The following is a 72,089-nucleotide window of genomic DNA, read 5'->3' on the forward strand; positions in this document are numbered from 1 at the left end:
CCGCTGGACACGCTCCAGTGCCAGTATGTCCCTCCTGAGGTAGCAACTGTCACATGCCATATCGTTATTCTGATAGCAAATTATGGGCTCAACACATTTCTCTCTCTTGCCCCCATGGGTGATAACTCATGATTGCAGCATCTCACACACTGCCCTGACTGAGCACCTTCATAACGGGGTTCTCCCCCCCCCCGGTTTGCAACAGGCATCCTGTCGCTGTACTAAATGCAGACTGATCGAGCAAAGAACAATACTGGCAGGTTTTTAAAAGACATGAAGTTGAAATTCTGCTTAAGGAGAGGGCCCCACTGATAGCACATTCCCATGCCGAACACGACTTGGTGAGTGCTTTTCTTGTCTCAAGCCACTTGTGTGGCAGAAGCAAAGCAGTCCTCTCTATTGTAGTCCCCGCACTTTTCACCTCTCAAATCCGTACAGTTCAGAAAGAGACCATTTGACCCATCAAGTCCGCACTGACCCTCGGAACAACATCCCATCCACATCCTGGTCCAGCAGGATTAATCCACCTAGCCTGCACATCTTTGGACTATGGGAGGTAAACTCACGCTGACACAGGGAGCTTGCACATTCAGTCGCCCGAGGCTGGGATCGAACCTGGGTCCCTGGTGCTGTGAGGCCAACTGTTGGGCCATGGGCTCCCATTGGACGCAAGTGCGGACCAATCCAAAGAGTTGCACTGGTTTGCGCAGGGTGGCTGACCTGAAAGCTCTTCCACCCTTCCAGCCAGAGGGATTCGCAGACTGATGGAGCTGGGAGGCGTTTTTGAAAGCAGCTCACTGGTCTTGAACAGCTAACTCGGTTTCTCTCTCTCCCCAGATGCTGCCAGACCTGTCGGGTTTCTCCAGCACTTCTTTCTTTTCTTTAACCCAGAAAACAATCACAATAAACAATAAAGAAAAACAAAAATTCAAAATAAACTCCTCCACAGTAGGAAGACACCAACAGCAGTAAATCAGACACACTGACTGTGGTTCCAGGCTGTTCAGAAGTCAGTCTCTGCTCCTGCTTAACACAGAAAAGTCCTTCACACACTGATCCAGCTCTGAACAGAGCCCCTGACACCCGTGTATATTTTTTCTCCTTTAGTGAACAGAACGCTGCCTATTGTTGTGTCAGTTCAATAAGCGACCTCCTCATTAGCCCTCTCGCTGTTCATTGCAAACAGACGGCAACCAAGTTTGATTCGATTTGATTTATTATTAACGTCAAAATCAATTTCACAAACTGTTATTCAGAGAATGCTGAGTGCTTTTAATGGCAAATGTTTTTCAGGCAATTTATTATGACATGGAACTTCGCAAAATACAATAATAAAATAAATATTAGTAAAACACTAAACATCGAGGGAAGGAGATATTTACAAAATATTACATGTGATCAAGAACTTGCATAGAAACAATAGTGACTCGGTGTATATTTAAATAAACAGGACACTGATTTTAGATGAGACAAGCTATTAACTAGAACCTAGAAATCGTGCTGTGCAGCTATTGTACAAGTCCTTAACATGTTTGTTTTAAATTCCTTTCTCTGATACTCAGACAGAAGGCAAAGAGATGGATATGAACATGTTTAAGGATTTGTAGCATTATCTCTCAACAGCCGATGACCATTCTCTGGCTAACTGACATACACAACCTCATGGTGACACGAAGGGTGAATCCTCAGCTGGGTGGGATTGGGGAAGGGTGCGGTGATGGACCGGGAGAATGGGCAGGTCAGAGGGCAAAGTCCCAGGCGGGTGGGGAAATCAGAACAAATCTGGTGCACAAAGGCACCACAACCCGAAGGATTTCAGCTGGCAATGCTCAAGATGCAGAACTTGTCGAGGTTAATGGGCTTCAGAGCCTGGGTCACAGGTCCTAGGGCCTCAGAGTACTAGATTTAGACTCCATTGCTCCAGCGTGTCAAAACTAAATGCCTGAATGCAATTTAGCTGAAGAATACCATGAAACATAAAAAGCATGGTCATCTTTTTTTCTTTCAAAAGATAAAATTGCCATTCTGATGTGCACCTCCATCTGGCAGTACAGCTTTCTTGCTGATGATTCAAAGAATTTCAAAAGCTGTTCGGAACAGGCAGTCCCTTGGTTTCATGAGCCCGTTCCACCGTTTCGTTGGATCAGCACCGATACTGGTCCTCAACTCATCGAGCCACCTTGGTTCCACACATAACATAAAACTGTCAACGTTTGATTAAGCACAAAACGTACCTCTGTGAAGCTGCTCTGCGTCCAGCTTCTGTCTTTTTTAAAGGCACAATGCGTCAAGTGTCACGAGGGTAATTTCAGGTGAAATATCTGGTTACTTTTGGTTTGTAAGCCAATTATGCTCGGCTTGGTTGGGGTGGCTGGTCTATATTGCAGAGTGATGCGAACAGTGTGGGTTTGATTCCTGCACTGACCAAGATTATTCTGGAGGCCTCTCTGCCTCAACCTCTCCCTTTGCCCGAGGCACAGTGGCCTTCAGGTTTAACCATCGCCAGCTGTCACTCTCTAATGGGAAAGAGAGAGAGAGTAGGACGATGGAATGTTTGCTTTAATAATACCTGCCTCAGGAAGTTCAAAGCTGAACACAGCACATGGGCTACACTAGAACGCCTGAGCAGTTTAAAAATGTCTGGCACTCGTGCCATTTTTACCTTTGCTTCCATTTGGACATCAGACTAAATTACAGGATATCGTTTCCACTTCAAGTGGAATTGAATGTAAGCTCGTCAACACTAAATTCAATAAGAAATTCAGGAACACGCACTTTCTCAGAGAACACTCTGAAAGGGGGACTTTCTACCATGACAAGTGGACAAGGTGAATAACATGCATCTGTTTTAAGAGCAAGCAAAATAAACACGAGGGCAAAAGGGCTAAGGTGAAGAGGGGTGGGACCCAGGCTTGTGTGGATTGAGCTAAATGCCTTGCCAATGAAAACCATGTCTACAGTATGTGTGGTGGCATCTGCAAATCTCAACTGTTCGGGACCATTCTGGCTTTGGTCATTGTCTATGAAGAGAAAGTGAGGGCTGCAGATGCTGGAGGTCAGAGCTGAAAATGTGTTGCTGGAAAAACGCAGCAGGTCAGGCAGCATCCAAGGAGCAGGAGAATCGACGATTCGGGCATGAGCCCGAAGAAGGGCTCATGCCCGAAACGTCGATTCTCCTGCTCCTTGGATGCTGCCTGACCTTCTGCGCTTTACCAGCAACACATTTTCAACATTGTCTATGAAGGTCAATGTTCAGCCCCAGCACGACGCAGAGGTATCCGGACTACAAAAAAAAAAGACTGAAAGCAAATTTGACTAAGGGAGTGAGAAAACAAACACTGCCGACAGTGTCTTGGACCCTATTTATTTTGCACTAAAGTAGGACGCAAGAAACAGAATTGAACAAAAAAGACACCATTTTGACAGCGTGAGATTGGCATGCTGATTGGTTAGGTCTCCGTTGGCAAGAACAGTTAACTGTCACTTTCCAGTCTCAGATCAGGCAGGGAGATTCGGATTGGTCAGAGGGGTTTCCATGGGGATGCAGCAGAGTTTGGCTGTCTCCGTGACCCCTTTTTTCTCCCCCCCAAGAGGTACAATGTTTGGACAAAATCCTTCCATTGACCAATCAGGATCTACCCGCCTGGTCTAAGAATGAAGATTGACAGTCAACTGACCTTGTTGCATCTCCTATATGCTCTATAAAATGGCATCTCTTGCTTTTGTTTTTAAACTCAAGGCCGTTTCTTGCATCCTAATTCTAAGGTTGGGGTGGGGGGGGGGAGGGGAGTGGCAATCCAGCAAAGGCATAATGGGCTGAACGGAATGTTTCTGTGCTGTAGCATTTCTGAGAGGGTTAAAAGCTTGAACTTCGTACATGAGGGGTTTGATTTTATTTTAAACTTTTTTCTTGTGTGTTTTTTGTACGGATTTGAATTGTATTGTTTTGCATTTGTTGGAATATTAAAAAAATCTGTTTTTTTAAAAAAATATAATTTTTTTTGAAAAAAGCTTGAACTTCAAGTCTCTTTTTAGCAGGACTGTGGCAAGTGTTCCAAACATTTTAAAAAAAGCTACATATTTTCCAGAATCTTTCAGCTCATTCTAAAGCTACACTGTATTTTCAGTGAACATGCTATAAAGTGGAACTGGACAAATATAAAGAGGTTGCAACATGCAGAATCTGCTTAGAGTAAGCTGAAAGGGCTCCTCACCCAGTTTGGATGTTGATACAGAACTGGTCTTGCAGTTTGTTAAAGGCACACAGGTATTAGGTTTCCTCAGGTCAGGAGGAAGACTGAGCAGGTGTGTATGTGCGTGTGCCGAAAAGGGAGTTGGTCGGATAAAGACAACTACTTCTTACTGTCTGAACTTAGCCAAGCCAATAGGAAGAGACTTGCATTTATGTATCGCCTGTCAGGACTTCAAGGACACGTCCCAAATCGCATCGCAGCCAATGAAGTACGTTGGGAGTGGCGGTACTGATGTCAGGCAGGAAAAGCAGCAGCCAATTTGCACACCGAAAATAGCAACAAGAGTGAGAGCCCGAGCAGCTGATCAGTTCCAGAGGGACGCTGGGGAGGAACCTCCCTGCTCTTCGTCCCAATAAAGCCATGGAAGCCTGTGTGTTAATGGACAGGGTCAACGAGACCTTTGTTTAATGTCTCATCGGAAAGCCACCATGTCTGGGCAAGCAGACCTCTCCATACTGACACTACAAGGGTCAGCTCTGTTTTGCCTGAAGGGTGGGTTTTGAACTCTTACCTTTCCATCTCAAAAGAAAGAGAGCCAAGGGCTGAGCTATTTGGTTACTAATGTTAACATCCACTTGGCTGATGGGATTGAGTCATGCAGCACGGAAACAGGCCCCTTTGCAGACCAGGTTTCCGAAACTGAACTAGTCCCGTTTGCCTGCGTTTAGCACATATCCCTATAAAACCCTTCCTATCCGCATAGCGGTCCTAATGTTGCAATTGTACCCGTCTCTATCACTTCCTCTGACAGTTCTTCCATACATGCACCACCCTCTGTGTGAAAATGTTGCTCCTTAAGTCTTTTCCCTCTCATCCTAAACCTTTGTCTTCTCTCTCCTCCACCATGGGGTAAAAACATTGACTATTCACCTTATCTATGCTGCTCATGATTTTATAAACTTCTACAAGGTCACCCCTCGGCCTCCTACGCTCAAAGGAAAAAAACCCAGTCTGTCCAACCTTTCCTTATAACTCAAATATTCCAGTCCTGGAAACATCCTTATAAATCTTTTCTGCACCCTCTCCAGTTTAATAACATCCTTCCTATAGCAGAGTGATCAGACTTGAATGTGGTAGCTTCACCAATGTCTCAACATGACACTGTCTGTAATGGGCTACACTGGCTCCTTAAGCACTGTTTGGAACTCAAAAAGGCAAAAGTTGCAATTGTACAGTGGTTCAGTGGTTAGCACTGCTGTCTCATAGTACCAGGGACCTGGGTTCGATTCCACCTTTGGGCGACTGTATGGAATTTGCACATTCTCCCCGTGTCTGCATGGGTTTCCTCCCACAGTCCAAAGATGTGCAGGTTAGGGTGGATTGGACTTGCTAAATTGCCCCATAGTCTTCAGGGATGTGCAGATTAAGGGGATTGGGTCTGGGTCGGTGTGGATTTGTTGGGCCAAAGTGCCTGTGTCCACACTGTAGGGATTCTATTCTAAATTAGCCTTCTCCTGGTTGACCTTAAAGTATCACAAAAATTGGCAGTTCAATTGTTGCCAAAGTCCGAACTCAGGGTGTTACCATTCACTCAAAGCTTGGCTGAATTTCTCAGTTATTGCCAGCGTCGGGCAAAGCTTTAAAAAGGTCGATGGCCCAAGGCAGCTGATCAGAGGCCTAGCCTTCAGGCTTTAGCCACTCATGATAATGAGCAAACCTAATCTCAACTGGATTAACTCCAATCTGAAGCAGGATGCAGCCATCCTTCAGCCTGCCTATTGTTTCATGTTACTGACAGGCTTCCTTTGCATCGAGAGCTTTCTGATTTTAGCCTGTCACAGCTGATGTTGACATCCACTCCCCCATCCCCCACAGCTGCTCCCCCCACCAGCTTCCTGCCTTGACTGCATTTCAACTTGTGAAAGATTCGGGTCTCAAAGCAGACAGTTCCCACACCACGTCCTGTCAGTAACGTGTTTCTTTTCCGCATAACCAGTGTCTAGAAGCCTTTGTGGTCACTGAATAGAGGCATGGCTGCAGAGCTATTTCGAGAGCAGCTCGGTCAGAAGCTTGTTTAAAGAGGCAGTGACCTGGCCCATTCAGTTACCACTCTTTTTTTTTTAACCCCTTCAGTCCTGCAATACTCAAGCCCTTACCATGGCTCTACCTGCTGCTCCGTGTCATGGGTGTTACTCAGTGGAGGGGATCAGTTCGCTCGGATGGCTGGTTTGCAATGCAGCGTGGGTTCAATTACAACTGAGGTTACCATGGAAACACTCTCCTTCACAACCTCCCCCCTCGCCTGAGGCGTGGTGACCATCAGGTTAAACCACCACTGGTCATCTCTCTCGCTAATGAGACAGCAGTGCTATAGTCTGGTAAGATTTTGCCTTTACTCAGAGTCAGAGATGTACTGCACGGAAACAGACCTTTGGTCCAACTCATCCATACCGACCAGATATCCTAAACTAATCAAGTCCCATTTGCCAGCCCATATCCCTCCAAACCCTTCCTATTCATGTACCCATCCAGATGCCTTTTAAATGCTGTAATTGTACCAGCCTCCACCACTTCCTCTGGCAGCTCATTCCACTCACGCACCACCCTCTGTGTGAAAAAGTTACCCCTTAAGCCCCTTTTAAAATCTTTCCCCTCTCACCTTAAACCTATGCCCTCCAGGTCTGGGCTCCCCCAACCTGGGGAAAAGGCACTCTAGCCATGCCCCTCATGATTTTATAAACCTCTTGAATCCATGAGCTTTGTGGAATCCCACCTGATCTCGCTCATTTGATCCAAAAATAGGTTAAGACTGTGGGAGCTGCAAGCCATGTACACTAGAGTTTCTCACCGGCTCTTGCTCGCTCTCTGAGACTGTGTTTGGGGTACAGCTGGATAGGGAGAAGCTCTTCCCAATGGGATTGGTATCCATTGGGATAGCAGGTTTGGAATGGCTGCAACTGGGCTCAGAGCAGATGAAAATTGGGAATTACTGTGTTAGATTTGGAAAACGTTCTCCCAAAATGCCATGCCATGAGGATTTGCTGCACAGATTTATACCAGCACAGGGTTGAAGTTTGGTTAATATTATGGATGTATCATTGTCTGTGATAGCACGGGAGCCTCCATTCAATGGAAATGGCCTGTAATACATGGAACTTGCTGTCACGTCTCTCAACTTACAATGTGCTGCCAAAGGCTGGAACACAGACTGGTGGCGAGGCTAGGAAGATGGCTTCATGGCAAGCCAGTTTGAGAATCATTTGGGTTTTTCCAAACCTGCCCCTCGGCCACCATCTTGGTCATGCCAGTCGCCAGGCGTCCTGACAAAAAGACACAAGTCCATTTCTCAGATGTGGCACTGTCACTGGACTCAAAACCCAGAGGCTGCAGTTAAGGCTTTGGCGGTGGGGGGGTGGGGAGCAGAAATATGCCTGCAAATCCTACCACAGCGGTTGCTGGAATCTAAGTTGGATGAATGGATATGGAATAGAAAGCTGGTCTCAGTAATGCTGATCGTGTTACCGTTGCAAATGCCCCGCCTGGTTTACCAGAGGGGGAAGGAAATCTGCCATCCTTGCCCGGTCTGGTCTGCAGGCGACTCCCGACCACAGCCAACATGGTCGACTTTGGCTGATGGAGGGGCCAGGGGTCAGTCGGGGATGTGGAATTCTCCCTCCATACAGATTCAGAGCGGCAGGATAGACTCAAGGGGCTGAATGGCTCGCTTCTGCTCGGTTTGACACGGAGAGTGAGAAAAGGTTCAAATGGGGTAAAATAAGACTGACATCACCTATTGGAAAAAAATCCAAACTCTTTGCCCCCCCCATCTCTAGTCACAACAAAACTCTTTAACCAAGCTCACTCTGAATGTCACCTTCTCAACTTCCTCCCAACCGCGAATTTCTTACTTACATTAGCACAAAGCCACCCACTGCTGTTCAAACTCTTGCGGTTTTTCTTGTTTTGGCTACAGCACCAAATTTATGGTCTTTTGCGCCTGGCCGCCATTTTCTTCACAGCTCCGAGGTGTCGTCAGGTGATTTTATTCAGCGGGACAGAGAGTGACATCAGACACACCCCGCAGGACAAAAAAAAAATCGGCTGACGACACCTCAAAGCTGTGAAGAAAATGGCGGCCAGGCGCAAAAGACCATAAATTTGGCGCTGTAGCCAAAACAAGAAAAACCACAATAGTTTGGACAGCGGTGGGGGAGGAGGGGGATTGCTTTGATAGGAGAATGCCCCAGTGCATGGATGGCAATGCCCGCAGCTTGAGGAATGCCTGGCCGGGCAAGGTACAAAGATGGTGGTACCAGTGGAAGTGCCCCCAGTCCTGGGCAGGAGTCTGTGCCTTTGGATGAGATAGCATCAAAGCCTGACACTGCACAGCAAGAGGACATTCGGCCCACCAGACCAGTTCTCTCTCGCTCTTCAGTGGAGCTGTCCAATTCCCTGTTCATGAAAAAAATGGGAGCAGGAATTTCGCCAATCAGCCTTTCGAACCTGCTCTGACCCCATAGCGCAAAAAAGTTTTCTCCCTTGCCATTAAAGGGGTGGGGGGGGGGGGGGAGGGGTCGAGTGACAGTTGGAAAACAATTGTTAAAAAGGACTGTCTTACATAGGGACACAAGGGAAGGGAACTGTTCTCTACCTCACCCAGGCAGCCCCAGTTCATTGACAAGGTCATAAGCAGTTACAATTGAACCTTACAAGCCCTCCCACCCCAGAGTCAACTCAAACTGCAAAGCAGGTTTATTGAAGGTGTTGATACTGTCCGACTGGCTCCTCAGGCAATTCTGTGTTCCCTATCCGCTGTGCAAAGGCGTGAAATCAAAGCACTTTGGTACCCTCAATCCTCCTGGTGGTCATTTTAGTGGCAAAAATCTGGGAATTGCAATAAATAAAGACGCTGCCCCTCAGCCTACAATTGGCTTTCTTCCTCTTCCACTGAACGGTTGAGTCCGGGGATATACTTCAGCAGCCTCTTCCGCAAGCTTTTCCTCCTGGACTTCCTCGGCAGTGTTCCAAAGGCGCTCTGGTTGTTGCCTTTATCCCAGGAGGAGCAGGTGACTCCGTTGTGCCCAGCCTTGGCGCTTACGCTCCTCGTTAGTAGCTTTTTGGCGAGCACCACCTCGCTGCCATGGCTGTCATCGCTGCCCGTGTCCAACGGGTCAAAGATACAAGTCTGATAAATGGGCTCGTCTTCGCCCTCCATGGCACTGCAGCGGGTACTGCCACCGGAGCCGGGCTGCCTCTGGGCGGAAGGGCTGAGGTAGTGTGCTTGGCCACAGAGGCTGGCTCTCACCGACTCGAAAGCGTCATAAACACTCGGATCTTTTGACACAATGCCTGGAGAGAGGGCAGAAACACCAGGCGGTGAGGTCGACAGACAAAGGGGTTCGCCACGTTTATGTTGGCGCTCGGGGCTGCAGGCGACTGGCACCCTTCCGCTCAGACAGCCAAGTCCAGCTCCGTTATCCTTGTGAGAGCCTCACAGAGCCAGTCTCTCCACTGGGTCTACATCGCTGCCATTGGATTGAGGGAGCCAGCGTTGGCAGAGTGCGCGTAGAGTGCCAGCTGACAAGACAGAGCCCACCACTACAACCGGCATCTTAAAAGGAGTGGATTCAAATTCACGGTGGATCTCAAACAGGTGCCAGGCAGACTATGCCAAGCTAGACTTAGACCACTGGGAACAAGACTGCAGGCACTGAAGCCCTCGGGTATCACCTACTGAAATGCTTGTTCTTTGTGAGTCAAAACAGTGAGAATCAGCAAACTACATCGTGACTTAGAGCTATTCCAACAAGGAGACTCGATGGCAAAACCAGATGCCAGGCGCATGACCAGTTGGGTAGGAAGTAAGGTAATCCTGCTGTTTCATACATCATTGGCTGAACGAGACTTTAAGCTGTTGCATCCCACTCCGATCACCAGAAGAGAAAAACAGGAGATTGGAAAGGATGGTAAAGCAGAATGACTGAAGAGTTGGGTGGACTGGATTGAGGAGCAGAGATTGAAGAGAGGGTCAAGAGGTGATGGAAAAGTGATGAAGATTCTATCGATCGGTCGCTCCCAACCTATCTCCCAACTGTGACCCAGTTTTCCAGGCTTGGAAATGGTTCCAAGCCCTCAGCGAGACGCAGGGAGTAGGGAGAGCTTAAAAAAGGCTGAGGAGCGCAGGGGGAAGAGGGAGAGAGCACCCAGGAGAACAGGGGAAAACGATGGTGGAGAAGATTTACAAGGATGTTGCCAGGGTTGGAGGGTATGAGCTATAGGGAGAGACTGAATGCGCTGGGGCTGTTTTCCCTGGAGCATCAGAGGCTGAGGGGTGACCTTATAAAATCATGAGGGGCATGGGTAGGATAAATAGACAAAGTCTTTTCCCTGGGGTCAGGGAGTCCAGAACTAGAGGGTATAGGTTTAGGGTGAGAGGGGAAAGATATAAAAGAGACCTAAGGGGCAACTTTTTCACACAGAGGGTGGTACGTGTATGGAATGAGCTGCCAGAGGAAGTGTTGGAGGCTGGTACAATTACAGCATTTAAAAGGCATCTGGGTGGGTATATGAATAGGAAGGGTTTGGAGGGATATGGGCCGGGTGCTGGCAGGTGGGACTAGATTAAGTTAGGATATCCGGTCGGCATGGACGAGTTGGACCGAAGGGTCTGTTTCCGTGCTGTACATCTCTATGACTCTTATGACTAACTGCGGTAGCCATTGCCACCTTGGACCTCATAGCCACACAATTTCAGTTTGCGACCCCACTTGGGGTGCTGACCCCTACTTTTGGACACCCTGCTAGAGGCATGAGATAATGTGGAATGTAATAAGCGGTTTCCCTTTGTCCAGGACTGTACAACCAGGCAACATTGGGTTTGCTTGATGGAACAGGGGTGGACATTGCTAAATTCCAAGCTAATCAGTGAAAGGAGGATCTCAAATGGTCAGTTGATGGAGCCAACTGCTTTCAGAACCGGAGGGAAGGTTGGGATTAATTCACACAAAGGTGAATTTCTTTCAGGGTGTAATCAGAGCAGTCTGAGTCGGGATGTGGCAACTGTTACCGTTTTGTTGGGAAAACCCATCAGGTTCATGAATGCCCTTTAGAGAAGGAAATCTGTCATCCTCACCTGGTCTGGCCTACACGTGACTCCAGACCCACAGCCTAATGTGGCTGACTCTTCGCCACCCACTGAAATGGGAAAGCCACTCAGCTCAAGGGACATTTACAGATAGGCAGCAAATGTTGGCCTTGCCAGGGGAACAGGCCATTTTGTCCCATTGTTCCTTATGCATTCTCTCAGTCAATGGTGGGTTAGCTGATGGCATTTCATTGTGAGCATTAGTCACCCACCTCCATTTATGGTTGTACCATGAGACCATCAGGATGGTAGGTGAACCGGATCCGGACTGGTCTTCCTTTGTCCTGAGGATGTCGCAGTAAGGTCTGACCATGCCAACCCACCTATACCTTCCAACATGGCAGCCCGTCGCCACCCTTTGCCTGAGGTTTTTGGGGTGAGGGGTGAGGCTGTTGTAGTTCCATCCCCATCGCTAACCGGGCTGAAAGCCGGAATGGTCTAAACTGAACAAGTTGGTTTGCAAAGCCTCTGCACTATGCCAAGCAGTGCCCACTATCTGGCAGGATAACTCCCTCAGCTCAATGAGCTGGTGAGGAGCTGGGTTCAACTCAAGACAAGAGCTGCTTGCCCAGTTCCTGATTAGGGCAATAGGATAACGGAGGGCATTGCAGGGCACTGGAACGGCAATTACAGATGGCTTTAATTCAAATGGCTGGGACACGTTCTCAGCAGGCTTTCAATAAAGTTCAAAACTTAGCAAATGCGATTGACGCTACTGTATCGAGATAAGTTGTATCCCCTGTCTCCCAACCAGATCTCAGCGTACGAATTAACAGGTCTTTTTTTCCAAGTGGCAGGCAGTGACGAATGGAGGACCACAAGGATCAGTGCTTGGACCCCAGCTATTCCCAATATACGTTAATGATTTGGATGAGGGAACTCTATGTCATATCCCAAGTTTGCAGACAACACCGAGCTGGGTGGGAGGGTGAGGTGTCAGGAGGATGCAGAGGTGTTACAATGTGATTGGCAGTGTTTTGCTCACTTTGGGAGCAGAAATGTGAAGGTGGATTATTCTCTGAGTGGCGAGAGATTGGGAAAGGGGGAGGTGCAGTGAGACCTGGGTGCCCTTGTGCACCAGTCACTGTAAGTAAGCCTGCAGGGGGCAGCAGGAGGTGAAGAAGGTCAATGGGATGTTGGGCCTTCATAGTGAGAGGGTTCGAGTACAGGAGCAGGGATGTCTTGCTGCAGTTGGACAGGGCCTTGGTGAGACCACACCTGGAGTATTGTGTGCAGTTTGGGTCTCCTTATCTGAGGAAGGATGTTCTGGTGATGGAGGGAGTCCAGCAAAGGTTTCTCAGACTGATTCCAGGGATGGCAGGACTGACGTATGAAGAGAGACTAGATCAGTTAGGACTATATTCACTGGAGTTTATGAGAATGAGGAGGAGATCTCATCGAAACCAAAGAATTCTAACCGGACTAGACAGAGTAAAAACAGGAAGGATATTCCCAGTGACCAGGGAGTTCCGAACCAGGGGGGTCACAGTCTAAGGACACCGGGTAGACCATTTCGGACTGAGATGAGGAGAGATATCTTCACCCAGAGAGTGGGGGAGCCTGTGGAATTCTCTACCACAGAAAGAGGTTGTGGATAGAACATGGAATAGTTTCGAGAAGGAGGTCAATATAGCTCTTAGGGCGAAAGGGTCAAAGAGCAGGGGGGAGAAAGTGGGAATAGGGAACGGAGTTGGATGATCAGACATGGTCGTATTGAATGGTCGAGCAGGCTTGAAGGGCTGAATGGCCTCCTCCTGCTCCTATTCTCTGGAATTCTATGCTGGCGATGCACAAAGACAGTATCTGGCCAGTGGTATGCACAAACTAACAGGGTCAGCAGGGGACAAATGGCTAAAAATGCGTACGAAAATGCAGCAAGTGAAAGAAGAAAACGTTACAGCTTGGGAGGGAGGAGAGGGTGACAATGGAACCAGTTTACACTCAAATATTCAGCGAGCCATGTGCAATTGCTGTGACACTGCGTGTGCTGTCTCCTTCTTTTGTAGCCTGGCACCTACGTTCAGCAAATGCCATGGACTGTTTGCCATTGCCACGGGCATTGACGACAAAGGCATGTTCAGCGTGCCAGCTTTTGCAGGCCATTTCTGCGCCTTATTCCAATGCCAATACGGCCTTCAGCTCTCTAACATTGCAGGAAAAGCAGAGAAGGCTGCTGCATGATCGGGGGGGGGCATGAAGACAGAGCAGGGGGGAATGCAAAGACAGCGCCGGCTGACATGCTTTCTTTATTTATTAAAAAGGCTTCTTGGTTGTAACAGTCACCGTTAATCACGCGTGTGCCAATCGCATTGGCACCAATATGCTCGCTCCAGGCAATGGGCATTGTACCTTTGCCCTGCCAAGGTGCCTGCTATATGCGATGACCTTATCGTCTGCATGTCAGTCCATTAAAACATTGCAGCAGGGCACAGTCCTTTTTAAAAAAACTGTCCCCATCTCGCCATCCAAAAGCCTGCACGAATAAAATTCAAGGGAGCAAATCCGAGGTTTGGTCTCATTGACAAGTGGGCACAATGCCAAGACTTGGAGCTTAATGCAGTTTATTTCACAGTCAGTGGTTTGTTTGGTGCTGGCTGTAAACCAGGATATAGCGTTCCGCTAAGTATCCAAACTTCTATAAAACCTGAGCTCCACTCCGAATGTAGCTTGGTCATGGTCAACAGAGGACCACACACTGCCCTGTTCCTGGACAACACCACCCCCCCCCTCCACCCTCCCCGAACCCCCACAAAGGAGAAAGTGAGCAGGTCACTTACCGTGCACCAACCTCTGTTCCTGAACCATTAGAGATCTGTACTCTTCCCATTTCTCCTGCAGTGTTTGCTACAAAGTGAAAACAGCAATAAGCCTCCGTGAGAAATCATGGACCCAGTCCCAGCCCAGAATCAGAGGTGGCAGGGCCCTAAGGAGATAATGGTTGGTGGGGGGGGGGGGTCAGGGGGTGAGGGGCGCTTGAGGAGTTGAAACGACAACTTCCATTCCCGTAGCGCCTCTCGCCAACCCCAGGGCATCCCAAAGCAGTTTGCAGTCAGTGAAATGGCATTGAAAGGTGTTGTCATGTAGGCAACGCAGCAACCGCTGATCACAAACAGCAAGCCCCGACAAACAGCAATGAGCTAACAACCAGAAACAAAAAGAACTGCAGGAAATGCTGGAAGTCAGACCCCAAAAACAGAGATTGCTGGAGAGATTCAGCAGGTCTGGCAGCAGCCGTGGAGAGAGAAAGCCGAGTTCATGTTTTGGGTCGAGTGACCCTGCTTCAGAACCCCGTTCCCGAACTGGAACTGAAACGTTAATTCGGATTTCTCTCCGGAGATGCTGCCAGGCCTGCTGAGTTTTCATTCTGTCGCAATTTCTGCTTGTGGTGTTAATGTTTCCATGTTGTTGGTTATAAGGGGCCAGGACATCAGGGGATGTCTTCTCCAAAGAGTGTCTGTTAATGGGATCCTTTTACCTCTCTCGGAAAGAGCACGACGGGACCTCAGTTGAACGTCGTATCCGAAAGATAGCACTCCCAACAGAGCTGCCCTCCTTCAGCACTGCACCGGAGTGTCAGCCTGGATGATCGCTCTCTGGTTTCTGGACTAAAACTGTCTGATACCGCAAACCCTCAGCCCAGTTGATTAAAGAATGATGTCGTACACAAAGCCCAATGCTGCAGTTATACAAAATCCTGGGTGGACCCCCACTTGGAAGTACTCTGTGCACCACACCTTAGGAAGGACAGGTTGGCCTTGGGAATAGGTTGACAAGAATGATACCTGGATTTCAGGGGCTAAGTCACGGGGAGAGATTATACAAACAAGGCCTGTTTTCTGGAATTTTGAAGGATAAGGGGTGATCTGATTGAAATCTTCAAGACATTGACAGGAAAGATAAACTATTTCCACTGGCTGGGGATTCTAGACCCTGAAGGCACAATCTGAGAATTAGGGCCAGAGCGTCCAGGAGAATCATAGAATAGAATCCAGTGTGGAAGTAGGCCATTCAACCCATTAAGTTCACACTGACCCTCTGAAGAGCAGCCCACCCTCTATCCTATCCATATAACCCTACATTTCCCGTGGTTAATCTACCTAGCCTGTGCATCCCTGGATGCTGTGGAAAATTTAGTGTGGCCAATGCACCAAACTTGCACGTCTTTGGAGTGTAGGAGGAAACCCACATAGATGCGGTCACCCAAGGCTGGAATCGAACCCGGGTCCCTGGCACTGTGAGGCAGCAGTGCTAACCACTGAGCCACCGTGCCATCTAACAACAGCTTCTTGATCTGAACTTTACAGTGCTTGAATCCACAGATACCATTCCAGCGATTTTTATTTTTTTTTAAGGTGTTCACTGTCAAAATGGTGATGCTCCAATGGGGGAAATCTATCTTCAGAGAGCAGATTCCCTCACTAACCTCAGGACTTGCGGTGTGTGAAAATTGCCCTTTAATTTGGCATCCATGGTCCCCATTAAGTAAATGCTCAGAGGCCCAGAGCACAGCAAGATGCCACTCACCTTCAGGTACTGCAGTCTGGTTTCCAACTCAGCTTGCCTGATGGAGGTGCCATACACCGTCTCCAGCCTGTCAGTGGGAATGGACCAGTTAATTGACTTTTCAAAATGCAAGTTCTCTCCTCACCTCTACTTATTCTTCAGCAGCTTTTCCACCGACTCTCTCAATGCTGGCCATGAGCTCACTGATGTCCTCTACTGATAGCTTCCCAGTTCACTGCCAACTCTGCGCCGTGACCAACCAATGAAGTGCAAACAACATGTTGAGACACCTCCCTCTGTCCATCGGTTCCCAAGGGGACCCTCTCCCTGCTGACATGGCCTCCAACAATCCTATGAAAGACAGGAAATTTGCCATGTGGCTCCTACCAGTAGTGCCATCACTACATAAGGTGGTACTGAGGCACAGAGACCAAGTTCATGGTCTGTGTCGACTCATCCGAGCTGGACTGTTGCGAAAGGTTTTGAATGCTCTGGAATGGCAGACAGGAAAAGACCAAAAAGAGAGGTTCCAGTACTTTTTTTTTTATGTAATTCATTCACAAGATGAGGTCATCACTGGCTGGGCCAACATTTATTGCCCATCCCCAATTGCTCAGAGGACGGAAAAGAGTCAACCACATTGCTGTGGTTCTGGAGTCACATGTAGGCCCACACCAGACTGGGTAAGGATGGCAGTTTCATCAGTGAACCGGATGAATTTTTCCAACAGTTGACAATGGTTTCGTCGTCATCATTAGACTCTTAATTCCAGACACTTTATTGAATTTAAATTCCACCATCTGCCATGTTGGGATTCAACCCGGGATTCCCAGAGCATTATCTGGGTCTCTGGACAAACAGTCCAGTGATAACAACACAAGACCATCATTCGGAGGGTCAGTGTGGACTTGTTGGGCCGAAGGGCCTGTTTCCACACTGTCGGGAATGAAATGAAATGAAAATGAAGTCTCCCTTTGATTGATTGTGATTTGGTGACATCGCCCCTGTTGGAAAAAGCCCACGTACGAACATTTGGTGAGAAACACCAAACAAAAAAAAAAGCGGTGGCCCAGTGGTAATGTTCCTGAACTAATAATCCAGAATGCCAGACTGATGTTCTGGAGATATGGGTTCTGTTCCTACTATGAAAGGATAAATGCAACTTTCATTCAAAAAACCAGAAGAGAAAAGGGAGTCAAATGATAATTGTGCAGCCATTGCTGATTGTTGGAAAAGGCAAAAGGGAGGACTGCAGATGCTAGAAACCAGAGTTTAGATCAGAGTGGTGCTGGAAAAGCGCAGCAGCCGAGGAGCAGGAAAATCGACGTTTCGGGCCAAAGCCCTTCATCAGTGGAACCTCGCTTTTTGGTCTTTCCTGTCTGCCATCCCAGAGCATTCAAACCTTTCGCACCAGTCCAGCTCAGATCAGTCGACACAGACCATGAACTTGGTCTCTGTGCCTCAGTACCACCTTATGTAGTGATGGCACTACTGGTAGCCCTGATAAAGGACTTTTGCCCGAAATGTCGATTTTCCTGCTCCTCGGATGCTGCCTGACCTGCTGTGCTTTTCCAGGACCACTCTGATTGTTGGAAAAGCCCATCTGGTTCACTCATGCCCTTTAGGGAAGGAAACTGCCATTCTTACCTGGTCTGGGCCTACATGTGACTCCAGACCCATGGCAATGTCGTTGACTCTTTACTGCCCTCTGGGGAATTAAGAACGGGCAATAACTGCTGAGCCAGCCAGCAACGCCCTCATCTTGTGAAGGAATTAAAAACAAACTTGTGTTTAGGCCCATGTATGATAATGATGCCTTAAGGGTTGTCATGGAAACCAGCCTCAGCAAGAATGAGTACATTTAATGAAAGATGGAAGGGAAGAATATAATTTTTCAAAAAAAACCCATCATTTTAATGTTGATTAGGAACAACAGTGTGACTTAGAACCAAATACCAAAACTCCATTTTGGGGCCTGGACTACTGGCATTTTTCCATACCCATGCGCCATTTTAGAAATTCTACTGGTCTGAAATAATTATTAGCCTGAAGATGAACCCATATATTGTGCCATCTTTTCTTCTGTTAGATTACCTCAGGAAATTTCCTGACGATTTGATAAGATCCACAATATCTCGATGGCGGAATCCAGACACAAGTGTCCCGTTGATGCTGGTGATGGTGTCACCTGGAAACAAAGTGCAGCTCCTGTGAGTTCCAACTAAGCATCGTTTAGAAAAAAAAACCCTCGACCTCTTCGGCTGCAAGTGAGATCAGCGAAGCATTTTCTGCCAGGACAGGATATCTGCACGAGACTTGGAACATATTTCAAAAGGAACTTGGTTAAATTTGGGTGGGCTAATACAAAATTAACGTAGTGCAAAAGGGAGCAGGATTGAGATTGGTCAACAAGTGGAAATGGCATGTCAGCAGTCAAAACAGACAATGAGGAAAATCCAGAACTCACTCAGATTTACTGTACAGTCAGTGCACAAATACAACAACTGACCCCCCCCTCCCCCCCCCCCCCACCCCCCTTCCCCAGCATTACACAACAGTCTGTGCACCAATACAACAGCTGACCCCCCCGGACACCAGCATTACAGTGCAGTCCGTGCACAGATACAACAACGGACACCTCCACCCCCAGCATTACAGTGCAGTCCGTGCACAGATACAACAACGGACACCTCCACCCCCAGCATTACAGTGCAGTCCGTGCACAGATACAACAACAGACACCTCCACCCCCAGCATTACAGTGCAGTCCGTGCACAGATACAACAACAGACACCTCCACCCCCAGCATTACAGTACAGTCCGTGCACAGATACAACAACAGACACCTCCACCCCCAGCATTACAGTACAGTCCGTGCACAGATACAACAACAGACACCTCCACCCCCAGCATTACAGTGCAGTCCGTGCACAGATACAACAACAGACACCTCCACCCCCAGCATTACAGTGCAGTCCGTGCACAGATACAACAACAGACACCTCCACCCCCAGCATTACAGTGCAGTCCGTGCACAGATACAACAACAGACACCTCCACCCCCAGCATTACAGTGCAGTCCGTGCACAGATACAACAACAGACACCTCCACCCCCAGCATTACAGTACAGTCCGTGCACAGATACAACAACAGACACCTCCACCCCCAGCATTACAGTACAGTCCATGCACAGACACAACAACTGACCCGCTCATCCCCAGCATTACAGTACAGTCCGTGTACAGATACAACAACTGACCCCCCATCCCCAGCATTACAGTACAGTCCGTGTGCAGATATAACAACTGACCCGCCATCCCCAGCATTACAGTACAGTCCATGCACAGATATAACAACTGACCCCCATCCCCAGCATTACAGGACAGTCCGTGTGCAGATATACCAACTGACTCCCCCATCCCCAGCGTTACAGTACAGTCCGTGCGCAGATATAACAACTGACCACCCCATCCCCAGCATTACAGTAGTCCATGCACAGATATAACAACTGACTCCCCCATCCCCAGCGTTACAGCACAGTCCGTGTGCAGAAAAAACAACTGACCCCCCCCATCCCCAGCATTACTGTACAGTCCATGCACAGATATAACAACTGACCCCCCCCATCCCCAGCATTACAGTACAGTCCGTGCACAGATATAACAACTGACCCCCCCCCATCCCCAGCATTACAGTACAGCCTGTGTGCAGATACAACTGACCCCCCCCCACCATCCTCAGCATTACAGTATAGTCCATGCGCAGATATAACAACTGACCCCACCCATCCCCAGCATTACAGTCTAGTCCGTGTGCAGATACAACTGACCCCCCATCCCCAGCATTACAGTACAGTCCGTGTGCAGATACAACTGACCCCCCATCCCCAGCATTACAGTACAGTCCGTGTACAGAAAAAACTGACTCCCCCATCCCCAGTGTTACAGTACAGCCCGTGCACAGATATAACAACTGACCCCCCCCATCCCCAGCATTATAGTACAGTCCGTGTGCAGATACAATAACTGACCCCCCATCCCCAGCATTACATTACAGTCCGTGTGCAGATATAACAACTGACCCCCCCCCATCCCCAGCATTACAGTACAGTCCGTGTATAGAAAGAACTGACTCCCCCATCCCCAGCGTTACAGTACAGTCCATGCACAGATATAACAACTGACCCCCCATCCCCAGCATTACAGTACAGTCCGTGTGCAGATATAACTGACCCCCCATCCCCAGCATTACAATACAGTCCGTGTGCAGATATAACTGACCCCCCATCCCCAGCATTACAGTACAGTCCGTGTACAGATACAACTGACCCCCCATCCCCAGCATTACAGTACAGTCCGTGTGCAGATATAACAACTGACCCCACCCATCCCCAGCATTACAATACAGTCCGTGTGCAGATATAACTGACCCCCCCATCCCCAGCATTACAGTACAGTCCATGCACAGATATAACAACTGATCCCCCATCCCCAGCATTACAGTACAGTCCGTGTACAGATACAACTGACCACCCATCCACAGCATTACAGTACAGTCTGTCTGCAGATATAACAACTGACCCCCACCCCAACCCCGATCCCCAGCATTACAGTACGGTCCGTGTACAGATACAACTGACCCCCCCCATCCCCAGCATTACAGTACGGTCCATGTGCAGATATAACAACTGACCACCCCCCCATCCCCAGCATTACAGTACAGTCCGTGCACAGATACAACTGACCCCCCATCCCCAGCATTACAGTACAGTCCGTGTACAGATACAACTGACCCCCCGCCCATCCCCAGCATTACAGTACAGTCCGTGTACAGATACAACTGACCCCCATCCCCAGCATTACAGTACAGTCCGTGTACAGATACAACTGACACCCCCATCCCCAGCATTACACTACAGTCCATGCACAGATATAATAACTGACCCCCCATCCCCAGCATTACAGTACAGTCCGTGTACAGATACAACTGACACCCCCATCCCCAGCATTACAGTACAGTCCATGTACAGATACAACTGACCCCCCATCCCCAGCATTACAGTACAGTCCGTGTGCAGATATAACAACTGACCCCACCCATCCCCAGCATTACAGTACAGTCCGTGTACAGGTACAACTGACCCCCCATCCCCAGCATTACAGTACAGTCCGTGTACAGATACAACTGACCCCCATCCCCAGCATTACAGTACAGTCCGTGTGCAGATATAACAACTGACCCCACCCCATCCCCAGCATTACAGTACAGTCCGTGTGCAGATACAATTGATGCCCCCCATCCCCAGCATTACAGTACAGTCCATGTACAGATACAACTGACCCCCCATCCCCAGCATTACAGTACAGTCCGTGTGCAGATATAACAACTGACCCCACCCATCCCCAGCATTACAGTACAGTCCGTGTACAGGTACAACTGACCCCCCATCCCCAGCATTACAGTACAGTCCGTGTACAGATACAACTGACCCCCATCCCCAGCATTACAGTACAGTCCGTGTGCAGATATAACAACTGACCCCCATCCCCAGCATTACAGTACAGTCCGTGTACAGATACAACTGACCACCCCATCCCCAGCATTACAGTACAGTCCATGTACAGATACAACTGACCCCCCATCCCTAGCTTTACAGTACAGTCCGTGTGCAGATTTAACAACTGACCCCACCCATCCCCAGCATTACAGTACAGTCCGTGTACAGGTACAACTGACCCCCCCATCCCCAGCATTACAGTACAGTCCGTGTACAGATACAACTGACCCCCCCATCCCCAGCATTACAGTACAGTCCGTGTACAGATACAACTGACCCCCCCATCCCCAGCATTACAGTACAGTCCATGTACAGATACAACTGACCCCCCATCCCTAGCTTTACAGTACAGTCCGTGTGCAGATATAACAACTGACCCCACCCCATCGCCAGCATTACAGTACAGTCCATGTACAGATACAACTGACACCCCCATCCCTAGCTTTACAGTACAGTCCGTGTGCAGATATAACAACTGACCCCACCCCATCGCCAGCATTACAGTACAGTCCATGTACAGATACAACTGACACCCCCATCCCCAGCTTTACAGTACAGTCCATGCACAGATATAACAACTGACCCCCATCCTCAGCATTACAGTACAGTCCGTGTGCAGATATAACAACTGACCCCACCCCATCCCCAGCATTACAGTACAGTCCGTGTACAGATACAACTGACCCCCCATCCCCAGCATTACAGTACAGTCCATGTACAGATACAACTGACCCCCCCATCCCCAGCATTACAGTACAGTCCATGTACAGATACAACTGACCCCCATCCCCAGCATTACAGTACAGTCCGTGTACAGATACAACTGACCACCCCATCCCCAGCATTACACTACAGTCCATGCACAGATATAACAACTGACCCCACCCCATCCCCAGCATTACAGTACAGTCCGTGCACAGATACAACTGACCCCCATCCCCAGCATTACAGTACAGTCCGTGTACAGATACAACTGACCCACCCCATCCCCAGCATTACAGTACAGTCCGTGTACAGATACAACTGACCCCCATCCCCAGCATTACACTACAGTCCATGCACAGATACAACTGACCCCCCATCCCCAGCATTACAGTACAGTCCGTGTGCAGATACAAGAACTGACCCCCCATCCCCAGCATTACAGTACAGTCCATGTGCAGATATAACAACTGACCCCCCATCCCCAGCATTACAGTACAGTCCGTGTGCAGATATAACAACTTACCCCCCCATCCCCAGCATTACAGTACAGTCCGTGTACAGATACAACTGACCCCCCATCCCCAGCATTACAGTACAGTCCGTGCGCAAATATAACAACTGACCCCCCCCCCATCCCCAGAATTACAGTACAGTCCGTGTGCAGATATAACAACTGACCCCCCCATCCCCAGCATTACAGTACAGTCCGTGTACAGATACAACTGACCCCCCATCCCCAGCATTACAGTACAGTCCGTGCGCAAATATAACAACTGACCCCCCCCATCCCCAGCATTACAGTACAGTCCGTGTGCAGATACAACTGACCACCCCATCCCCAGCTTTACAGTACAGTCCGTGTGCAGATATAACAACTGACCCCCCCATCCCCAGCATTACAGTACAGTCCGTGCACAGATACAACTGACCCCCATCCCCAGCTTTACAGTACAGTCCGTGTACAGATACAACTGACCCCCATCCCCAGCATTACAGTACAGTCCGTGCGCAGATATAACAACTGACCCCCCCATCCCCAGCATTACAGTACAGTCCGTGTACAGATACAACTGACCACCCCATCCCCAGCATTACAGTACAGTCCGTGCACAGATACAACTGACCCCCATCCCCAGCATTACAGTACAGTCCGTGTGCAGATATAACAACTGACCCCACCCATCCCCAGCATTACAGTACAGTCCGTGTACAGATACAACGGACCACCCCATCCCCAGCATTACAGTACAGTCTGTGTGCAGATATAACAACTGACCCCCCCATCCCCAGCATTACAGTACAGTCCGTGCAAGGATATAACTGACACCCTCATCCCCAGCTTTACAGTACAGTCCCTGTCCAGATACAACTGACCCCTCCCCATCCCCAGCATTACAGTACAGTCCGTGTACAGATACAACTGACCCCCCATCCCCAGCATTACAGTACAGTCCGTGTGCAGATATAACAACTGACCCCACCCCATCCCCAGCATTACAGTACAGTCCATGTACAGATACAACTGACGCCCCCCCATCCCCAGCATTACAGTACAGTCCATGTACAGATACAACTGAACCCCCCCATACCCAGCGTTACGCTACAGTCCATGCACAGATATAACAACTGACCCCCCCATCCCCAGCATTACAGTACAGTCCATGCACAGATATAACAACTGACCCCCCCCATTCCAAGCATTACAGTACAGTCCGTGCACAGATACAACTGACCCCCCATCCCCAGCATTGCAGTACAGTCCGTGTGCAGATACAACTGACCCCCATCCCCAGCATTACAGTACAGTCCGTGTGCAGATATAACAACTGACCCCCCATCCCCAGCATTACAGTACAGTCCGTGTGCAGATATAACAACTGACCCCTCCCATCCCCAGCATTACAGTACAGTCCTTGTGCAGATATAACAACTGACCCACCCCATCCCCAGCATTACAGTACAGTCCGTGTGCAGATATAACAACTGACCCCCCCCATCCCCAGCATTACAGTACAGTCCGTGTACAGATACAACTGAACCCCCCCATCCCCAGCGTTACACTACAGTCCATGCATAGATATAACAACTGACCCCCCCATCCCCAGCATTACAGTACAGTCCGTGCACAGATATAACAACTGACCCCCCCCCATTCCCAGCATTACAGTACAGTCCGTGTGCAGATATAACAACTGACCCCACCCCATCCCCAGCATTACAGTACAGTCCGTGTACAGATACAACTGACACCCCCATCCCCAGCTTTACATTACAGTCCGTGTGCAGATACAACTGACGCCCCCCATCCCCAGCATTACAGTACAGTCCATGTACAGATACAACTGACCCCCCATCCCCAGCATTACAGTACAGTCCGTGTGCAGATATAACAACTGACCCCACCCATCCCCAGCATTACAGTACAGTCCGTGTACAGGTACAACTGACCCCCCATCCCCAGCATTACAGTACAGTCCGTGTACAGATACAACTGACCCCCATCCCCAGCATTACAGTACAGTCCACATACAGATACAACTGACACCCCCATCCCCAGCATTACAGTACAGTCCGTGTGCAGATACAACCGATGCCCCCCATCCCCAGCATTACAGTACAGTCCACGTACAGATACAACTGACACCCCCATCCCCAGCATTACATACAGTCCGTGTGCAGATATAACAACTGACCCCACCCATCCCCAGCATTACAGTACAGTCCGTGTGCAGATACAACAACTGACCCCCCATCCCCAGCATTACAGTACAGTCCGTGTGCAGATACAACAACTGACCCCCCATCCCCTGCATTACAGTACAGTCCGTGTGCAGATACAACAACTGACCCCCCATCCCCAGCATTACAGTACAGTCCGTGTACAGATACAACTGACCCCCATCCCCAGCATTACAGTACAGTCCGTGTACAGATACAACTGACCCCCATCTCCAGCATTACAGTACAGTCCGTGTACAGATACAACTGACCCCCATCCCCAGCATTACAGTACAGTCCGTTTACAGATACAACTGACCACCCCATCCCCAGCATTACAGTACAGTCCGTGTGCAGATACAACAACTGACCCCCCATCCCCAGCATTACAGTACAGTCCGTGTACAGATACAACTGACCCCCATCCCCAGCATTACAGTACAGTCCGTGTACAGATACAACTGACCCCCATCCCCAGCATTACAGTACAGTCCGTGTACAGATACAACTGACCCCCATCCCCAGCATTACAGTACAGTCCGTTTACAGATACAACTGACCACCCCATCCCCAGCATTACAGTACAGTCCGTGTGCAGATATAACAACTGACCCCACCCCATCCCCAGCATTACAGTACAGTCCGTGTGCAGATACAACTGACCGCCCCCCCCACCATCCCCAGCATTACAGTACAGTCCGTGTGCAGATACAACTGACCCCCATCCCCAGCATTACAGTACAGTCCGTGTGCAAATATAACAACTGACCCCCCATCCCCAGCATTACAATACAGTACGTGTGCAGATATAACAACTGACCCCCCAACTCCAGCATTACAGTACAGTCCGTGTACAGATACAACTGACCCCCCATCCCCAGCATTACAGTACAGTCCGTGTGCAGATATAACAACTGACCCACCCCATCCCCAGCATTACAGTACAGTCCGTGTGCAGATACAACTGACCACCCCATCCCCAGCATTACAGTACAGTCCACATACAGATACAACTGACCCCCCCATCCCCAGCATTACAGTACAGTCCGTGTACAGATACAACTGACCCCCCATCCCCAGCATTACAGTACAGTCCGTGTACAGATACAACTGACCCCCCATCCCCAGCATTACAGTACAGTCTGTGTGCAGATACAACTGACCCCCCATCCCCAGCATTACAGTACAGTCCGTGTACAGATACAACTGACCCCCATCCCCAGCATTACAGTACAGTCCGTGTACAGATACAACTGACCCCCATCCCCAGCATTACAGTACAGTCCGTGTACAGATACAACTGACCCCCATCCCCAGCATTACAGTACAGTCTGTATACAGATACAACTGACCCCCATCCCCAGCATTACAGTACAGTCCGTGTACAGATACAACTGACCACCCCATCCCCAGCATTACAGTACAGTCCGTGTACAGATACAACTGACCCCCATCCCCAGCATTACAGTACAGTCCACATACAGATACAACTGACACCCCCATCCCCAGCATTACAGTACAGTCTGTATACAGATACAACTGACCCCCATCCCCAGCATTACAGTACAGTCCACATACAGATACAACTGACACCCCCATCCCCAGCATTACAGTACAGTCCGTGTGCAGATATAACAACTGACCCCACCCATCCCCAGCTTTACAGTACAGTCCGTGTGCAGATACAACAACTGACCCCCCATCCCCAGCATTACAGTACAGTCCGTGTCCACGTACAACAACTGACCCCCATCCCCAGCTTTACAGTACAGTCCGTGCACGGATATAACTGACACCCTCATCCCCAGCTTTACAGTACAGTCCGTGTCCACGTACAACAACTGACCCCCCCATTCCCAGCATTACAGAACGGTCCGTGTGCAGATACAACACCTTTGACATGATCCGTCTTCCTGAACATCAGGATCAACTGGTTGGAAGCTGCTATTTAACATTTCCTACTGAGTGAGGTGCTGCATGGCACCAGTTCACCATTTTCTTGTGTGAGTACCTGGAGTCAGTTTGGAACCTGTAAACCTTACAGCCTCAGTGACAAACTGCCATCCCAGCAGTCGGTCGCTAATTGCATCAGTCGGTTCTTTCTGAGATGTTTTTTTCATTGCTTGGTTCGTTTCACTTTATTTACCCATCGCTCATAGCCCTGAGGGCAGTAAAGAGTCAACCCCATTGCTGTGGGTCTGGAGTCACATGTAGGCCCAGACCAGGTAAGGATGACAGTTTCCTCCCCTAAAGGGCATTAGTGACCCAGATAGGTTTTTCCAACAATCGACATCAGATACATGGTCATTATTAGACTCTTCCAGATCCATATCTTCCACATATTTATTGAATTCAAATAATACCACCAACCATGGCAGGATTCAAACCCGGGTCCCCAGAACATTATCTGGGTCTCTGGATTACTTATCGATATGATCAAAACCTTTCACAATTGCGAAGGCCTCGACCAGATCCCCCAGTAACCTTCACCGCTCTGTGACAAATGACCCCATGGTGTCCCGTCTCAGTCTATTCCAGTCAATATCTCGGAAACCCTTCCTCACGCCTTTCCAGCGCATGGAGCCCTCACCTCAGACACTGTGCTCTAGCTGAGGCCATGCTGGTTTATCACGGGGACCCGGTTTCTCGAATCCCAGCGATGGCTTTCAGAGACCGAGACCATTTCCGTGACTTCAATTCGTGCATTTTAAAACACAGCGGCCTGCGACTGCTCTGATTTAGCCGCCAGGCCTCCCCGTCTGGGTAGGTCGGCTTTCCAACTGACGCAGCAGTGCATCTGGGAGCCAGCTCATCCAGAGATATATGTCTCCAAAAGGCAGGGCCACCATCAACAAGAAAATAATGAGAAATATTTACAGCACAGCTTCCACTCGTTGGCTCAGACCGAAGGAGCAAGTTCGGGTCGTAAGTGGAGCAGTTCGTTACCTTGTCTCAGTCCTCCCAGTTCGGCTGGGGTGTTCTCCCGGACCCGACAAACAAACGTGCACATTTCCATTGTGTTTTCATCTCGATGATGCAGGCCATATGTCTGCAGAGAGAGCACGCGAGAGAAAAGCAAACATATCTCTGATTAAAAACACAGGGAGGCAGCAGATGAACAAAACCAAAAGAGCTAATGGCATGAGCCGGCTTTGGAGTCAGTTACAACAGGGGACGGAGGGGAAAGGAAAACAACTCATACCTGAATTTCAAATCCAAAGGCTTCACCATCTTGTTTCTCCAAGGTAATAATCCTCCTGAAGAGAAAACAGCAGAAAATAATTGCCAATAACTAAGGATGGGTTTACTCTTTTTCCCTCTCCACCCCTCCTGGTGGTCAGACGCAAAGAAAGCCTTCGCAAGGCCTTCGACAAGATTCTCCATGGTAGACTGGTCAGTAAGGTTCAATCACATGGGATACAGAGGGAGCTACCAAGTAGGAGACAGCGGGTGGTGGCGAAGGGTTGTTCTTCAGATTGGAGGCCTGTGACCAGTGGTGTGCTACAAGAATCAGTGCTGGGCCCACCGTAGATTGTCATTTATATAAACAACTTGGATGAGAAGATGGGAGGCGCTGGTCAGTACGTTTGTGGATGACACCAAAACTGGAGGTGTAGTGGACAGTGAAGAAGGTTACCTTAGATTACAACAGGACCTTGATCACCTGGGTCACTGGGCTGAGGAGTGGCAGATGGAGTTTAATTTAAGGAAATGCGATGGGTTACATTTTGGTAAGACAAACCAGGGCAGGACTTATACAGTTAATGGTCAGGCCTTGCAGAACAGAGAGACCTAGGGGTGCAGGTACATATTTCTTGAAAGCAGCGACATAGGGAGACAGGGCGGTGAAGAAAGTATTTGGCACACTTGCCTTCATTGGTCAGAACATTGAGTGCAGGAGTTGGGATGTCATGGTGCGATTGTACAGGACATTGGAGATGTCACATACTGCATACAATTTCGGTTGCCCTGCTACAGGAAGGATGTTATTAAACTGAAAAGGATGCAAGAAAGGTTTACAAGGATGTTGCCAGGGTTGGAGGGTTTGAGTTATAGGGAGAGGCTGAACAGGTTGGGGCTGTTTTCCCTGGAGCGTCAGAGGCTGAGGGGTGATCTTTTAGAGGTTTATAAAATCATGAGGGGCATGGATAGGGTAAATAGACCAGGTGTTTTTCTCAGGGTGGGGGAGCCCAGAACTGGAGGGCATAGACTTAAGGTGAGAGGGGAAAGATTTAAAAGGGACCTAAGGGGCAGCTTTTTCACACAGAGGGTGGTACGTGTGTGGAATGAGCTGCCAGAGGAAGTGGTGGAGCCTGGTACAATTACAAATTTAAAAGGCATCTCGATGGGTATATGAATAGGAAGAGTTTGGAGGGATATGGGCCGGGTGCTGGCAGGTGGGACTAGATTAGAATGTCTGGTTGGCATGGACGAGGTGGGCCGACCAGACATCTCAATCTGACACAATCTCATTTGCCAGCGTTTGGCACACATCCCTCATAACCCTTCTATTCACGTTTCCATGAAGTATGACTCTATGACCTTCCCCCCACCCAGGTTGGGAACACTGAGGCCAATTGCGCTGTCCCCCTCCCTCCCTTCAGCTTCCTCCTCCCAGCCAAAACAAAAAAGGTCAAAGCCCAAGACAGCAGCTCACAAATACCGAAAGGCACGACGCACCTCTCATGTTCAGGAGAGTCCGTCAGCGTTTTCCATTTCATCAACGACCTCTGCAACAAAAGGACAAGCAATTCGGATTTCAAAAGAAAAGTCGGATCAGAATTCTCAATGCGTCGATAGGCGCTCTTTTGACCCCCTGAATGGGTGTCTCCAATCAAGGTCATACTTGTGATCAAAAGGTTGTGCTACAAGATCTACAACAGAAGAGCAGCTCATTTAAAAATGGAAGCTTCATTTTCAGACATTTCGTCACCATACTCGGTAACATCTTCAGTGAGCCTCTGGACAAAGCTTCATTCGGAGGCCCAGCTCAGCGAGCACAGCTACATCCAGAACCTCAACCTGAGCTACAAATCTTCGCAAAACTCGCTAACTCATTTAAAACGTTCGAGTGAATGGCAACATCATGGAGTTCAAATTCCCATCGCATCCAAACTGGTGGGGGTTTTTTTTTAATTCATGGGATAAGTTTGTCACTGTCATTGCCCATCTCTTCCGGCCTGGAGGACAGTTGAGAGTCAGTCGCATCACTGCGGGTCTAGAGCCGCATCTAGGCCAGACCCAGCAAGGATGGCAGGTTTCAATTTGTGAACTAGATGGGGTTTTGCAACAAATCAACAGTGGTTACGGATACGCGAGCTTTTCGACTCTCGACCTTCTTTTATATTAAAAAAAACAAATTGAATTCAAAAGTCACCATCTACCGTGGTGGAATTTTCTGGTCAGCCTCAAGGTTCAGGGGAACTAGCTGCCTGGCGATGGCCAGCACTCCAGACAGGCTCGGATGCCTTCCCTGACTGGCCAGGCTTCAGCTGTAACCCCCAGGCCGTCCTGTCACTCCTGCAACAGTGTGGGTTCGTGACCCCAGTTGTCCCTAGCAATGGGCATTCAAATCCCACAAGGAAAACTTTGCCCCTTTGTTCCCCAGCTGAGCATATCCTGGCGCTAATGCACCAATACATACGCAAATACTCATAGAAAAAAGGCAAAGGAAATGGAGAAGTATTATTTTCAGGCACCTGCTGCCTCACAGCGCCAGGGTCCCAGGTTCAATTCCAGCCTCGAGCGACTGTCTGTGTGGAGTTTGCACATTCTCCCCGTGTCTGTGTAGGTTTCCTCCGGTTTCCTCCCACAGTCCAAAGATGTGCTGGCCATGCTACATTGCCCATAGTGTTAGGCACATTAGTCAGAGGGAAATGGGTCTGGGTGGGTTACTCTTCGGAGGGTCGGTGTGGACTGGTTGGGCCAAAGGGCCTGTTTCCACACTGTAGGGAACCTAATCTATTCTCCAGATGGAATCAGCACAAAGTTAAATCACTGTAGTCCTGCTCTCTCATTAGATAGACGACTAATGGTGGTTCAACCCGAGGGTCCCCACACCTCAGGTGAGGGGAGAGTCCTTCAGCCCGTGTGGGAATTGAACCCATGCTGTTGGCATCACTCTGAATTGCAAACCAACAATCCAGTCAACTGACCCTCAGCAACTGAGTAATCAAGGGGATGAACTGTCAACTCCTGGAGCCTCTTGAGGGAGGGGTCAGTGACCCTACATGGGGTTACTATATCAAAGACAAAGCCAAAAGTCTAAGGCTCTCATATCAGCCCTTATCTTTGCACAGGAAATTCTTTAGCTCCTTCGTCAGTTCAACATGCTTCCTGGCCATGTCTTGGCTCTGGCACTGAATTCTGACTGAAGGGATACAATGTGCAGTCAAACCAGGAGGTCAGTTCGGTTTTTAAGGAATGGGATTGCAGTGTTCATCTTAGACAGAAACGTATAGATGGAAATTTATTGTTACTTGAATTTGTGACGATACAATAAAATCTATATAAATTTCATATTAAAAAAAGACAAATATCCTTTTGTTCATTTCACGGCCTCTTGATTTCACGAGGACCAGGTTGGAGGGTATCCTGTGGCCTGTTGAAACTGCCGAGGAAGGCTGGCCTGCCAAAACTACCGAGGACCTGGGCTGACTCTTGACTGAGGCAGTGAGTGAGCGGGTTGCTCTCAGGATGGCGTCCGGGCTCGGAATTAGCCCAGCCTGGGTCTCAATCTCGAGCGTCCCCTCCTGCTGAAGGGCTGGCCGGGAGAATGTCAGGCCGAGGTAGGCATTGAGGAGTCCCTATTCAAAACATCCTCCTTTTCTATTTCATTTGATTCATTATTGTCACATGTGCCGAGATACAGTGACAAGTATTGGTTTTGATTTGGAGATGCCGGTGTTGGACTGGGGTGTACAAAGTTAAAAATCATACAACACCAGGTTATAGACCAACAGGTTTAATTGGAAGCACTAGCTTTTGGAGCGCTGCTCCTTCATCATCTGACAATCACCTGATGAAGGAGCGTCGCTCCGAAAGCTAGTGCTTCCAATTAAACCTGTTGGACTATAACCTGGTGTTGTATGATTTTTAACTAAGTATTGGTTTGTGTGCTATCCAGACTAACCATTCCTTCCATCAGTCTATGAGGGTACTAGAACAGAATGCGTAATACAGTGTTACAGCTACAGAGAAGGGGCAGAGAAAGATCAACTCTAATACAGGAGAGGTCCATTCATAAGTCTGATAACAGCGGGGAAGAAGCTGTTCTTGAATCTGTTGGCACATGTTTTCAAACCTTGGTACCTTCTGCCTGATGGAAAAGGGTGGAAGAGAGTGTACCCAGGGTGGGAGGGGCCTTTGATGATGTTGGCTGCCTTCCTGAGGCAGTGTAGACGGAGCCAGTGGATGGAAGGTTGGGTCGTGTGGGGGAACTGGACTGTGTTCACAACTCCCTGTAGTTTCTTACGGTCCTGGGCAGAGCAGTTGCCGTACCAAGTGCATCTGTAAAAATTGATCAGAGTCATTGTGGGCGTGCCAAATTTCCTTCGCCTCCTGAAGAAGTAGAGGTGCTGGTGTGCTTTCTTCACCGTCATGTCAACGTAGAAAGACCAAGATAGACCGTTGGTGATAGTTATTCCTAGGAACTCGAAGCTCTTGACCTGCCAATCATGATCCAGAGTTTCTACGTTAGAGGTTGGTCAGCTAAGAGAGGGCAGCTGGCACCTGTGGCACCTAACTGTTGCCTGGCACCAAACTCTGCAGATGAGTCATCTCAGACTTGAAACATTGACTCTGTCTGTCTCCACAGATACTGAGTTTTGCAGTGTTTGCCTCGGATCTCCAGCATCCACAGTATTTTGCTTTTATGATAGTGATTATATTATTGGACCAATAATCCAGAGGCCCGGACAAAAGATATGACAGCATGAGTTCAAATCCCACCATGACGACTGAAGAATCTAACTCCAATGAATCAAATAAATCAGGGATAATTTAGTGATAGAGTGGAAAAATCTTGGTCAAGTGCTGCTTTCAAACATGCATTTTTTTTCTGCACCCAACATTTAACAAGCTAAAATAAAATTCAAGACTTGAACGCAAATGTCTATTTGACCGTCTGCTCAACAGACCTTGGGCAATGCTGTTTTTTGCCTTGGCTGGCACAACATGGCACAGAGCCAACATTGTTTGTGCCCCAGAAAGTGTGTCGGTATCTTTCCCCAAGTTGGCACGCTTTGAGGTCAGAGGGCACAGTCGCTCAGTCGGTGCCCGGTGTGAGGGTATTTCACATCAAAGTTCCCTGTCTCAGTGAGCCAGGACACTGCAAACCGTCGATGTTTGACATCTAGAACAGCAGCGTGGGTTTGTTGCTGTGTCAGTGAGGGATTAGCAGAGTGTTGTTTATCTAGCTGGGACTGTGGGTGGGTACCAACAGCTGGGCAAACACGAATGTGACACCTGTACAAACACATCAAGCCAGTTTAACAGCCTTCCCCCAATGGAGGCTTCACGAAAAAGTAGACAACAAGGAGAAAAGGATTATTCAAAGATGGAGAACACCCAAAAGCCAACCCCCCCCCCCCCCCCTCCCCAAGTACAATGTGTATGGGGGCCCATTCACCACTCAAACTGGCAGAGGCCACTCTGTTGTCTAAGGCACCAGACTATCCCAACACCAGAAGACCAGAGTTAATCCTCACTGAGGTATTTTCTTCCCAGGATGACAGCATTCCTGGCTAGGCCTGCATTTATTGCCCAGAGGGCAGTTTAAAGTCCAACCACATTGCTGTGGGTCTGGAGTCACGTGTAGGCCAGACCTCCTTCTCTGAGGGACATTAGTGATGGGATTTTCCGACAGTGGTAATCAGACTCATTTCCAGCTTTCTTATTGGATTCTGCTGTGATGAAATGTGAACCCACGTTCCCCCAGAACATTAGCTGGGTTTCGGGATTTTTTTGGGTGGCACGGTGGCTCAGTGGTTAGCACTGCTGCCTCGCAGCACCAGGGACCCGGGTTCGATTCCAGCCTCGGGTGACTGTCTGTGTGGAGTTTGCACGTTCTCCCCGTGTCTGCGATTTCCTCCCACAGTCCAAAGATGTGCAGGGCAGGTGAATTGGCCATGCTAAATTGCCCGTAGTGTTAGGTGCATTAGTCAAAGGGAAACGGGTCTGGGTGGGTTACTCTTCGGAGGGTGGGTATGGACTTGTTGGGTTGAAGGGCCTGTTTCCACACTGTAGGAATCTAATCTAATAGCCTAGTAATAATACCACGAGGCCATCATCTCTTCTTAACTTCCTGCTTCGTCCCTAGCTGGTGTGACTGATTGCAGTGCTCCCTAATGCAGTCCCCGTTGAGAATTGTTAACTCTGTGCAGACAGGCCTGGCTGCCACATGATTGTACCCAGCAGCACAGAGTTCCTGAAGAGGGAAAGGAAATGGTTGCTTTAATTCAGCACAGATCTTTCAGCTATCCACGCAACCCCATATGCTGTTTATTCCAGTCACAGCATCCCAACGAGATGGCTAAGGGCTTAGCGTGAGGAAGAAGAACAAGCAACAGGTCTGTCAACATGGCCAAGGCATCTGATCAACTCCCTCAGTCTTGAGTCAGGCCTCAGGCCCGAGGCTGAGGGAATTGTTGATGTTTGGCCTGTGGCTTCAACATGCTGATTTGGATCCTTTGACCGGAGTCCCAATCTCAGTGGGAGCTTTGAGCCCACTCTCCTGTAACAGTCCTACTTTGTTCCTATTTTCTTGAGTTTAGCCACCTCCGCACTGGGCTAATTCACAGGGAGCCCCACCCTGACATTTTCAAAAAGGACACCAGAGGTCTGAAAGCCAACATCCCAAATCTTGTCTTGATGCCATCTTGCATTTCTACGACATCGTCACACGTTCCAAGGTGTCCCACGGGTGTGGAAACAAAACGAAACAAAAAAGTGACACCAAAGCTCATATCGACGTAAGGACCAGGGACCTATGCTTTTAAGGAGTACCTTAACCAAGGAAAGGTGAGGCAGAAAGGTTAAGGGAAGCCATTCCAGAGCCCGGGGCCTAGGTGGCTGAAGGTACAGCCCAACAGCACGCGGACTGATTAAAATCAGGGCTGAACTTTGAGGAAACCTGAAATCTCAGAGGGTTGTGGGATGGAGCAGATTACAGAGCCTGTGGGAGGGCTTTGAAAACAAAGTTGAGGACATTTGTCTAATGTACTTGTATGAAATCGTTCTTTCCACTATTTTTAACAGCTCTGCATGATAAAAGGAACGTCAGAAGGTGTTGGGTACCTGTGCAGATATGGCACTGAGTGGTTTCAATGTCACAGTCTTTGCACTACAATAATACTGACAGCATTTTACAACGGCCCAGAGATATGTGTGTGAGTCTAGTTTCTATCTTTCACTGTATTTTGACTCTGATGTTGGCATTGCTCTGTAGTGACATGGCTTGCAGCATTGCTAACATAGCTACCTTCTCGATTGGTCATACAAAAGCTGTTGTACACCTGGTGAATTGCCACTCAGGTCAATGAAAATGTGTCGAGTCCATAGTGAGAGTTTGTTGGGCTGTCCACAACAAGGAACAGGCAGAGCTTGGTGCACATGGCTCACAGAAACCAGAGTCTTCAGACTCATAGGATCATACAGGACAGAAAAGGCCCTTCGACCCATTGAGTCTGTCCTGCCAAAATGGAAAGGTCAATGAGAGTGCCTGTTTCTCTCAAATGGCATGAAATCCAATGGTGATACCCCCTCTCTGCATTGCCAAGCTACACACCAGGAAGCTGAGAGCTTTGGCAGGACACCACACTGAGTGAGATGTAGTTGCAGCCAGGGGTGGTACAATGTGCCCCAGTGCCCCTAAGGGTGGCATGGTCACCAGCTAATGACCTTGACCAACCAAACAACTGCAGGTACACGCCACATTAGATAATCACAGCTGTGAGTCAATGCCCTACAGTCATCCCCACTCACCCACGGCAAAGCTGGCTGAAGGGAAAACAACAGGCCACTTACCCTGTAAACAGCCTATAGCCAAACAGCAAAGTCAGCATACTCCCTCTTGAGAGAGACAACTGGTGGGGATTTAACCCAAGGGTCACCACATCTCAGACAAGGAGAGGAGCTTGAGAAGGAGAGTCTTTCATGATAACCTCATTCAGGTGCAAGAATTGAACCCATCACTGCTGGCACCATTCTGTAGTGCAAACCAGCCATCCAGCCAACTGAATGAACCAACATGGAGTGTGCACATTCTCCCCATGTCTGCGTGGGTTTCCTCTGGGTGCTCCAGCTTCCTCCCACAGTCCAAAGATGTGTAATTTAGGGTGGATTGGCCATGCTAAATTGCCCCAAAGTGTCCAGGGATGTGCAGGTGAGATGGATTAGCCATGCGAAATGCAGGGATATGAGGATGGGATGGGTCTTGGGCGGGGGGCAATGCTGTTCAGAGGGCCAGTGTATACTCAATGGGCTGAATGGCCTGCTTCCACTCTGTAGGGACTCTATAACTCCCACCCCATGCCAAAAGCATTCTGAAACTGACTGCATTCTGCACTCAACTGAAATGAACAAATGCCTTAAAATGTGTAATTAAAATAGATTCAGTCACAAACAGTGATTGAGTATATTGGGATTAAAAGGTACCACCCATTCCGGAGTTATCCTTGTGTTCTAAACAATGGAAGGTTAACTGTCTGGTTGTCAATATAAGGTAGCAATTTACTTATAAACAGAGGGCCCTTCCTTGGCTTGGCATGTGGATAAGACAATGGAAATGATCCAATTCCATCCCCCAGAGATTAGAGACCTCTTCTGCAAGCCTTTCTGAAGATAAAGCATTCGTGCCCCTATAAAGCCCCTCAAAGTTGGCACGGTCACTTTTGCTCAGATATTATAGGAGAGTAGCCAACAGGAAGGCTAATTCCAAATCCCTCTGCCAGTACCATTCCGCGGCATAAACATTGCAACCCCCTCCCCCACCCCACTCCCAAAGGCAAGACCCACAAAAATGCTCATTGCCAATTGTGCCCATGAGAATTTCTATGGCACCTTCTTGTTGTAAAACGTTCTGACGGGCTTGGCAGGCAAAAACCACGGATAGTGGAACAAATGACCAAACAACGGGTCAAGCAGGTAGGGGAACATCCTAAGAGGAGGGGGGGGCAGGAGAGGCTTAGGGAGCGGATGCCTTAGGGATTGCCTAGGCAGCTAAAAGCATGGCTACCAATGGCAGAGCGATCAAAACAAGGGACGAAGAGAGACTGGAATTAGAGGAGATTGGCAGAGTGTTGAGAGGCTGGAGAAGGTTTGGGAGTTAAGGAAGGGTGTAGCCATGGAGGGGTCTGAACAGAGGGAAGATGAGAATTTGAAAATGGAGATGTTGCCAATGTAGATCAGAGAGCACAGAGCGAAAAGAACTTAAAGTAAATACAGACTCAGAGTGCCATGTAGGCAGACTGAGGTATTGCATTTTAGTGAAGTGAACAAGGGCAGAACTTAAACAGTTAGTGATAGGGCCTTGGATAGAACATAGAACAATACAGCGCAGAGCAGACCTTTCGGCCCTCGATGTTGCGCTGACCTGTGAACTATTCTTAGCTCGTCCCCCTACACTATGCCATCATCATCCATGTGCTTATCTAAGGATTGTTTAAATCTCCCTAATGTGGCTGTGTTAACTACATTAGCAGATAGTTCTGTGTAAAGGACCTGCCTCTGTCTTAAATCTATCACCCCGCAATTTGTAGTTATGCCCCCTCGTACAAGCTGACGTCATCATCCTAGGAAAAAGCCTTTCACTGTCTACCCTATCTAATCCTCTGAACATCTTGTATGTCTCTATCAAATCCCCTCTTAGCCTTCTTTCTTTCCAATGAGAACAGACCCAAGTCTCTCAGCCTTTCCTCATAAGACCTTCCCTCCAGACCAGGCAACTTCCTGGTAAATTTTCCCTGCACCTTTTCCAATGCTTCCACATCCTTCCCGAAATATGGGGACCAGAACTGTACACAATATTCCAAGTGTGGCCACACCAGCGTTCTGTATAATTGCAGCATGATATTGCGGCTCCGGAACTCAATCCCTCTACCAATGAAACCTAACACACCATATGCCTTCTTAACAGCACTATCCACCTGGATGGCAACTTTCAGGGATCTATGTACATGGACTCCAAGATCCCTCTGCACATCCACACTACTAAGAATCTTTCCATTGACCCAGTACTCGGCCTTCCTGTTATTCTTCCCAAAGTGCATCACCTCACATTTAGCTGTATTGTCAAACAGAGTGTCCTCAGGGGTTCCGGTACATAGCTCCTTGAAAGTGGTATCACATGTAGACAGGGTGATACAGAAGACATTTAGCATGCTTGCCTTCATTGCTCAGACCATTGACTACAGGAGTTGGGACGTCATGTCGAGGTTGTACAGGACATTAGTGAGGCCTCTTCTGGAGAACTGTCTGCAGTTCGGTCATCCTGTTATAGGAGGGATATCATTAAATTGGAGAGAGTGCAGCAAAAACTAACCAGGATGTTACCGAGATAGGAGGGCCTGAGTTATAAGGAGAGGCTGGTGAGGCAGGGACTTGTTTCACTGGAGCGTAGGAGGTCGAGGGGTGACCTTACAGAGATGTATAAAATCATGAGGGGTATAGATTGGGTAAATAGCCAAGGTCTTTTTCCTGGGGTGGGGGAGTTCAAAACTAGAGGGCAGAGGTTTAAGGTGAGAGGGGAAAGATTTTAAAGGAACTTGAGGGGGATCTTTTTCACGCAAGAGAGAGTGATGCGTGTGTGGAATGAACTGTCAAGAGGAAGTGGTAGATGTGGATACAGTCACATTTAAAAGTCACTTGGGCAGGTGCGTGGATAGGAAAGGTTTAGAGGGATATGGGCCAAACACAGGCAAGTGGAACCATTTTAGTTTGGGAGACTTGGGGGGAAAATGGACAAGATGGGCCGAAGGGTCTATAACTAGAGTGGACACCATAGCACAAGTTAGTGTCACTGGTACTTGACAACAAGAGGGAACTCTGAACTTGCTCTTCTAGACAGCAATCATTTGAGAGACACAAGAGGCTCCTTTTCCTTGTGAACGGTTGGAATAAAGCAACGGGAATCCCCACACTGGGGAAGGTCATGAAATTAAAACCTCATAGCTCAGTGTGAGCCAGTGGCCCCAGCCTTAATGGGATGAGAAGGGTCTTTAAGTTTTATTTGAGATTGCTGACACACTCGGCAGTGCCGTTGCCCTGCTGAATGTCGTTGCTGATTGGGTGGGAGCGAGGGGAAGATTTATAATATCTTACAAGTTGTCGTTTCTGGTTTCCATTAAGTTTTGTTTTCGCTGGCACCAGTTTGAAATCGGCACATGAAAGCACTTTCCCCTCTTGAAAAACCAACTGAGAGTCAATGCAATTTCCTCATGCCTTGTTATCCAGACAAAACTGCGCCCCCCCCCTTCAACCCACGCACCTCCCCCAGCTATGTCATCCCACCCACACCCTTCTGGTTAGCTTGACCGAATGCATTTCCTTTCTGATCTCTATCACGGTTAGGTCTGTCTGCATACCCTTACTCCCCAAACACTGCTAACCATTGCAGGGCGACTTTCCATGTCTTGCACGCTTACAGCCAGTCTAGTTGACTGTTGAAATCATTAGGGAGCAGTTTTGGCTTTTTAAGTTCCACTTTGTAGCAAACAAGAAAACCTTGATTCATATCACATGAAAGCAAAAGAGGGGAAAAGAAATAAGCGCCCAGTGTAAATATGTAGCCTTTCACAAGTGTGCGTGTTGTTGCTGATTCTATAGCATTATGGGAGTGGTTGTATGGGAGCAGGGTTTTAATGGTCTCGCCAGGGCAGTGCCCTCCAATGGTATAATATACCACTGAGCTGAATCCCAGCTCTGTGGGTAGATGGCTGGGTCAGGAGTGTGCCTTTTGGACTGGGCAACATGGTGGCTCAGTGGTTAGCACTGTTGCCTCACAGCACTAGGGACCTGGGTTCGATTCCCACCTCAGGTGACTGTCGGTGTGGGTTTTCTCCAGGTGGTCTGGTTTCTTCCCACAGTCCAAAGATGTGCAGGTTAGATGGTCATGCTAAATTGCCCATAAGTGTTCAGGGAGATGTAAGCTAGGATCAGCTGTGAAGAGTGTAGGGTGATAAGGTCAGGGACGGTGGGTATGGGTAGGATCAAATGGTCTGCTCCTACATTTTAGGGATTCTTTGACATCAGCATCGAATAGACAGGGGGGGAATTAGTTGGGAGCTTCTATCGGTTGGCACTGAGCTGGTCAATTAAGGTTGGCACATGGGCTCAAACAAAAGGGTCAATGGAGAGTCTCAAACCTTGGAGGTTCCCAAAGACCAACTGACCTTTAACTCACGTCAACTAGCCCGCCCACCTCCAGGTAAATGGCTTAGGGGCAAGATGGATCTGGCAAACAGGTAGGAATTCACAGGCCAGCCTGCCTCTGCGACAGGCCCAAACCCAGCCCCTGGTCTCGGCGTGGGTCAGTTAGGGAACTCAAACCAAATTCAAGATGGCAACAAAAAGAGAATTTTTTTTTAAAATCATGTTCTTTGCAAAACTGACAGCAACTCTGAGTCAGTCGTGTGTCACAAACTGTCGAACATGATATATGGTCCGGTCACCATTCAGAACCCTGAGCACTTGGTTTTCAACTGAATGTTGCTTCTATTTTACAACATATAGAGATGCAGAGGCCATTTCAATTCTTCTATGCATTTACCAACATAGAGCCCTCCTCAGTTCAAGGAATCAGTGCACTCCCAGACATGAAGCTGCAAAATCCGATGCAAAGCAAACCCCCCCCCCCACTTTGCTCTAAAAACAAGTCTGAGCCCAAACCCCAAAGGCCGCTGCCAGTGCAGTGTTTGCCATTTCCACCCAACCTCCTTGGCATCTTTGCCCAAAATTGCCAGCTTTGTCGGGGAAAGGGAAGTTATATCTGAGCCAGATTTGCTTCAGGTTGGCTTTCATGCCCATCAAGAGGAGCTGAATCCTCACCCAGATGCCAGGGATTGTGTGTGCGCCAGCTCACTGCACTTGCTTTCATGGGATCCAAAAAAGGGTGAAGATGGTATCATTCGAAAATGAATGGGAAGATGACCCATGGTACTCCAAATAGAGACTGAGGCCATTTTACCTGTGTGCTTGTGTGATTTAATTTACCATTCCGAACAATAGATATTCATGTGTATCCAGCATGTACATCCCATATCTAGTCCATAAGTGATGGTGTTTTCAGAGAATCTACAGCTCCATTAAATTTGAAACATTGAACCAAATCATGCACATCACTCAGTGTTTAAGACATTACATTTTCCATGCTGCCTTGCATGCTTGAAGTTGCTGTTCAATTGTAACGTTACTTTATCCTCCCAACTGTCACCCCTCACTTACTTGGCAATGGAAAATGTTAATCCTCTTGTTGATAAGGAAGCTGCCTGAACTCAGTGGCTAAACTGACAGCACAGGCATTTCTCATTTTCTAAGCCCACAAATCCCCAGGTTAGGTCTTAAATGAGGAATTGAAATTGCCCAATTATGAAGCAGAACATGACCTGCTTGGCTGACGTTTTCTTAGTTCTGATTTTACTCAGGCCAGCATTGATCACCCAAGCTACCCCTGAGGCAATCCTGTGGCCAATTCAGAGTCAGCTCCATTGGCCGTGGGAGTCACATGGAGGCCAGACCAGGTAAAGGCTGCAGATTTCCTTCTCTGAAGATGTCCCTCCCAGCTTCATGTTAGTTGTACGGTCTTCAACACTAATGTTATTTTTTTTAAATCACAGATCTATTTAATTAATTGAATTTAGATCCCCTCGATGCCTCGGTGGGATTTGAACTCTTGTCTATGGCTCATTAGCAGAGGCCTCTGGTACCCTCATCAACAGTTGAACCCCTTCAACATTTCGCTCCTCATCATTGATCACAGGGAGAAGTAAATTCCAGTTCTTCCATCAAACTTCAGGTTGACATGGCCCACAGGCCCATATTGAAACTTAAAGAGGAAGTCTTGCCAACCAGAGGTCTCAGCTGTTGAAAGGGCCTGCTCCAAAGATAAGATGGCAGATAGACACTACAGCATTCATACTTTACTGGAACAAAGCTTGCTGTGCCCAATGAGAATGACCATCTAAAATCAACATCTACGCCCTCCCCCACCGACGCTCAGTAGCAGCAGTGTGTACCATCTACAAGATGCGCTGCAGAAATTCACCAAAGACCCTCAGACAGCACCTTCCAAACCCACGACCACTTCCATCTAGAAGGACAAGGGCAGCAGATACATGGGAACACCACCCCCTGCAAGTTCCCCTCCGAGCCCCTCACCATCCTGACTTGGAAATAGATCGCTGGGTCAAAATCCTGGAATTCCCTCCCTCAGGGCATTGTGGGTCGACCCACAGCACTTGCACCCCCTTTCTGATTTTCTAAAAAAAACCTCCTCCTCTGTTTTTGGCTGCACTTCAGTCCCACGCTCCTGATCTTCGGGCACCCGGTACGGAGGAGGGAGGGCAGGTCTGAAGACCTCCTCGAGGGTCTGCTCCTGGGCCTGGCCAAACTGGCCATAAACAGGTCCAGGCAGCGAGCCGTGGAGGGGGTCGTTAGGGCCGACTGCCTGCCCCTCTTCCGCGGTTACGTTAGGGCCCGGGTGTCCTTGGAGAAGGAGCACGCGGTGTCGACCAACACCCTGGAGTTGTTCAGGGAGATGTGGGCACCGCAGGGAGTGGAGTGTATTATTTCCCCCTCCAACTCTATTTTAATTTAATCCCTGCCCTCCCCTTTACTGTTTGATCATACAGCACTGCCCTTTGATGTGAAGGGCAGTGCTTGTCACTGGCCACTCGGGTGTTTCCGTTCTTCCTGGTGGTGGGAATTGAATAAAGATTCGTACACCTTGTGTCTTTCACCGTGTCTCACACCCGCACACACACAACATGGGTGCTGGGGGGAAATATAAGCACTACCACAGTTAGGCGGCAGTGTGGAAAAAAAAGACAATGGGGAGAAAAAGAACAGGAGTGCCAGACATCCTGTTCACTCTGAGAGCTGGCTATGAGGGAGCTGGATCAGAAAAATAATAAACCCTTAACACATTGGCTAGTTGCTCAGTGAAGGTCAGGCACTTGCCCACTGCTGAAAGAGACGAGACACTACACAGTGATTGGATCTAGTTGAACTGATAGCGGTGTAACAACAAGGATATTCATTGATGTAGCACCTTCAATGTGGTAAACCACTCCACTGCGCTTCAGAGGAAGAATTATCGACTAAAATAGGCAACCGAACCACACGGAAATGTTAGAGGCACCAGGGGAGAGAGAGAGAGAGAGAGAGAGAGAGAGAGTGGGTTTGGGACATTTTGCCCTGGCAAGTGGAGGTTTGCTGGTCAATGGTTAAGCAATGGAAATTTGGCTGCACCAGAGGCCAGAATTGAAGGAAAACAGAGGGTTGCAAGGGATTTGCACAGTTACTGTGAAACGTGACCTGTTGAAAATTCTGCATTGCTCAGTGAAGCGCCGCAATGTTTTCTTGATCTCAGTGCAGCTCATTCTCGAGAAAGGCACACCCCAGGCAGGTTTCACTGCCAGCCTGGTTAATTGAGGACGCTTGCCTTTATATTAGATTATCGTGTCAAAGCATCTCAAAGGAACTGCAGACAATGAGGTGGCGTGACTGTCACATAGGTGACATGTCAGTCATACGGTGTCAACAGCCTCTCACAGCCAGCAGCGAAATATCAACACGAGGGGATGGTTCAGGAGGATCAGAGACCCATTCAGCCCATCAGTCCAGTGCCGGCTGTCTGAAAGGGCGACCAACTAGTCCAATCACCCTGGAATATTTGCCCCTTTCGAAAACTTCCACTGAAACTGCTCCCACCGCCATGACCAGCAGCTTATACCCAACTGGGAGAGGGGACAGAGAAGACTTAACTTGAATATTTCCAGGGATGAGGAACTTTCATGGGTGAGACTGGAGAGACTGGGAGCAGTTCCTCTTCAAGCAGAGAAGGTTCCGCTCAAAACTGTGAGGGGGTTCGGAGCGAGTGAGTGAGAAGTAATTGCTTCCCAGTGCCAGGAGTCAGCAGAGGTTGTGAGAGCTAGCGGTCGGGCAATGTTGCAAATTATGTCTGACTCAGGTGAGACACCAGAGTGTTTTTTTTAATGACTTTAATCACGCAAGGAGTGGTCATGATCTGGGATGCAATGCCCAAGAGGGCAATGAAAGCAGTGGCATCAAAATAGGATTAGATCAGTCCTCCACATGACCAAGTGACTGGGAAAGGGGAATGCAGTGGGGTTGGCTGGACATCTCAAACAACGGGCTGAGTGGCCTCTGCTACATGACACCATTTCCTGATACTTTAATGATACACTGAGGAAAGCCCCCTTCAGAGGTTGGTAACTGGGCGTTCTCAATGCTCTGGATTGCAGTCAGAGCTCAGGAGAAGGGAATGCAATTGTAGTTCCGTCTTGTTCGAGAACAGCAGCCCCAGTCATCCATTGCTATTTGCAAAGGGACTGAGGTAACTGCTGAAAAATGTGTTGCTGGAGAAGCGCAGCAGGTCAGGCAGCATCCAAGGAGCAGAAGAATCGACGTTGCGGGCATACTGTCTTGGGGTTCTGTTCGGTAAGGCCATCAAGGCGCTCGGATCAGCTACAATCTAATTGAATGGTTTTCACATATGATTCGGCAAAGTTGAGCAATCACCTGACTGGTTGAATGAAATGGAGCCCCCTTAGCTACACTGCACGGGATCAGCCGTCAAGCCAAGAGAAAGGACTGGGGGGGTGGGGGCATGGAAGATGGCAGGTCACTTTCGGCCAGTTGGTAGCGCTGCTCTCAAAAAACTGGAAGACCAACCTGCTGACAGCAACAAGGAGGAAGCCATTCAGCTTGTTCTGCCATTCAATTAGATTACAGTCAATCTGCAGTTTAACGGCAATGCCTCGACTTTGTTCCCCAGACCATCACACAGCTGGTAATATCACCCAGACGGACGGGCAAATGTGGGGGGGCATGGGTTCAAATTCCACTACGGCAGCTGGTGGAATTGGTATTCAAATGAATAAATCTATTGTGAAACCACCATCAATTGTCAGAAAAGTCCATCCAGTTCACTCGAGTCATAGGGCTGGAGAGCAAGAAAACAGACCCTTCGGTCCAACCCGTCCATGCCGACCAGATCTCCCAACCCAATCTAGTCCCACCTGCCAGCACCCGGCCCATAGCCCTCTAAACCCTTCCTGTTCATATGCCCATCCAAATGCCTCTTAAATGCTGTAATTGTACCAGCCTCCACCACTTCCTCTGGCAGCTCATTCCATACACGTACCACCCTCTGTGTGAAAAAGTTGTCCCTTAGGTCCCTTTTATATCTTTCCCCTCTCAACCTAAGCTTGTGCCCTCTAGTTTTGGATTTCCCCCACCCCACGGAAAAGACCTTGTCTATTTATCCTATCCGTGCCCCTCATGATTTTATAAACCTCTATAAGGTCACCCCTCAACCTCCAATGTTCCAGGGTTAACAGCCCCAGCCTGTTCAGCCTCTCCCTGTAGCTCAGATCCTCCAACCCTGGCAACATCCTTGTAAATCTTTTCTGAACCCTTTCAAGTTTCACAACATCTTTCCGATAGGAAGGAGACCAGAATTGCACGCAATATTCCAACAGTGGCCTAACCAATGTCCTGTACAGCTGCAACATGACCTCCCAACTCCTGTACTCAATACTCTGACCAATAAAGGAAAGCATACCAAACGCCGCCTTCACTATCCTATCTACCTGCGACTCCACTTTCAAGGAGCTATGAACCTGCACTCCAAGGTCTCTTTGTTCAGCAACACTCCCTAGGACCTTACCATTAAGTGTATAAGGCCTGCCCTGATTTGCTTTCCCAAAATGCAGCACCTCGCATTTATCTGAATTAAACTCCATCTGCCACTTCTCAGCCCATCTGATCAAGATCCCATTGTACTCTGACTATTGTCCTTCAGGGAAGGAAATCTGTCATCCTTTACTGGTCTGGCTTACATGTTACTCCAGACTCATAGCAAATGTGGCTGACTCTTAACCACCCTCTGAAAGAGCTGATTGGGTTCAAGGGTTAATTAGGGATGGGCGGCGAATACTGTCCTCATGGCTGAAACCCACACCCCGTGGAAGAACACAAAAACTCCCCGCCTCCGAAACAAATTGGTCAGTTTTGAAATTTTCAATTGCACCCCACCTCAACGTAAACCACTTTCTTTTTGGGTGTGTGCTGGAATGGGAAAGAGAGTTCCCTGTTTCAATCCCCTTTGTTTGAAGAATTGCTTCCTGATTATATGTTGCTGGGCTTACAGTTCCTGCTCTGAAAAGCAAACAGATGAGATCGAGTTGTTAACTCTCAAACCACTACTCAACACATATTCGGGTAATTTCCTTCTTAAACAAGCCAAGGCGAATTCAGAGACCAGGAGTCCGTTCCACACAATCTCCCCACCCGTGGCACCTTGACACCGACAGCATGGACACGTGCAAGGTCACTTGGATGCTGGAAATCTGAAATGGATAGAGAACTCACTGGAGAAACTCACCAGCATCTGGGGAAAAAGGAAAGACAGAGTGAACCTTTCGAGTCTGACATAACTGGTCTTCAGTCACGCCAGGCTTGAAACGTGAATTCTGTTTCTCTCTCCACAGACCGGCTGAGTTTCTCCAGCAATTCCTGCTTCAATTTCAGCAACAGCACAAGTTGGTGAGAGCAAATGATAGGGCGAGGTCTATGGTCCCCTCCACTTTGTGACGGACTCCCGGACAATCTATTACTCTCTACCTATGTCAACCCCATCTGCAGCTTTGGCCTGAACGTGGCCCACTGAGATTGGGTACAGGCCTTCTCTTCAGTGCTGGCCTCTGCTCTTGTCTGTATTCATTCACGGGACATGGGCATTGCTGGCTGGACAACATTCATTAGGCAAAAGTGAGGAGTGCAGTTGATGGAGATTAGAGTGGTGCTGGAAAAGCACAGCAGGTCAGGCAGCATCCGAGGAGCAGGAAAATCGACGGCGATTTTCCTGCTCCTCGGATGCTGCCTGACCTGCTGTGCTTTTCCAGCACCACTCTGATCTGGACAACATTCATTGTCCCGTCCCAATTGCCCCCTTGAGAAGGTGGGGGTGAGCTGCCATCTTGAACCGCTGCGGTCCATGTGCTGTGGGTTGACCCACAATGCCCTGAGGGAGGGAATTCCAGGATTTTGGCCCAGCGACAGTGAAGGAACGGCGATATATTTCCAAGTCAGGATGGCGAGGGGCTTGGAGGGGAACTTATTCTCCAGTTAAAAAGACAAGCACTTGGAGCTTGGTGAGAAAAAGGTCCACCAGAATTTAACCAAACCATTCAAGGGCTCTGTATGTGTTGGATTTTCTCTGAAGACGTTCTCTTGTGAAGCACTCTGGGATGATTGACTAGGTTGACGGTGCAATGTAAACGCACGTTGTTGTTGTTGTAAACCCCTCTGTTATCACCAAGCACACCTGACACAAACGGCCGTCTAGACTCTGGTTTCCAGCATCTGCAGTCTTTGTTTTTACCACGGAACGTTTGGCTCCATTGAAGGTGCTAAATCAATGCAGGTCATGGTGTCACAAATCCCTCTGGTTATCACAAGCCCAGGATACAGCCATGAATCGGCCACCTGACCCTCAAACACACACACACACAGCCCTCCCTGGACTTTCCTCTCACTCCGGTTATGGTCTGTCCCCTCTCTCCCTTCCCAGGTTTGTGATAACCAGAGGGATTCATCACAGCAACAGTGTGCATTTATGTAGCACCTTCATCGTAGTCGCACTTTCTTAACCCAATGATGACCATCCACCAGGACTATCAGACCGCGGAACAGGCTTAACCAGACGTTGTGATGAATATTGCAAGATGAATCACTCCCCCCCCCCCCCCCCCCCCAAACCCGCTCAAAGGGATCGAATTAAAAGAAAATCCGTTATGAATAAACGAGATGAAACCCGTCGGGCAATTCGTGTGGGCGGCAGAAGGGACGACAGTTATCAGCTTTCGAAACGACGGCTTTTCCTCCGTCCTTTGCATGAAACGGAAATTCGGGTGGAAATTTGCATCGGAAGAGATTGAGGGGACCAGGATGAGGGTGCTACTAATACGGGAATCCTCTCCCCATGAGAAGGAACCAACCCCCCCCCCCCCACACCCAGCAACAGCACTCCGCCAAAAGGCTTCACTTTTGTCCAGAAGTTGTCTTGGGACAAATGTTCCAACCAAACAGTGTTTGTTGACTCACCTGCTTGTGGTTGCGAGGTAACGTGCCCCCGCAGTCAGCGAGGGTCTTGGACAGCTCGGAGGTCTCGCAAGTTTCAGCGCCACTTTTGTAAATATCACCTTCCGCCCCGGTGCACTCGGCGCTGTCATAATCCCCCTTACGGCTCAACCTTTTCACCCTTCGGAAAGTCATTTTCCTGCGATGCTCATCCTCTGCTGCCTTTCTCACACCCACTCTCTCCCCGACCCCCTAAACACTTCCTCCAGCCGGATTCAAACCGACAGCGAAGTCTGTCCCCGAAGTGGAAGCTGTTTCTCTGACACATCGGTTTATCATCGAGTCTTGAACGGATGCTGCCGTCCCCCCACCCAGCCCACACCCCCTTCTGCCGCACGTGGTTGCAGTTTCATTCCACCCCCCCCAAAGATAAGAATCTGCAAACAACATGAAGCTTTCAATCTCTTATTAAGGGTCACTCCCTCCCCTCTCCAGATCGAGGGATAAATCCGTTTTCTCGACCTGGATATCCCAGTCTGTCGCCGACACTCTCACGCTGCATTTGCACAGCGTCAAAAAAAAACTCCCAGTCCAACACCCACACCACTGGCTGGAGACAAAATAAAACCGGGCAGATGCTGGAATCCAATCGATGTGGCAGAGGCTGAACACCAGCTCTCTGACATCAAGTCCTATCCTCCCTCTTGATCAGGACCCCAGCAATGGTCCACCAGGCCACTGTCACCCACACTGTCCGCGCCCTCATCGCCTCTGGTGATCTCCCTTCCACCGCCTCCAAACCTCGTAGTCCCCCAGCCCCACACTGCCCGGGTCTCCCTGCTCCCCAAGATCCACAAGGCCCAACTAGCCCAGCTGACCCATCATCTCCACACACTCCTGCCCCACCGAACTCATCTCTTCCTACCTTGGCTCTATTCTCTTCCCCTTGGTCCAGGCACTTACAACCTACATACCAACGACACCCTCCACCTTGTCAGAAACATCCATTCCCCCCCCCCCCCCCCTTCCAGCTCTTCATCTTGACTATGGACACGCATCCATTCCCCACAAGGACAGCCTGCAAGCCCTCACTTGCTTCTTCTCCAATCCCCCACCACCAAAACCCTCCTCCGCCTTGCTGAATTACTCTGTACCCTCAGCAACGTTTCCTACAAATCCTCCCATTTCCTGCAGATCCAGGGGGTGGGGCCATGGATACCCAGAAGGGCCCCAGGCTGGACTGAAACAGTTCATCGACACCACCCACAACTTCCACCCCACCCCTCCAATTCACTTGGTCCATCTCGGGCACCCCCCTCTCCTTCTTTGACCTCTCCCTTGCCACCTCCAAACTGACATTTACTACAAACCCACAGACCCCCATAACTACCAGGACTACACCTCCTCCCACCCCGTATCCTGCAAGGACTCCATCCCGTTCTCCCAATTCCTCCGTCTCTGCCGCATCTGCTCAGACGAGGAGACGTTCCACTCCCACACATCCCGGATGTCCACCTATTTTGAACAATGTGCTTTTCCTCCCTCTGCCATCCAGACAGCCCTTCACCCCACCACCTCCATTCCCCGTTCCACTGCTCTCAACCTCCCCCCCTCCCAGCGCAATAAAGACAGAGTCCCCCTTGTCCTCACCTAGCACCCCACCAGTCTCCACATCCACTGTCTCAGCCTTAAATCTTTCCGCCAACTCCAGTAGACCCCACCACCAAGAACATCTTCCCCTCCCCACCCATTGTCCACCTTCCGCAAGGACCGTTCCCTTTGACAGTCCTTGGTTCACGCCACTCTCCCCACCAATCCCACCCACGATCCACACCCCCACCCCCGGTATCTGTAACCAAAAAAGATGCAAAACCTGCTGGCACACCACCCCCATCCACAGGGCCCCAACCAGCCCTTCAGGTGAGACAGAGGTTCACCTGCCTCTCCTCCAACCTAGCTTCCTGCATCAGGTGCTCCCGCTGTGGTCTTCTCTACAGCAGGGAGACCGAACGTCAACTTAGGGAACGGTTCACCGACCATCACAGCCGGGCCCTCAGGGACGATTGGACCTCCCAGTCCCCACCCATTTTAATTCCCCTTCCCACTCCATTTCCGACATGACCATCCTCGGCCTCCTCCATTGCCACAACGAGCCAAACCACAAATTGGAGGAACAGCACCTCATCCTCCGCCTGGGCAGCCGGCAGCCCGGAGGGCTCAACACTGAGTTCTCCAATTTCAAATCACCTTCCCACCTATCCCCCGACTCCCTTTCCAGCCCCTCCCCCTCCCATCCCTCCAACTGACCCCTCCTTCCAGCTGCCAACTGGATTCATCCCTCCCATCGACCAACCCGGTGGTACCTACCACATGTGTTCACCTGTCACCAGCTCACCACTCCACTCCTCTCCTCACCCATAACCCTTCCCCCCAACCCCCTTTACCTGCAGCTCCCCCTGACACCCACCCCCAGTTACACCCGAAACGTTGACTTCTCCACCACCTGATGCTGCCTGCCCTGCTGTGTTCCTCCAGCCTCCTGCTTGTCACTTCCACATCATGGCATTTGCACAGGACAGTGTGATCAGAGTGGTGCTGGCAAAGCACAGCAGGTCAGGCAGCATCCGAGGGGCAGGAGAATCGACGTTTCAGGCGTAAGCCTTTCACCAGGACCTGCAGTCCTCACTTTCTCCTAGCTTCCTCCCATAGCCCAAAGATGTGCGGGATAAGGCCATGCTGAATTATCCATAGCAGCCAGTGCTGTGCAGGCTCGGTGGGTTAGCCATGGGTAATGCAGGGTTACAGGGTCTGGATGGGATGTTCTTCAGAGGGTCGGTATGAAATCAGTGGGCTGAAAGGCCTGTTTCCGCACTGGAGGGATTCTGTGATCAATACAGCTTGTTCTGCTATAACGCGTGTTTCATTCTTGCAAATTCGGTATAACACGATTAATGAATTGGGTACACTGTTTCTGAAGTGCAAACTTTTTAATTGATTATAATGCGATTCCTGCCCCATTAAACAGTGCTGCTATAATACAATTTTCTTATAACACGGGATAGCACAAGAATGGAGCTACTGCGTTTATAGCAGAACAGCCCGGACTACAAAAGGACTTCACTAGTTGTTAATACTCTCTGGGACACCTTGAAGAGCTAGTAATAATATAAACCTTTCTTTTAAAAAAATAAATTTGGATTAAAGGAAGTGGATTAAGCATTAGAACAAGGGAATTTTGTACAAACTCAAAAGCAGTCTCCTGCAGATGATGGAAGTCTGAAATGAAAACAACAAACGCTCAAAATAATTGTCAAGTCTGGCCGTCTCTTTCTCTCTCTCTCTCAAGAGAGCGAGGATTATAGAGTCAATGTTTCAAATTCAAGACCTGAATTTCAATACAAACTCACTTCTTCGATAAACTTTAGAAGTTTATTGTCGATGTTTGTGCCCGTTCAGTAAAGTCGATATTGTGTCTTCTTGAACAAGTCGCTGGAGAAACTCAGCAGGGCTGGCAGCATCTATGGCGAGAGAGAAACAGAGTTAACATTTCCCCCAGTCCAGTGTGACTTCTTCAGAATTAGAAGCAGCTAGAAAAAGGCAGGCGCTCCGAAAGCTAGTGTGCTTCCAAATAAACCTGTTGGTCTATAACCTGGTGTTGTGGGATTTTTAACTCGGGAAAGATGGTATTTAAGGAGATTGTGGGGGTGGAAATGAAGTCCAGGTAAATGGCTGCTGGTCTCAGGCCTGCTATAGTGCTCCAGTGAGGTTAAATGCAAACTGATTTCCTCTCAAACTGTTGTGAGTTAGCCTGACTGCCGTTTAATGTGATCACAAGTGATGGTCTCGTGGCTGCTATATAGTGGCCAGTTGCTTTGTCACCTCTTTGTGTTCAGCTCTCACTGTGGTTTCATGGCATAACAGCAAAAAGCGAGTCTTTCTCACTAGTATCTCACTGTCTTCACCAGCAAGCCTAAAATACTGCCTCTTTGTAGTAACGTCTATGAACTGGGTGCCTTGCAGACTGCAATCTGGAATCGGAGGAAGGGTCACTGAACCCAAAACGCCAGCTCTGATGTTTCTCCACAGACCTGCTGAGATTTTCCATCAATTTCTGTCGTTGTTTCTGATTTCCAGCATCCGCAGTTCTTTCAGTGATAGTGATTGTTTAGCCATTGTCTTACTCATTTGATTCACTAATGTCTGAAAGGAAAGACCTTTAGGCTGTAAGGTACAGGAAGAAATCTGCCGTCTTTCCCCGGTCTAGTTTACACAGGCCCACGGCAATGTGGCTGACTCTTAACCACGCTCAGCAATGGCCCAGTGAGCCACTCTGTTTCAGGGCAATTAGGGACAGGCCATAAATGCTGGCCTGGTGACATCCACATCCCCTGAAAGAATAAAGATACAAAAAAAAAGGAGAGTCTCAGAAGAGGCGTGCCCGATAGCTGGGTAGTATACAAATCCACTAACATGTGGTTATACCCTGGTGCCCAGGCTTTGTGTGAGAAGACGGCTAAGAGGGGGGTTAAACTCTGACAGAACATCCAACTGCCATTCTGTCAGCAGCAATCTGTCATCGAAAAGGCATCTCTCTGGCAACTCACGCAGCAGAGCTGGTAGCAAGCTCACCCTGCCCCTTTGGGCAATGCCAGTACTGCCAGGGGATGGTGAGGGGGCTGGGAGCCACTGATGCTTAAGCAACTTAGTGTCTCCTCCCCAAGCTGCACCCGAGAGGGGGCACTTCAGCACGCTGGGTAATGTTGGCACAGCACAGAAAGCAGCAGGTTTGAAGCCTTCACTTGATTGGTGGAGAACAGCAGGAATACAGAAAATAGGAGTAATGTGAGGCAATTTGGCCCTTTAAGCCTGTTCCACCATTCGATATAAACGTGGCTGGTCATCCAACTCCGCCCCCTGTTCCCATTCTCTCCCCCATACCCTTTTGATCCTTTTAGCCCGAAGAACTCGATCTAATTCATTGGAAACATTCAATGTTTTGGCCTGAACTGCTTTCTGTGGCAGAGAATTCCATAGGCTCTCCCACTCTCTGGACGAAGACATTTTAAAATCCTACACCGTAGAATCCCCACAGGGCAGGTAGAGGCCATTCAGCCCCTTGAGTCTGCACTGACCCTCTGAAGGGCATCCCACGCAGACCCAGCCAAACCCCCCCCCACCCTTTTTACCCTTTCTCCTAATCCCTGAGGTGAATGGCCGACCACATATCCTTAAACCGTGTCACAGTGCCGGGATTGGGGGGGGGTGTCGCTTCTGTTGGAGTTGAGAGGTCACTTGATCTCATCAGATCACTATTCCCTGCCCCAGGCTGGGCAATGAGACACTGCCCACCATCCTCCTGCCAAGCCTGCTCACTTCAGCGAGCACATGGAGCTCAAAGAGACATCCCTTCACAGGCCAGTACCGAATTGATGCACTGGGTGGAACAAAAGTCACTAAAGAAGGCAACAGTTCGTCTTACCTCAAATAGGAGTATAGGCACCATGATATACTCTCTAGGCACAGTCAACTGACCCTTCAGAGACAGACAGATGATGTAGGGGTGTGTGTAAATTGATGACATGCGCATGCAGTTAAAAATACAATGGGACAGCTTCATAGCTCCTTGAAAGTGGAGTCGCAGGTAGATAGGATAGTGAAGAAGGCATTTGGTATGCTTTCCTTTATTGGTCAGAGTATTGAGTACAGGAGTTGGGAGGTCATGTTGCGGCTGTACAGGACGTTGGTTAGGCCACTTGGAATATTGCGTGCAATTCTGGTCTCCTTCCTATCGGAAAGGTGTTGTGAAACTGGAAAGGGTTCAGACAAGATTTACAAGGATGTTGCCAGGGTTGGAGGATTTGAGCTACAGGGAGAGGCTGAACAGGCTGGGGCTGTTTTCCCTGAAGTGTCGGAGGCTGAGGGGTGACCTTATAGAGGTTTATAAAATCATGAGGGGCATGGATAGGATAAATAGACAATGTCTCTTCCCTGGGGTCAGGGAGTCCAGAACTAGAGGGCATAGGTTTAGGGTGAGAGGGGAAAGGGACCTAAGGGGCAACTTTTTCACACAGAGGATGGTGCGTGTGTGGAATGAGCTGCCAGAGGAAGTGGTGGAGGCTGGTACAATTGCAACATTTAAAAGGTATTTGGATGGGTATATGAATAGGATGGGTTTTGAGGGAGATGGGCCAAGTGCTGGAAAATGGGACTAGGTCAGATTGGGGTGTCTGGTTGGCATGGATGAGTTGGGCTGTTGGGTCTGTTTCCATGCTGTATGACTGTATGAGTGAATGGGATCAGACAGCACGGCTGATGTTTTGAGGCTCACTGTGGGCCCTGTCTGGAGGGAGTGAACAGATCTGAAACAGCCTGTGCCAACCTCTGCAGGACACAGGGTATGACTTGGCGTTATTTGACAGAAATAATGTACATTTCACAAAAGCTCGAAACCGCTCTGGTTAGACTACTTAAGACAGGAATGACTCACTGAGAAAAGTCCATCGAATTCACCGCCTACCAACTTGGGAGTCATGTGAGGTAATGATAATGGTGTGGTTGACTAGTTATACTAACACGTTGCCTCCTTAGTCAACAAAAGACCCAACAAATAATGCAAGGAAACCCCTTTATGGTAGAGAAGCAAGGGTACACACACACACAGTCTCTCTCTCTCTCTCTCTCTAGCAATGCTAAAAGGGTTCTATCTCCAATACTTCTCCCCCAAAACATTGTTTCTGGAGGAAGAGAGAGGCTTTCAGCTTGCCCCTGCCCCTCTCCAAACACACACAATATACATTAAGACAAGGACAGAAAAAGCACCGTTTTGGCCCTTTGGTTTGGAAGGGAGGAAGTGCTTAGTCACAATGTTGAGGTCACTGTGAGCAACAGGCCGGAAGGCTTTCTTAGAAACTCAGCTTAGCAAGCTGATGACTGCCTCAATCAGGCTGTCTCTGGTACAGGGTGGTCCTTTGCAATTCAATTGGAGTACAGAGTCCGAAGCTGATTTGTTCAGTCTTGACCTCCTTCTGATCCAGGGTTGGAGGCGAAGGCAGTGTGTGTGTGAGAAAATGTGTTTGTACATGTGTGTGAGAGTGTATGTGTTCGTGTGTGTGTGTGAGTGTGTGTGTGTGCTTGCGTGCGTGTTAGAGAGGGATGTGTATGCGCACATCTGTGTACGTGACTGAATGTGTGTGTACACATATCTGTCTGAGTGTGTGTATGTGTGAGAGAGAGAGTGTGTGTGTGTGTTTGTGAGTGTGAGACAGAGAGAGAGAGTGTGTGTGAGTGTGAGACAGAGACAGAGAGAGAGACAGAGTGTGTGTGTGAGAGAGAGAGACAGAGAGAGAATGTGTGAATATGTGTGTCTGTGTGTGTGAGACAGAGAGCTAGACAGTGTGTGTGTGTGAGAGAGACAGAGAGAGAGTGTGTGAATATGTGTGTGTCTGTGTGTGAGAGACAGAGAGCTAGAGAGAGAGAGAGAGAGTGTGTGTGAAAGAAACAGAGAAAGAGACAGAGTGTGTGTGTGTGAGAGAGAGAGACAGAGAGAGAGTGTGTGAATATGTGTGTGTCTGTGTGTGTGAGACAGAGAGCTAGAGAGAGAGTGTGTGTGTGTGTGAGAGAGAGAGACAGAGAGTGTGTGAATATGTGTGTGTCTGTGTTTGTGAGACAGAGAGCTAGAGAGAGAGTGTGTGTGTGTGTGTGAGAGAGACAGAGAGTGTGTGAATATGTGTGTCTGTGTGTGTGTGAGAGCTAGACAGAGAGTGTGTGTGTGTGAATATGTGTGTGTCTGTGTGTGTGAGACAGAGAGCTAGAGAGAGAGTGTGTGTGTGAGAGAGAGAGACAGAGAGAGAGTGTGTGAATATGTGTGTGTCTGTGAGACAGAGCTAGAGAGAGAGAGTGTGTGTGTGTGTGTGAGAGACAGAGAGTGTGTGAATATGTGTGTGTCTGTGTGTGTGAGACAGAGAGAGAGAGAGAGTGTGTGTGTGTGTGTATGAGAGAGACAGAGAGAGAGTGTGTGAATATGTGTGTGTCTGTGTGTGTGAGACAGAGAGCTAGAGAGAGAGACTGTGAGTGTGAGTGTGAGAGACAGAGAGAGAGAGTGTGAGTGAGTGTGTGTCTGACATCAGAAACTGATAATGGAAGCTGAACCCAATTAGTCCAGACTACATCAGGGACCTCACCAAGACGGGGGTGACCATGGTAGTAGTGTCATTGTCCCTGAACTCGTCAGCCAGAAACCCAGGCCAATGTCCTCGGTTCAAATAACACCATGAGCAAACCCTCTTGGTGAAATTTGAATCAATAATTCAACAACAAAAAAAAGCCTGGAATTAATTAAGATTGTCTAATGGGGATCACATAAACATTGTCAACTGCTGTACAAACCAATCTGGGCCAGCAGGCTTGTTGACTGTGCCTGTATTCCCTCAAGTTTGGACAATTGAGAGGAGAGTCTGACTGAAATGTGTAACAGTCGAACAGGGAGGATGTTTCCCTGACCCCTGGGTGGGAATCAACTCAACCTGTGGAATACTCCACCCACAGATGGCTATCGAGGCAAAGTCACTAAATACACTGAGGAGAGAAGAGCTCTCCAGAGGTTAAAGCTGTCACGAGGCATGGGGAGGGAGTGGGACTGTCAACCATGATCATATTGAACGGTGGAGTAGACTCGATGGGCTGAATGGCCTAATTTTGCTCCTAGTTTCAATGTTGTTGTGTTGCTAAGCTCTGGGTGGGTAAGCCTATGGTTCACTGTCCTGCCTCACCACGATCTGAGGTACTTAATTGGCCAAGCGACAAATACTTAAGGGTCTCACCCTATTGGCCTTGGATGAACCGAATCTGATACCATGTGACTTTCCAGGCAGCTGTGCAGACAGCTTGATGTCGTGAGAGGTGGTCTCCTCAGTCCATGATCACATGACTGGACATCAGGAAGGAGAGAGCCCACTAAGATCCTCTGTCCTTACTTCCAACACCCCCCCCCCCCCACAGCCAGTGCCACATTTCCACACAACTTCCATCACACAAAACCAACCCCTGGCCACATTACTTACCCTTGTCCTGGGTCCTCCACCATCCTGGCACTCCAGGATCTACTCCCCTTCATCAATCTCTGTGGCTTTGCTGGTTTCAAATCTATCAGTAGTCCTCAGTGGGCAGGACGCCCACCTCCAGGGCCTTGATTTTAGGGTAAGTTGTCCCCCGCCCCCCCTAGTGGCATCGCCATTACCTGTTTGGTAGGGAAAGACATTGATGAAGCCGTTAAAGAAGGTTGGGTCAAGGACACCACCCTGAGGAACTCTTCCCCTATCTCTGGACAAAGAGACACAGGTTCATGACTGGATGTGGCAGCACTGCAGAGCTTAGATCTGATCCAGTGATTGTGGGATCGCTTAGCTCTGTCTATCACTTGCTGCTTTTGCTGTTTGGCGTGCAAGTAATCCTGTTTGGTGGCTTCACCAGGTTAACATCTCATCTTCAGGAATGCCTAGTGCTGCTCCTGCCATGCCCTCCTGCACTCTCCATTGAACCAGGGTTGATCCCCTGGCTTGATGGTAATGGTTGAGTGGGGGATATGCCGGGCCATGAGGTTACAGATTGTGCTGGAGTACAGTTCTCCTGTTGCTGATGGCCCACAGTGCCTCCTGGATGCCCAGTCTTGAGTTGCTAGATCTGTATGAAGTCTGTCCCATTCAGCACAGGATAGTGCCACACAACATGATGGAGGGTTTTCTCAATGTGAAGGTGGGACTTTGTCTCCACAAGGACTGTGTGTGGTCACTCTTACCGATAATGTCACGGATAGATATATCTGCAGCTGGCAGATTGGTAAGGATGAGGTTGAGTATATTTTTCCCCCTTGTTGGTCCCCCCACCACCTGCCGCAGACCCAGGGTAGCAGCTATGTCCTTTAGGACCTGACCAGCTCGATCAGTAATACTGCTGCTGAGCCACTCTTGGTGGTGAACATTGAAATCCCCCACCCAGGGTACATTCTGTGACCTTGCCACCCTCAGTGCTTCCTCTAAGTGTTGTTCAACGTGGACGAGTACCGATTCATCAGCCGAGGGAGGGTGGTACGTGGGAATCAGCAGGAGGGTTCCTTGCCCAGCTTTAACCTGAAGCTATGAGACTTCATGGGGCCCAGAGTCAATGTTGAAGACTCCCAGAGTAATTCCCTCCCGACTGTATCCCAGTGTGTCCCCACCCTCAGCTGGGTCTGTCCTGCCGGTGGGACAGGATGTATCCAGGGATGGTGATGGTGGTGCCTGGGACATTGTCTGGAAGGTATGATTCCGTGAGTATGACCATGTCAGGCTGTTGTTGGAGTAATCTGTGAGACAGCTCCCCCCACTGGCCCCCAGGTGGTGGCAAGGAGGTCTTGGCAGGTTAGGCAGAGCTGGGTTTGCCATTGCCAGTGCCTCGGTTGATGCCGGATGGTCTGTCCAATTCCATTTTTGTTTTCTGTCATAGTTTGAGATAGCGGAGTAGCTGGCTCAAACCTTGTTAGGAGCGTGTCCGTGGGATGTGAATGTTGCTGGTTGGGCCGGTGTTCGCTGCCGTTGAACTAAACAGCTTCCTCGGCTGTTTGAGAGGCGAACGTTTTGTTACTGTGGCTCCATAGACTATTGCCAATGGTTGCCATTTGAGTTAGCTTTTAATTCTCAGATATTTGAACTGGAATGCATATTTCATTGTCTGCTGTGGTAGGATTTGAATCCATATCTCCAGAGTATGAACCTGGGGTTCTGGATTACATGTCAAGCAACACTACTGCTTTGCCACACTGATGTTGCTTTGTGCAGTAGGAACACTGCTTGCCCCACACTGACCATACTTCCTTTTACCTTGTGTGCTGACCCCCACAATATTTACTTCCTGCCCTCTGGCGTTGAACTTCCTGTTAGCTCTGAGGCCAGTATTTCAGATGGTATTGGAACTTCATTCACATTGCTGTGGGTCTGGAGTCACACCAGATCAGGACAGTCAATTTCCTTCCCAGTAACTCTCATTGCTGACTCCAAGCCCCATGATGTTTCACAAAAAGGGCATTAGCGGATACTTTTCAATCCATAATGGTCACTGTTGCTCAGACCAGCTTTGTGGATCAAATTACTCCATTGGTGGCTCAGTGGTTAGCACTGTTGCCTCACCACGCCAAGGGCCCAGGTTCGATTCCAGCCTCGGGCGACCATCTGTGTGGAGTTTGCACATTCTCCCCGTGTCCGCAAGGGTTTCATCCTCCAGACCAAAGACGTGCAGGTTAGGTGGTTTAACTATGGGAAATGCAGCGTTACAGGGAGAGGGTAAGGGTCTGGGTGGGATGGTGTGCACTTAATGGGCTGAAATGACCAGCTTTCACGCTGTAGGGCTTCTTTCATTATTTGAAAGCAAAACCAACTCCAGAGGCTGGCAATCAGAAGCTGCTGGAGAAAATCTCAGCAGGTCAAGCAATATCTGATAAAAAGCAGGGTTAACATTTCTGAATTCATGAAATTATAAAGCTCCCATCGCCACAACCTCCCTTCCCTCACAATCTGCTGTTGTGGTGTTGGTCGAATGATTAAAAACTGTTCAGGACATCAGGAAGGAGAGCATCCCAACTCTCCGAAACAGGATCTCCCACCTCCAACCTGGTCAGCCATAGCTCCTTGGTTTAATCTTCCATGCAAAAAGGTGACATCTCTGACAGTGCGGTACTCCCTCTGTGTTAGACTGGAAGTTTCCGTTCTGGAGAAGAGTCATATCGGACTGAAAACCACTCGCTCTGTTTCTCTCTCTCTCTCTCCAAAGACGCAACCAGACCTTCCACAGACCTGGAAGGAGAGTGCGATTTTTTTTTCCTTACAGACTTGAGGTAGGTCAAGAGTTAATATTTGTTCGGGGGTGGGGGGGGAAAGTAAAGTTTTGGCAGGAACGACAAAACCAAGCATCTGGGATACAGATTTAGCGATGGATGAGATGTGGGATTTTTTTTTCTCTTTTGAAAAGAGAGAAGATAGTGAGGCCTGTAGGAGTGCTAAATGAATCCAACTGCTTCCTGCTTTAGAGGTCGAGAGTGCTGTTTACCTGATTGATGACGACTGGAGAATGACTTTTCAATTTCTCTAACTTTCCATTTCTCAGCTTCTTCCTCTAGATCCCAGCGAGTCCAAATTGGCCCATGTAAGAAAAGCAGAACTGCCCCCACTGAAATTTAAAAGTAATTGTGTCACAAAAACATAAGAACTCGGAACAGGAGTCGGCCATCTTGCCCATCGAGCTTGCTCTGCCATCCAATAAGATCGTGGCTGATCTTTTTTGTGGACTGCGCTCCACTTACCCGCCCTCCCACCGTAACCTATAATTCCTTTATTGTTCAAAAGTCTATCTATCGTTGCCTTAGAAACATTCAATGAGGTATCCTCAACTGGGCAGGGAATTCCAGATTCACAAGCCTTTGGGTTGTGCATCGATAATGCTTTGTGGACACGGGTTTGAGTCCCAACACGGCACACGGTGGCATTTAAATTCAATGAACCAACCTGAAATGTAGTGGCAACTGTAACAAACAGTGTTGTTGAAGCCCCAACTCATAACCTTCGGGGAAGGAAATCCGCCGTCCTTACCCTGCCTGGTCTACGTGTGACTCCAGACCCACAGCAATGGGGTTGAATCTGAAATGCTCTCTGAAATCGATGAGTAAGGCACCTCCCCACCCCCACCCTCCTCTCATTTATCTCTCCACCCTTCAGGCTCTCTGCCTGGATTCCTGATGAAGGCCTTTTGCCTGAAACGTCGATTTTGCTGCTCCTCGGATGCTGCCTGAACTGCTATGCTCTTCCAGCACCACTCTAATCCAGAATCCACTCAGTTCAAGGGGCAATTTTGGCCTTGCAGCTTTCTATGAAAGGATACATTTAAAATTCTACCAGAGCATCATGTTTCTGGCCTGTCTGAATGCAATTAGTATTCAGTTAGAAAGTCATAGAGTCATACAGCATGGAAAAAACACCGACTATTAACCCTATCTATACCCTTCATGATTTTATAAACCTCTATAAGGTCACCCCTCAGCCTCCGACGCTCCAGGGAACAAACTCCCAGCCTATCCAGCCTCTCCTTATAACTCAAGTCCCCTATTCCCTTGAACATCCTGGTAAATCTGCTCTGAACCCTCTCCAGTTTAATAATATCTTTCCTGTAACAGGGCGACCAGAACTGGACACAGTTCTCCAGAAGAGGCCTCACCAATGTCCTGTATAACCTCAACATGACGTCCCAACTCCTACACTCAAAGGGCTGAGCAATGAAGGCAAATGTGCTAAACGCCTTCTTAACCCCACCCCCCCCTGTCTACATATGATGCAAACTTCAAGGAATTATGTTCCTGCACCCCAGGTCACTCTGTTCTATAATACTACCCAGAGTCCCACCATTAATTGTATAAGCCCTACCCTTGTCTGTTGTACAAACACCTCACATTTTTCCACATTGTGCTGCATCTGCCATTTTTCAGCCCATTGACCCATTTGATCAAGATCCCTTTGTAATCTTAGAAAATCTTCTTCACTGTCCACTACATCATCAATTTTGATGCCGTTCACAAACTTACTGGCCATGCCTTCTATACCGACATCCAAATCATTTATATAACTGACAAACAACAGTGGACCCAGCACCGATCCCTGTGGAACACCGCTGGTCACAGGTCTCCAATTCGAAAAACAACCCTTCACCACCAGCCTCTGTCTCCTGATGTTAAGCCAATTTTGTATCCAGGTGGCAAGCTCACCCTGAATCCCATGTGACCTTAACTTTGCTCGCGATTCCACTGTGCAGTCAAAGGCTTTACTAAATTCCAAATAATCCCATCCTCCTTCTCGAACCAAGAAAAAGGCTTCTGTGCACCGGATTGGTAAGGTGGCTAGTTTCTTTATTTTTACTTTTCAGGAGTCTCATTGGGAATTTACAATCATGGGAATGGAGGTTAGGGCAGTTGAATGTTCCTCCATCAGTGGTGGGCAAGTTGTTGGAGGGAATCCTGAGGGACAGGATGGACACGTATTTGGAAAAGCAAGGACTGATTCGGAATAGTTAACATGGCTTTGTGCGTGGGAAATCATGTCTCACAAACTTGACTGAGTTTTTTGAAGAAGTAACAAAGAAGATTGATAAGTGCAGAGCGGTAGATGTGATCTATATGGACTTCAGTAAGGCGTTCAACAAGGTTCCCCATGGGAGACTGGTTAGCAAGGTTAGATCTCATGGAATATAGGGAGAACTAGCCATTTGGATACAGAACTGGCTCAAAGGGAGAAGACAGAGGGTGGTGGTGGAGGATTGTTTTTCAGACTGGAGGCCTGTGACCAGTGCCACAAGGATCGATGCTGGGTCCACTACTTTTCATCATTTATATAAATGATTTGGATGCGAGCATAAGAGGTACAGTTAGTAAGTTTGCAGATGACCCCAAAATTGGAGGTGTAGTGGACAGCGAAGAGGGTTACTTCAGATTACAACAGGATCTTGACCAGATGGGCCAATGGGCTGAGAAGTGGCAGATGGAGTTTAATTCAGATAAATGCGAGATGCTGCATTTTGGGAAAGCTAATCTTAGCAGGACTTATACACTTAATGGTAACGTCCTAGGGGGTGTTGCTGAACAAAGAGACCTTGGAGTGCAGGTTCATAGCTCCTTGAAAGTGGAGTCGCAGGTAGATAGGATAGTGAAGAAGGCGTTTGGTATGCTTTCCTTTATTGGTCAGAGTACTGAGTACAGGAGCTGGGAGGTCATGTTGCGGCTGTACAGGACATTGGTTAGGCCACTGTTGGAATATTGCGTGCAATTCTGGTCACCTTCCTATCGGAAGGATGTTGTGAAACTTGAAAGGGTTCAGAAAAGATTTCCAATGATGTTGCCATCGTTGGAGGATTTGAGCTATAGGGAGAGGCTGAACAGGCTGGGGCTGTTTTCCCTGGAGCGTCGGAGGCTGAGGGGTGACCTTATAGAGGTTTACAAAATTATGAGGGGCATGGATAGGGTAAACAGACAATGTCTTTTCCCTGGGGTAGGGTAGTCCAGAACTGGAGGGCATAGGTTTAGGGTGAGAGGGGAAAGATATAAAAGAGACCTAAGGGGCAACTTTTTCACCCAGAGGGTGGTACGTGTATGGAATGAGCTGCCAGAGGAAGTGGTGGAGGCTGGTACAATTACAACATTTAAAAGGCAGCTGGATGGATATATGAATAGGAAGGGTTTGGAGGGATATGGGCCGGGTGCTGGCAGGTGGGACTAGATTGGGTTGGGATATCTGGTCGGCATGGAAGGGTTGGGCCGAAGGGTCTGTTTCCGTGCTGTACATCTCTATGACTCTACGACTCTAATGTGAGAGGTGAGGGTCACCGCTGGTGTCCCTGCTGACTACATCTGTGGGAAGTGTACCCAACCCCAGCTCCTTGAAAACCGCGTTAGGAGCTAGAGCTGGAGCTGAATGAACTTCGGATCATTCGGGAGGCAGAGGGGGTTATTGAGAGGAGTGACAGGGAGGTAGTCACACCTTAGGTACAAGAAGAAGGTAGATGGGTTACCGTCAGGGGACGGAAAGGGAACCGGCAGGCAGTGCAGGGATCCCCTGTGGCCATTCCCCACAACAATAAGTATACTGTTTTGGGTACTTTTGGGGGGGGGTTACCAGGGGAAAGCAGTGGGGCACAGGGCTCTGGCATAGAGTCTGTCCCTGCTGCTCAGAAGGGGAAGGGGAAGAGGAGCAGAGCAGTAGTCATTGGGTACTCCATAGTTAGGGGGACAGATAGGAGGTTCTGTGGGGATGAGAGAGACTCCTGGTTGGTGTGTTGCCTCCCAGGTGCCAAGATGTCTCTGATCGTGTTTTTGAGATCCTTAAGGGGGAGGGGGAGCAGCCCCAAGTCGTGGTCCACATGGTCACCAACGACCGTTTAAGGACTCATCTACTGAAGTAGTATAGGCTACGTTTAGAAACAGGTCACCCTGTTGGGAGTTTTCTATAGGCCTCTGAATAGATCCAGAGATGTAGAGGAAAGGAGAGCAAAGATTATTCTGGATAGGAGTGAGAGTAACAGGGTAGTTGTTAGGGGGGACTTCAACTTACCAAATATTGACTGGAAATACTATAGAGTACTTTAGATGGATGAGGTTTTTGTCCAATGTATGCAGGAGGGCTACCTGACACAGTATGTAGACAGGCCAACAAGGGGCGAGGCCACGTTGGAATCGGTACTGGGTAATGAACCAGGCCAGGTGTTAGATTTGGAGGTAGGTGAGCACTTTGGCGATAGTGATCACAATTCGGTTATGTTTACTTAAGCGATGGAAAGGGATAGGTATATACTGGAGGGAAAGAGAAACAGCTGGGGGAAAGGCAATTATGATGCGACTAGACAAGATTTAGGAAGCATAGGATGGGGAAGGAAACTGCAGGGGATGGGCACAATTGAAATGTGGAGCTTATTCAAGGAACAGCTACTGCGTGTCCTTGATAAGTATGTACCTGTCAGGCAGGGAGGAAGTGGTCGAGTGAAGGAGCCGTGGTTTACTAAAGACGTTGAATCTCTTGTCAAGAGGAAGAAGGCGGCTTATGTTAGGATGAGACGTGAAGGCTCAGTTAGGGTGCTTGAGTGTTACAGGTTAGCCAGGAAAGACCAAAAGAGAGAGCTAAGGAGAGCCAGGAGGGGACATGAGAAGTCATTGGCAGGTTGGATCAAGAAAAACGCTGAAACTTTCTATCGGTATATCAGGAATAAAAGAATGACTAAGAGTAGGGTTAGGGCCAATCAAGGATAGTAGTGGGAAGTTGTGCGTGGAGTCTGAGGAGATAGGGGAAGCGCTAAGTGAATATTGTTCGTCAGTATTCACACTGGAAAAAGACAATGTTGCCGAGGAGAATACTGAAATACAGGCTACTAGACTAGACTTGGAGTATTGCGTACAAGTCTGGTCCCCGCATTATAGGAAGGATGTGGAAGCTTTGGAAAGGGTTCAGAGGAGATTTAGATTAGATTAGATTCCCTAAAGTGCGGAAACAGGCCCTTGGGCCCAACCAGTCCACACTGACCCTCCAAAGAGTAACCCACCCAGTTCCATTTCTCTCTGACTAATGCACCTAACACTATGGGCAATTTAACATGACCAATTCACCTGACCTGCACATCTTTGGACTGTGGGAGGAAACCAGAGCACCTGGAGGAAACCCACGCAGACACGGGGAGAATGTGCAAACTCCACACAGACAGTTGCCCGAGGCTGGATTGAACCCGGGACCCTGGTGCTGTGAGGTAGCAGTGCTAACCACTGAGCCACCCTACTCAGATGTTGCCTGGTATGGAGGTAAAGGTATTACGAGGAAAGGTTGAGGGACTTGAGGCTGTTTTCATTAGAGAGAAGAAGGTTGAGAGGTGACTTCATTGAGACATATAAGATAATCAGAAGGTTAGATAGAGTGGACAGTGAGAGCCTTTTTCCTCGGATGGTGATGGCTAGCACAAAGGGACATAGCTTTAAATTGAGAGGTGATAGATGTAGGACAGATGTCAGAGGTAGTTTCTTTACTCAGAGAGAAGTAAAGACGTGGAACGGCCTGTCTGCAACAGTAGTAGACTCGCCAACCTTAAGGGCATTTAAATGGTCATTGGATAAACATATGGATGGGAATGGAATAGTGTAGGTTGGATGGGCTTCAGATTGGTTCCACAGGTCGGCGCAACATCGAGGGCCGAAGGGCCTGTACTGCGCTGGAATGTTCTATGTTCTAAACAACAGACATCAAATCATGGAATCCTCATAGTGTGGAAACAAGCCATTCGGCCCAACAAGTCCACACTGATCCTCCAAAGAACACCAGATCCATACCCATCCCTGAACAGTACGGGTAATTTAGTATGGCCAATTCACCTAAGTCGCACATCTTTGGCATGTTGTGTGTTTCTATGCAAACTGTAAAATGTTTGTCAAACACCTTTTTCATGATAAAATGTCTCTCTCTCCCCCCTCCCTCTCTCTCTCTCTCTTTTCTCAGTTGCACAATGACTGTTCTCCTGGAAGGGGAACAACACCTTCTTCCATCAAGCAATTTGATCCTGCCCTGTCCACAGTCTAGCAGCTTCGTTCAGCATTGGTGCCACCATGCCATCAGTAGTTAGAGATGGGGCTGGACAATCTGTCCCCAGACTCAGGACAGAAATAACAGCAAGGAAAGTCTCCTGATGAAATTACCCCTCCATGTACATGGTAACAGTTGGGTAACAAACAATACTCTCAAAATCAGTCATTCTCAGCTGTCTCCAGACAGGATTGACTGGGGAATTGCCTGAACATCTCTCTTCCGTCTGGGAATAACAGCGACTTTTTTTCAATTCTCTCATGGGACGTGGGTGTTGCTGGCTGGGGTATCATAGTTGTCCATCCCTCATTGTCTCTGAGGAGGTGGTAGTGAGCTGTCTTCTTGAGCTGCTGTAGTCTGTGTGTTGTCGGGACGTGCACACCGTGCTGTTAAGGCGAGTTCAGGATTTTGACCCGGCGACACTGAAGGAATGGCTGGCAGTGGCGAGATGCTGAATGCAGCCTCATTTAAACGGACACTTGCTGCTCATTGCCTGTCAATTATTGGCAGGTCGAATGAGAGGCAGCTGAGCTCACCACATGACACAGCCAGAAGGTCACTGAGTTCGCTGTTCACTCATATACTCAGGGTTCAAGCATATACTCGAGTGAAACTCTGAAGGAGTGCTGAACTATCAGAGGCGCTGGCTTCAGTGGAGACCTTAGAGTGAAGCCGCCCAGCTACCTTCTTCCGGCGGATTTCAGTGGGATCTTGCTCACGTGGAATAGATACATTGGCCTCCTGTCTGTCACACCGGATGTGCGGCTCTCTTTACAAGGTGCTTGTTTCGTGGTCGATGCTTGTGCTTTCAAGGCAAGGAACAATACGTTCTTTTTAGGGCATCAAGGGATAAGGAGCAAAGGTTGATGGGAGTTGAGGTTGCTATTGGCTCTGATCTGATTAAATGGTGGGCGGCTTTGCATGGTTGAGTATCTGGTCCTATTGTGCCCAAATTGCCCGCAAAGTTCAATAGTGCTCAATCTGCTTCAGTGCACAGTGTTAAATACAGGCATCTATATATATATATTTATTGAGGAAAGGCATCTTTTTTTTACTTCATTCATTGCCCATTTCCCAGAAGACAGTTAAGAGTCAGCCACTTTGGCTGTGGGTCTGGAAGGGAAGGATGGCAGATTTCCTTCCCCAAAGGGAACCAGATGGAGTTTTCCAACAATCATAGTCATCATTAAACTCTTCAAAATTAAGGCTTTCATTGAACTCAAACTCTACCTTCGGGCATGGCAGGACTTGAACTTGGGGCTTACAGATAAGTAGTCAGGCAATAACACCAGTAGGCCATCACCTCCCCTATCGGCTATTGGTCTGAGGATTGGGGAGGGTGGCGGATTTGGGTACAGCCTGAGCTTGGAGACGCCCTTTTGTTTCATGAGACGATGCTGTCGGCAGTCAGCCGAGCCGGATCACAACAGAACGAGCCTCTCGGTTAACAAAATGGGCACTTGTGAGAAAGAAACAACAGCCCAGCTGTGTTTCTCATTTAGCTTTTGGAATGCACCCAAACCTTAAATTGTTAGCGCCCCCTGCCGAAGCTGGGCTATATTTAGCCACAGTGGGTGTCTTCTGCTGGTTGATGTTAGACGGAAGTGGAGTTGACAGCATCTGGTTCCAATGTTCGGGAAACTAAACAGGAACCGCTTGGTGCCCTCTTGTGTTAATCAGTCATTTGGTTCACAGACTTTTGGCTGGCTGAATCCATTTTCCCTAAACCCCCTTTTCGTTTTTATGAATTGGCAACGGTTTCAAAGTTGGCGGGCATGAGCCACTGGCATTTCTGCCCGCATGCCAGCGGTAGGGAAGAATCTTGGGGAGGACGCTTTTGTTTTGACCAACTTCGGAGTTTTTCCAGATCGGTTTTGTGAGGAGACTTCGAGAGAAGTCGGGTTCACGTCGTGCTGTGACTCAATAACGACAGACACGGGGCCAGGGATCTTTTTAAGAGCGCCAGCTCGAAAGGTCAAGTGACAAGGTCAAGCTGGAACCAACTCTGCCATCCTCATTTGTAATTTATCATCCAATTCTAACCTCATTCGTCTTGTTCAAAAAATATTGAAACGGTATTATAGGGCTATTTCAAACCTTCTCTTTTGACATCTGTTGGCATCAATAATGGCTGAGGTACCTCAAGGAGTCAAGAAGCAGTCTTTTGCGAGGTCAAAATGGAAACTCCCTCTTCTGATGGTTCAACACCAAACGACAACCTTTTGCTTTCTCTGTTGCCAGAATATGGACAGTGCTGGCAAGGCCAGTTATTGCCCAGGCCAGGGCTGTTCCGAGGACACTAGGGGTCAGGTGTGGGACTGGAATTACATGCAGCCATGGAGTCATACAGCACGGAAACAGACCCTTCGGTCCCAACCTGTCCATGCTGACCAGATATCCTCACCTCATCTAGTCCCATTTCCCAGCATTTGGCCCATTTCCCTCCAAACCCTTCCTATTCATATACCCACCCAGATGCCTTTTAAACGCTGTAATTGTACCAGCCTCCACCACTTCCTCTGGCAGCTCATTCCATACATGTACCACCCTCTGTGTGAAAAAGGTGCCCCTTAGGTCCCTTTTATATTTTTCCCCTCTCACCCTAAACCTATGCCCTCTAGTTCTGGACTCCCCCATCCCAGGGAAGAGACTTTGTCTATTTGTCCTTTCCATGCCCCTCAGATTTTATAAACTACTATAAGGTCACCCCTCAGCCTCCCGAAATGTTGACTTCTCCACCTCCTGATTCTACCTGGCTTGCTATGCTCTTCCAGCCTCCTGCTTGTCTTGCCTTGGAATCCAGCAATCCATCCACCAATAATCCAAAGTTGCCAATAATCTTTCGTTAGTGCACTGGATCTTCCCCACCATTATGCATCCAATTTTGCCAGCAGTTTATTGATATGACTTATGTCAGTTTTTACATTGGACTGATTGGCTTGGTGAGGGGCAGAGTAGAAGGGACACATCTGATAGTATTACCCAGTCTAAAAACAATTCCTGAAAGCATTAGTAAGTGTCTATCCCTATGGACTGCAATAGGGCCTGATGCCCGGTGTTTGTTCGTGGCATGAACATGCCACTCTCTGCTTCCAATGTTGGAGGAAAAAATAGAGGGGCCTTCTATCTCTTTCACCTGCTTCCATTGGGCAGAAGATACATAAGGTTGAAAACACATACTAACAGATTCAAGAACAGCTTCTTCGCTGCAGTTATAAGGCTTATGAACGGCCCTCTCATATATTAGAGTGGATCTTTCTCTGCACTGTCTCTGTAGTTGGAACACTGTATTCTGCATTCTGTTCTAACACCCTGATGCACTTGTGTAAGGTATGTTTTGGCAGGATAGCATGCAAACCAATATTTTTCACTGTATCTTGGTATGTGTGACAATAACAAATCAAGTCAAATCATTGCAACAGAAATTGGATGAATAACCAATCTCCATGTGATTTCAGGGTAGCTGGGAGGATGAACATCCGAACAGAGAGCCCAAGTCTCAGCCAGCAAGGTATCACCAATGCACGGTGGCTCAGTGGTGGGCACTGCTGCCTCACAGCGCCAGGGGCCTGGGTTTGATTCCAGCCTTGAGTGACTGTCTGTGGGGTGGGGATTTGCACATTCTCCCCGTGTCTGTGTGGGTATCCTCCTTCAGTCCAAAGATTTGCAAGTTAGGGTGGATTGGCCATGCTAAATTGTCCCATAGTGCCCAGGGTTGTGCAGGTTAGGGTGGATTGGCCATGCTAAATTGTCCCATAGTGCCCAGGGTTGTGCAGGTTAGGGTGGATTGGCCATGCTAAATTGTCCCATAGTGCCCAGGGATGTGCTGGTTAGGGATGGTTTGGCCATGCTAAATTGTCCCGTAGTGCCCAGGGATGTGCAGGTTAGGGTGGATTGGCCGTGCTAAATTGTCCCATTGTGCCCAGGGATGTGCAAGTTAGGGATGGATTGGCCGTGCTAAATTGTCCCATAGTGCCCAGGGATGTGCAGGTTAGGGTGGATTGGCCGTGCTAAATTGTCCCATTGTGCCCAGGGATGTGCAAGTTAGGGATGGATCGGCCGTGCTAAATTGTCCCATAGTGCCCAGGGATGTGCTGGTTAGGGATGGTTTGGCCATGCTAAATTGTCCCATAGTGTCCAAGAATGTGCAGGTTAGGGTGAATTGGCCGTACTAAACTGTCCCATAGTGTCCAGGGATGTGCAGGTTAGGGTGGATTGGCCGTGCTAAATTGCCCCATTGTGCTCTTAGGATGTGCAGGTTAGGATGGATTGGCCATGCTAAACTGTCCCATAGTGCCCAGGGATGTGCAAGTTACGGTGGATTGGCCATGCTAAATTGTCCCATAGTGTCCAGGGATGTGTAGGTTAGGGTGGATTGGCCATGTTAAATTGTCCCGTAGTGTCCGGGGATGTGTAGGTTCGGGTGGATTGGCCATGCTAAATTGTCAAATCGTGCCCAGGGATGTGCAGGTTAGGGTGGATTGGCCATGCTAAATTGTCCCATAGTGCCCAGGGATGTGCAGGTTAGGGGGGATTGGCCATGTTAAATTGTCCCGTAGTGTCCGGGGATGTGTAGGTTCGGGTGGATTGGCCATGCTAAATTATCCCGTAGTGGCCAGGGATGTGCAGGTTAGGGTGGATTGGCCATGCCAAATTGCCCCATAGTGTCCAAGGATGTGCAGTTTAGGGATGGATTGGCCATGCTAAATTGTCCCATAGTGTCCAGGGATGTGTCGGCTAGGGTGGATTGGCCATACTAAATTGTCAAATAGTGTCCAGCGATGTGTCGGTTGGGTGAATTGGCCGTGCTAAATTGTCCCATAATGTCCAGGGATGTGCAGGTTAGGGTGGATTGGCCGTGCTAAATTGTCCCATAGTGCCCAGGGATGTGCAGGTTAGGATGGATTGGCCATGCTAAATTGTCCCATAGTGCCCAGGGATGTGCAGGCTAGTTGGCTTAGCTGTGGGGAACGCAGGGTTACAGGGATGAGGTATTTGGGTGCGATGCTCCTCTTCGGAGGGTCGGTGCGGATTCGATGGCCCACATGGCCTGCTTCTCCTCTATGGGAACTTCTGAAGGTTGAAAGGAAATGACGGTTGAGAAGCAGCAGGAAGGAGACTCCAACTTTAGGAATGAGTGTGAAGTGGTGAAGTCCGCGAGGAAACAGGCCAATATCGCAATATCGCAAGAACGCAATCGATGTCACGCCAAACCTTTCCAATAACACTGTCCAGCTGGGCTACGGGATCCCATCTGGAAGGCTGTGCATGAGTAAAGGGCGCCGGAGACATGGTGGGGGAGAGGTGCCAGGGATGAAGGCATTGAAGAAGCTGGGACTGTTTTCCTTTGAGCAGAGAAGATTAATATCCTCAAGATGGCGGCAGTGGGGGAAGCTCCTGATTTTGGGGCTCAGCCGCTCATGGACACCATACAGCATCCACACCATTGGGCCCCAGATCCATGGCTGGCTCTGTCTCTGTGTTGGTGTTTGAGGAGCCCAGAGCTCGGACCCTGGAGGAGCATTGGCAGGAGGGGGGATGACAGTGGAGCAAGAGGTATGAGACCAGGCCATTGGCTCCAACTTGGATGTGGTGGTTGTGGGAGAGACAGTGACGGCTACAGGCAGCACCTGTATCCAACACCCTGGAGCCCGTTACTGAGACCCCAGCCGATGTCAAGCAGCTACGGAGGGTCACAAGAAGCAGAGGGTAAGAGGAACTATCTCGCATTATAGTCAGCGTTTCAAGATGGCGCTGGAGTGTGGCGCCATTGCATTTTGCGCTTCAAAACATACTTTTCACTGTGTTTATCGATACATGTGAC

At 48.8% G+C, this 72,089-nt stretch overlaps 1 protein-coding gene across 1 annotated transcript; it reads right to left on the bottom strand.

Annotated features, from left to right (window-relative positions):
* Positions 1-8,229: 8,229 nt before the first annotated feature.
* Positions 8,230-48,447, bottom strand: tamalin (trafficking regulator and scaffold protein tamalin). The gene is made up of 8 exons (XM_087985464.1): positions 48,168-48,447; positions 29,502-29,551; positions 28,024-28,078; positions 27,768-27,870; positions 17,935-18,028; positions 15,862-15,928; positions 14,115-14,181; positions 8,230-9,542 (listed from the first exon to the last, which is right to left on the bottom strand). Exons 1-8 carry the CDS (start codon positions 48,336-48,338, stop codon positions 9,115-9,117), a joined length of 1,035 nt encoding a protein of 344 aa, XP_087841590.1. The 5' UTR covers positions 48,339-48,447; the 3' UTR covers positions 8,230-9,114.
* Positions 48,448-72,089: the final 23,642 nt, after the last annotated feature.

This window comes from Chiloscyllium plagiosum, unplaced genomic scaffold (assembly GCF_037043375.1).
Source record: "Chiloscyllium plagiosum isolate Xiang-an unplaced genomic scaffold, Cpla_swu_hap1 HiC_scaffold_53X, whole genome shotgun sequence".
Taxonomy (NCBI): domain Eukaryota; kingdom Metazoa; phylum Chordata; class Chondrichthyes; order Orectolobiformes; family Hemiscylliidae; genus Chiloscyllium; species Chiloscyllium plagiosum.

What these genes read in the sequence shown, in the direction of transcription:
- tamalin (XM_087985464.1), bottom strand. Translation starts at nt 48,338, where the DNA reads ATGACTTTCCGAAGGGTGAAAAGGTTGAGCCGTAAGGGGGATTATGAC. An exon ending in ACTGGGAGGACTGAGACAAG is followed by an intron (nt 18,029 to 27,767) that starts GTAACGAACTGC and finishes CTTTGTTTCCAG; the next exon opens with GTGACACCATCACCAGCATC. An exon ending in TCGTCAGGAAATTTCCTGAG is followed by an intron (nt 15,929 to 17,934) that starts GTAATCTAACAG and finishes TCCCACTGACAG; the next exon opens with GCTGGAGACGGTGTATGGCA.